At 41.9% G+C, this 71588-nt stretch overlaps 5 protein-coding genes across 8 annotated transcripts; 2 read left to right on the forward strand and 3 right to left on the reverse strand.

The window, feature by feature from the left end:
* Positions 1 to 4829: 4829 nt before the first annotated feature.
* On the reverse strand, positions 4830 to 24754 carry wgn (Tumor necrosis factor receptor superfamily member wengen). Of its 2 annotated transcripts, none has more exons than XM_089472918.1 (6): positions 24675 to 24754; positions 24040 to 24323; positions 13722 to 14455; positions 13427 to 13661; positions 6682 to 6870; positions 4830 to 6140 (listed from the first exon to the last, which is right to left on the reverse strand). In XM_089472918.1, exons 3-6 carry the CDS (start codon positions 14451 to 14453, stop codon positions 6022 to 6024), a joined length of 1275 nt encoding a protein of 424 aa, XP_089329044.1. In that variant the 5' UTR covers positions 14454 to 14455; positions 24040 to 24323; positions 24675 to 24754; the 3' UTR covers positions 4830 to 6021. The 2 variants fall into 2 exon arrangements, with proteins under 2 accessions (XP_089329044.1, XP_089329045.1); XM_089472919.1 differs by having other exon boundaries at positions 24703 to 24726.
* A 1443-nt stretch (positions 24755 to 26197) lies between these two features.
* On the reverse strand, positions 26198 to 28253 carry LOC108619950 (uncharacterized). 2 transcript variants are annotated; one of them, XM_089472921.1, is made up of 3 exons: positions 28005 to 28253; positions 27234 to 27721; positions 26198 to 27182 (listed from the first exon to the last, which is right to left on the reverse strand). In XM_089472921.1, the coding sequence occupies exons 2-3, from the start codon at positions 27686 to 27688 to the stop codon at positions 26375 to 26377; spliced, it is 1263 nt and encodes a 420-aa protein (XP_089329047.1). In that variant the 5' UTR covers positions 27689 to 27721; positions 28005 to 28253; the 3' UTR covers positions 26198 to 26374. The 2 variants fall into 2 exon arrangements, with proteins under 2 accessions (XP_089329047.1, XP_089329046.1); XM_089472920.1 differs by having other exon boundaries at positions 27234 to 27936; positions 28005 to 28252.
* Positions 28254 to 28716: 463 nt separating this feature from the next.
* LOC108619948 (ribosome biogenesis factor Nop53) lies at positions 28717 to 30599 on the forward strand. Its single transcript, XM_018016788.2, has 5 exons — positions 28717 to 28974; positions 29044 to 29217; positions 29275 to 29601; positions 29668 to 30066; positions 30125 to 30599. Exons 1-5 carry the CDS (start codon positions 28847 to 28849, stop codon positions 30522 to 30524), a joined length of 1428 nt encoding a protein of 475 aa, XP_017872277.1. The 5' UTR covers positions 28717 to 28846; the 3' UTR covers positions 30525 to 30599.
* On the reverse strand, positions 30520 to 34175 carry l(1)G0020 (RNA cytidine acetyltransferase l(1)G0020). 2 transcript variants are annotated; one of them, XM_018016786.2, is made up of 5 exons: positions 33736 to 34175; positions 33226 to 33673; positions 31882 to 33154; positions 30827 to 31820; positions 30520 to 30715 (listed from the first exon to the last, which is right to left on the reverse strand). In XM_018016786.2, the coding sequence occupies exons 1-5, from the start codon at positions 33936 to 33938 to the stop codon at positions 30595 to 30597; spliced, it is 3039 nt and encodes a 1012-aa protein (XP_017872275.1). In that variant the 5' UTR covers positions 33939 to 34175; the 3' UTR covers positions 30520 to 30594. The 2 variants fall into 2 exon arrangements, with proteins under 2 accessions (XP_017872275.1, XP_089329043.1); XM_089472917.1 differs by having other exon boundaries at positions 30822 to 31820.
* Positions 34176 to 34353: 178 nt separating this feature from the next.
* Positions 34354 to 35377, forward strand: LOC108619952 (putative U3 small nucleolar RNA-associated protein 11). The gene is made up of 2 exons (XM_018016794.2): positions 34354 to 34971; positions 35044 to 35377. The coding sequence occupies exons 1-2, from the start codon at positions 34489 to 34491 to the stop codon at positions 35248 to 35250; spliced, it is 690 nt and encodes a 229-aa protein (XP_017872283.1). The 5' UTR covers positions 34354 to 34488; the 3' UTR covers positions 35251 to 35377.
* Positions 35378 to 71588: the final 36211 nt, after the last annotated feature.

The raw sequence follows: 71588 nt of genomic DNA on the forward strand, positions 1-71588 counted from the left end.
TTTTCCTGTTTTATTTCCTATTGCTTTGCCAAACCGTTTTTTAAGTCTTACTTTTGAGGTAAATTTGAATTTTTGAGATCAAATTTGAATACAAGTTAATTAATACTAAATAAATCACATCTGATGATATATGTATTTACAATTAAGACATGTTTAATATTTAATATTAAAATTGATTGATTGATTGATAAACATAAAGAAATTTCAAATATGCCATATATACATACATATATAAATATTATATAAATATAATATTGTATTATTGTATAATAATAAATATTGTATGTGAATGAATATAATCCATTCTGACATTCTCCCTCTGCCCAATGGAGAATTTCACTCAAAACGTGAGAAAATTGAAAATACCCCTTTGTTGGAAATGGTTGAAATGCCTTTCTAATGAGCTGCGTGGACCACAGGAAACGCCCGTTGATCATTTCCTGGTGCAGCATCCGTTTTTCATTTCGTTTTCGGGATTGCTCTCACAAATGCCTGCGAATTTCCGCTGGGGCAGCAGCAGAACGGCTCACGCGCTGCATTCAAATTATTTAAACAATGTATGAATAACTAAAGACCTTGTTGCTATTGCTATTGCTGTTGCTGTTGGTTTTGCTTTTGCTTCTGTTTCTGCTGTGACTTAATGCTGAAAACAAAGCATGGCAAAGAAGCCCGCGGCACATTTTGCAATGCCAGCGTTTCCGTCGTGTCTCGCTCGTTTCTCGGCCAGCGGAAACGCAATAGCCAAAATCGTCAAGTAATATCGATAAGCAAAGTGTATCAAACGCTGCTCGCAGCCCATTTTGGCCTGCCCCACGCCGCCAACAGCGAGCAGCGAGCAGCGAACAGCGAACAGCGAACAGGCAAGAGTCAGCGGCTAATTGGCAGCCCCCAAATGCGGACACCTGTCGCATTCCAATGGCCAACGTCAAATGGGCGACGTTACGTTTTCGCTTTGTGAATGAAACTGGAAACTAGCCGCACCACTCCCTCCTCCCTTCTCGCTCCCCCCATTAACCCTTAACCCACTCAATAGCCGCATATTTTATAGAGGCAGGCACGCCCAGTGGCCAGGGACGTCGCAATATTGTGGCCAAAACGTTGGCCATTGCCATTAGCAATTCCACTCAATAGACACGTTCGTGGCGCTATTTTCGATACATCGATCAATTGGCAATCAAATATTACAGCAGCAACAACAGCACCAATCACTCTGAGCATATGGATTAATGGCCCCTTTGGCGCCCGCAGCTGCTTTTGAGCATTGCACGTGGCTCGTTCTAGTATTTCCAATCGGGCTTCACTTCCTTCCGCTTCCGTTTATGCTGCTGCTGCTGCTGTTCTCTTTCTTGATTTGTTTTTCTTTTTTTTTATGTCCGACACTCGACGCTTTATCAGTTTCAAGTGCGCCGCCAAGTTGCAGCCACATCTTGAGGCAGCTGCTGCGACAATGCAGTTGCCTCCGACGCGTCGCTGCCGACGACGACGACGACGGCGTGTCGCATGTTAAAAATACTCGAAATGAGTTTGGCATGTGCCACTATAGCTCAGCGCAGCTGAGACTGTATCGTTCCAGTTGCCACATGCCGCATGCCACATGCCAATTGGCATTTGCTGTGCTACTTCACCTTCCACTCGCGTGAAGCCCAGCCGACATGAACCTTTTGAGCTGCAATTACTCTGCATATATTTTTGAGAAAGTATTCGATATTCTGATTCAGTCTTATTCCAATTGGCAGTAGAGCTCTTGTCCAGTCTGGCCCAATGAAACAATGGATGTATAAGTGGATATTGTGATATGTTTATTATATATGCCTTTGACAATGGAGAACAAGATTAACAGGTTCGATTTCCCATTTTAGATTTTCCTTCTCTCTGAAACTCTCTGAAACTTTACTCGAGTTATTCATTCAATTCATATATTTCGTATGCTTTGAGGTATATGACCTCAAAACTTATTTGTCATGCCCCAAGTTGGCATATTCAAAGTATCTTCCAACTATAGATTGAAGTTACCAAAGAGTATATGCTCCAAATGTCAAATATCTAACGGAAGAACTGAGAGACGAACAGTACGATCATTACACAAACCCAATATACTCCTATCACATTACGAACCAGCATGAAAAGTGTGCGAAATTCGACAAAGTAAAAAATAATTCATACATATATTAGCAGGTGAATAAGTACACTGAACGCAATCTATGATATCTAAGAGTATACTGATTTAAAGCATTGTCCGTCTGTCAACTTCTGTCCATTAAGGGCTCCATCGATTATAAACAAATAAACATTGATAGACTCATATATCTCTTGAGTAAGTTTTTAGTGTATTGAGAATTTTCTATAAATAAAGCGCAATAAATCTGATAAAGCTATGGTTATATATAAAGATAGATAAAGTGCATGATAAATGGGCGTACTTAAGCTATGTTTAGACTGGGAAGTCGAAGCAGTTTGTAATATGCAAATCCAATGGCAATAAACATGTATTAACTCATTAATGTTTGCCTCAGCCATGTTGTATGCACGATCGATCGCTGGTTTTATGGTCTATATAGTTCATACAGTTAGCAGCATAGATGATAGCGGCTAGCTAAGCGTCGACTGCGACTGCGACTGCGGCTGTTCAATGTTTCGGATTTGGTTTTCAGTTTTGTTTTTTGTTTTGTTTTTTTTTTTTTGCTAATTTATGCCACGTCGCAGCTAATTAATTTCTGTTGGGCAGTCAAGACATGGGGGCAGCATTGGCGAACCTACACTAGCAACAGCAGCAAACAAGAAAGTCTCCCAGCTCGTGCATGGAATTACCAATGGGTGTCGATAGCTGTTGTTGTTCTTGTTGTTGTTGTTGCTGTGGCTGTTGATGTTGCTGCTGTTGTTGTCTTCGGATTTTCATTAGAAATGTTTGCGCGTTTTTCAGTCGGCGCATCGCCATTTTATTTTTATATACATACATACATACATACATACATTTTGTTTTGCCTTGGTCAAACTAAACGCGCGCTTTGATGTGCCAACAGCAGCAGCAGCAACAACAACAACAACAGCAACATTGTTGTTGCCTTAACAAGCATTTAATTGTGCAACTGTTGTAGCAACATTAATAAATTCAGAGGCGTTCGTCGTTTGCTATTTCCATTTTCAATGTTAATCGTCAAATGCGAAATGCAAACTGCAAAATGCAAATTTCGCAAATGCACCCAGCAACAACAACAGCAACAACAACAGCAACTTTGTCAGCTTTGCCAAACATAGGGGTAGTGGATTGGCTAGTTAGCTCCTAGAGCTAGGGTGGGGACGGGAGCGGCGTATAGGGTTAGGGCAAGTCCCTTACCATTTCCATTTCCATTCCCATTTCCATTGCTACTTCCATTTTCGTTTTCATTTCCATTGAAAGACGTTTCCTGCCTTGCACGCACCCATTCGAACAGTCCCCACGGTCGGTCGATGGGTCGGCCAGTCTATCCGCCTTTCTGTCAGTCCAAAAAACAACATGCATATTGTTGCAATATATAGTTATATATATGTATATATAGATGTATGTGTTTAGTGTTGTGTGGGAGCGTGGCAAAAGATCGCTCAGACATTCTGGTGCCGTCTAGAAGAAGAAGAGGGATAAGTAGAGACAGCAAGAGATGGAGAAACGTATTGCTGAGGAGCTAAAGAGACAGAGAGTCAGAAAAAAGCTCAGAAGAAGAGGGATAAGGAGCGAGGGAGAGAGAGATGGAGAGAGAGAGAGAGAGAGAGAGAGAGAGAGAGGTAGAGATAGGGAGAAATAAGCAAGGAGAGACTGCGAAAAGAGAGAGAGATAAAGAATGCATGGAGTACGATTTGATATATATTGATAAGAAAGAGAGAGAGAGAGAGAGAGAAAGAGGGAGCGAGAGAAAGTGGTATATAGAGTGAGAAAGAATGGCATCGAAAGAGAGAGAGAGAGAGAGAGGACAGATGAGACGTAAAGAGAGAGATAAACTTAAATATTCAGAGATATTACGAGACAGAAGAGACATAGAGAGAAGACAATTCATGGAGAACCTAGACCGACCTATGTTTATTTATAGTAGAATCCGGCTATAACGACTTCGCTTACAGCGCCTTTACGGTCATAGCGACGAAAATTCTGATCCCCAGACAAACTTTTATGAGCAAACTTACACGGTTATAGCGCCTTCCGGGTATAACGACGGTCCCTTGAGCGTCGGTATAGCCGGATTCTACTGTATTTACTATAAGACAAACAAACTGCCCCAATATACATTATATCAAATAAGCTCAAGTGCAGATGAATATGTGATGAGAAAGTATACACATAAGTCATCAAATTCGAATGATATTCAAATTTAAGTTAATACAAGTATTTTACATATTTTAAAATTTGATTGTTATTCATGATTTTGAATACCCTAACAAATATAATTCGAATATATCGAACATTCACCTTGAGCTGTATCAGCAAATGAAATCATCCATGGGATTTTCCATGGAAGTATTAACAATTTGTGTTTATTTTCATTTAGAGTTCATTCGAATTATCCATAGATATATGCATGTATATCGTTAATCTATTTGGCATCAATCGTCAGCTCGCCAGTCCATAAGCTTCATTCAATATATAAATAAATTGAAATACAATTACTTTCGCTGGAATAAAATTAGACACGTTTCAACAACACGCCATAAATATCGAGCCGAAAGATTCTCAATTCCCGATTCTCCATCTTGGGGGTGGCCTTCGCCTGCCTTACTCCCACTGCCCCGCCCCGTCCACCAATTGAGAGCCCTCAATTCACACAACGGGAAAAAATTGAAATTAAGTAGAAACAAGTGAATTAATTCATAAAACTTTTTATTGTTGCACACTTATAGCACTTAAAATATAAACAATTCTCAATTCCATTCGAGCACTGCTTCTTCTTCTTCTTCTTCTTATTCTTTGTATTTCAACATTTCTCTTCACTTAAAATGTTACAATTTTTCTCTCTTTCTCTCTCTTTCGATTTGTCGATTCATTTGATTTGATTTTGCTTTGTTTATTCTGTTTTGTTTATATGTTAGTTTTCAATTCGTATGCGATTTCATAATTATGAAATATTAAATATTTATAATCCTAAATGAATAATTTTTCGCATTTCGATAGAACAAATACAAAAAAAATAAGTTATATATATATATATATATATATGTATAGAGAGAGAGAGGGAGAGGGAGAGAGTATTCATAATTAAAATACGTTAAATATGTTCCCATAAGCGCCTATATATAATCATATTTGTATGTGTATGTGAGCGATGCAATGTTTGATGTACAATATGCAAGACTATATAATAACCATATAGTAGCTGATATGCTGCCGATATTGCTTGGTTCAATTCCGTTCCGTTCCGTCTAGTTTCGTTCCGTTCGCTCGCCTTAATATTTACATTAAGTAGAAAATTTGTTAATTATATTTTAATGCATTTATTTACTTTGTAACTTCGGTTAACTTAAATAAAAAAAAAAATTTGCATACTCCGTCCCCCTTCTCCCTCTCCCTCCTCTCTCACTCACTCTCTGATATATATGTATATATATTCAAACAAAACAGATTTGAATTTTGCATTTAGAATTAGTTGAAGCTGCGGCCATTTGCTGAGCTCGCCGATTGAACGTCCTCATTAATATTTAATAATTAAAAATTAATGATTAATGATTAATAATTAATAATTAATAATTAATTATATTAATTAATTGCTGTGCCTTTGCATTACAAACAAGTCAACATTAACACATTAAATTAAATATTAGGCAAAAAAAGAGATATGTATATATATATATATGAGTGTGTGTATATATATATATAAATATATATGCATATATATTTAGTCGTAATCCAATTTTGCAAGTTCTCGAGCTCCCATGAGCGGCGTTGACTTAATACAAAGTAGTTGCTGCCGCCTCAGTTGCTGCTGCTGTTGCTGTTACAGTGGTACAGTGTTACTTGACTTTAACGTACACTTAAGTGGTCATCAGCAGGCTGCCCGTTCAGCCCTTCGAGTTGGCCAAGACGCCAGCGCCGAGTCCTTGATTCTCCTCGATATACACATTGCCCGGCTGCAGGGTCTTCAGAATCCTTCGCTCCTGATGCTTGGTATGTTTCTCCACTGCAAATGAGAAGAAAAGAGAGAGAGAGAGAGAAGGGAGTGAGCGAGAGGTTTTACACACATATGCGCTTGAGCTGTGGCCCACAAGCGTGGCTGTCAAAAACTGAGTGACAGCCGTAGGCCCCATTGTATTAAAATTCTGTGCGGGCGCGTTCTCATTTGCATTTGCCATGGAATCAATTGCGATCGCATTGGATGGGCCCATTAAACGGCTATTGTCGCCGCCAAGAGGCCGCCGCCCACGGGCTCAATGGCCAATTTATATGCAAATTGGCAAACGCCTTGACCAAAAAGGCGCAGAGAACACAAATACAAATACAGAGAATACAATCACACACACACACACTCACACAAACACATGCAGATGTGAAAAGAAATTCTTTTGCTTGTGGAATGGAATGCCATCCCGCCGCGTCTCAACCCAACCGAACCTAGTCCAGTCCAGCCCAGCCCATCCCATCCCAGCTCAGCGCAATCCCCCGCCAGGCGCAACGCACTCGAACTGGACGATCTCAAGTGGTTTGACCTTTGACACACTTACCAGGCAGCAGCACATGTTGCGGCTGAAAGAGGCTCGACTGCGCAGCGGACGCTGCCGCCGAGGCGGCCGTCATTGCCGAGGCGGGCAGTCCGCGCAGGGCATCCGCATTGCCTATGAAGAAGGTGCCACCGTCCAGGCTCTGCACCTCGGCCAGCTTGGCCATTAGCTTCGTGGACAACTCTTCCACATCTGCAGGCAGAAGAACAAGAAGAAGAGAAGGAAAATTAAGTGATGTTAGCAATTGTCAGGCAACATAAGCGACATCTGGAATTTCGTGTATGAATTTATTAAATCATTATGCTCAAGTCGGGCGTGCTCGACTGCTAGACACCTAGCATTTATATACACATATATTTGAATGAATATTTTTGATTTGATGAGCAAGAGAGTGGCTCATCGATAACTTAAAAGGATAGAATGGATTAAGATGCAGCTATATAAAGATATTATTATATATACAGATAAACTATATAGACATTCCTATAGATTTACTTTGTATATAAGCTTAACCTAAATCGATTTGGCATAGATAATGCAGTAACTAAAAGTTAGCCATAGATGTTACGTTATTTGATTCTTCTGCCAGTCGATAGAGGAATATAAATATAGGAATATAGCAACTGATGCTCCTAATTCAACAAGTCATCCATCGCTTTCTGCTTAAATATGTATTTTGAAATAATAATCGTATCGTATACTCAATGACCGCCCAAGGGCCCAATGGCAAATCATATAAATAGAAAGTCTCTATTTGTGCACTCAAGGTTTGAATGGCTTGCGGATCACGTCTCCCAATAGCCAGATATATGTGGTGTATTTTGTATTTTTTCTAGTATTTGCAAATTTTGCCAATTGCATAAAATACTGTTATGGCCTTCATAAACACGGCCATAAAGCTGTTAAAATATTTATTATATTTTCGTATTCGCACTGTCAGATCAACAATTATTACGGCCAGCCATTTATTGATCGATGCCAGGATATAGAAAGGGGGTCGCTCAGGGGCCTTTGCGGCGCATTTCCGACTTGTAAACAAGCTGCGAAGGCGTAAACGGTGGGCGTGCCCAAAAAACAGAAAACAGACAGCAGCCCAGCAGCGCAGTCAGCACAGTCAGCGCAGTCAGCGCAGTCAGCGCAGCCAGAGAGCAGATAATTTATAATTTATTTTTAAAACTTGAAGTCAACAAAAAAAAAAAAAAAAAAAAAAAAAAAAAGTGAAAAAACAAAATCGACATGCGTCGAGGAAAAACTGAAAAGCGAACGAGAGAAATGAGAAACAGAAATATAAAATAAAAGATCAACAAGAAAATTAAGTTCCGTTGCCCAACAGACGCGACGGCTGCCTTTCGGTTCTTTGCTTTTTATTATAAACAATCCCAGCAAAAATTTTCACACAACAACAACACAAGAAGAAGAAGAGCGACGGCTATAGCAGCTACGTCGTACACAGTTTTTGAGAAAAATCAGAAAGAAAATTTTCCAATTGGAATTGGAAGAAAAGCAACAAGAATTTTACAAATTTGCGCAGTTCAATAAGGCTTAAAATTTCCAATGCGCCAAAGCAAATTAAGCACATATGGATGAGTAGTCTCTATAGATTCTGACTGGAAGAGGAAGAGGAAGACGGAGGGTAAGAGCAAGAGGCAGAGAAAGGGGAAGAGCATGGCCGACCACAGGTTCGAGTACTCCCATCTATCTGTTTACGTACGCACACATACACATACATATATGTAGATCTTGTGTGTGTGTGGTATATTGGGGAAAAGCGGCACAGTCGAATTTTCCGTGGAAACTATATGCATAAGAAGATTCTAGCAAACTGATTAGTGAAAACAGCAAATCCGAGAAAAACCAAGTGCCCAGCATAGCAGGAGAACGAGGTGGGGAGGGGGGAAGGGGACGAGTGACGGTATAGCCAGATGCGTATGATCTACAAAGTAAAATTTGTACTTCAACTATTATAGATCAATAATTGGGTGTTATAGGAAAAATCACTGCCTAAAGTCTATTTATTATTGTTTTTGCCTGATGCAACAAAGATTGGGTAATTAATTGAATGATATTGATGATTAGATGAGAATATGGTAAGAAAATAAAAATAAACTAATTTAATAAGTTATGTATGAGATCGAAAATGAGTTGGGCAGAAAGTAGATTCAAATTGTGGTATTTTTAGTATTAAATAAGATATGTTTATTTGATGTAATAAACTCTAGCAGGTCCAATGATTATATAGAGTTCATCCATAAAGATTTGGAGAAAAGAAAATTCGAGTATTCTAGCAGATATAAGAGCTATCGAATATATAGTGATCTATAAAGGATCTAGTAATAATGGATTAGTTTTTAAGAATATTGCTGAATAACTAGTTAGTTAATTATAGCAGATCTATAGACTCTATCGACTACCTGTATAAAGGGAGTAACACATAAAGTTGATAGAATATTCTAGTATTATAGTAGGCCTGATGTTAGATATAGATATATAGATAGACACTCTAGAGAGTACAGAGATCTCTAGAGCTTACCCTTCGCCTGACACTCATTCCCTCCTCATTCATTTCATTCGAATCATTCGCAAATGGCAAGCTTTTTTCTTTCAGGTGCCAAGTGAGTCGCCCTCGCTGGCTGTGCAGTGTCCGCCCTCAGTGTCGCTGCGCGGCGCTGCGCTGCTCGGGGCAAGACGGGCACGGCATCGCTATTTTTGGAGTGGCCGTAGAATGCAGGGAACGAAGATCGGCTGCAGTTGTACGATCTGCATTTGCTCAGCTGGCGCATTGAGCGAATTTATGGCCTGCCGCACATATCCAAGTTGAAGGAAGCACTAAGCGCGTGCCAAACGCATGCGAATGCAAATAGCAGAAATGCCAACTGAGTTGAAGAGAGGGACAAAGAGGGAGAGTGAGAGAGAGGGAGAGAGAGGCTGAGATAGGGAGTGGTATAGAGAGTGGGAGCAATTGTCAATTGAGCGCTTGAGTGCGCCCAGTCACACCTTTCGCGGCCACCGAAGGAGTCGAACAACTTCCTGTACAACTCGAGCCAGCTGGTCCAATATTTAATCAACATACGGATCGAAGTATTCGCCAACTATTTATAGATGTGTGACGAGTGCGACGGAAGTGACAGAATCCAATGAGAAGTGCAAAGGCAAATGCCGCGCCTGGAGCCATTCGAGCGCAGTTGACAAAGATCTGTTACATAAAGATGCAGTTGTTGTTGCTACTGTTGTTGTTGTTGTTGGTGGTGGTGGTGGTGGTGGTGCAGTGGCATTTCCTGCCCCTCGTTTGTTTTATGGCCCTCGACTGGCTGTGACATGATTTTGGAATTTGATTACATCGCCACGGAAGTGATTCAACTCTGCGGTCTACAAACATCCGCTTGTCCTTGAGCTAGACACAAATGCACGCAGACAGAGGATGGCGGGACGGTGTGGGGGCCTTTACTCTTCCGTTGTACGTGTCTTTTACCTGTCTACAAGCTATGTCTCTCTCTCTTTCCCCTCCCTTGTGTGTGTGTGTAGGTTTGCTTCCGGTCCTGGATTAAGTCTGGCTAGAGTTGATATTTGAAATCTCAATGGTTGCACTTGGTAACACGCTCAACTCATGATCCTAGGCAAGTGTTTTTTTTTTTTTTTTCTTGTTTTCTTGCCATTGTTGTTGTTAGTTGGCTGTTTGCGTTACGTATCGTTTCGTTGGTGGCTTCATAAATTTTTCACACTGGACATGCCTGCACTCTCTGGCTCACTCAGAGCGCAGCGTGGGCTGACGGCAACGTCGGCGCTGACGTCGCCGTCACCGCTGACGTCGCCGTCGACACGCGCTGAATTATGATTACAAGAAGAAAAACAAGACGGGAGCCTATCAAAGCAAGGCATAAATTTTCACGTTGGCCCCGCAGACACGGCCCGTGGGTGGATGGGCGCGAAAAGCGTGGAAAATGCACGCTCTTTAACAATGTTGTTGTTGCTGTTGCTGTTGCTGTTGCTGTTGTTGTTTTTCTATGCCTCCTTATTATTGTTGCGCATCGAACAACATGTGTCTACACACTCGCAATGCCAGCCGAAATGATATATGCCCGCTTAGATAAACACATAGATAGACTCTAGACTTTCAGATTGCTGCGGCCTGTGAGCTGTGAGCTGTGAGCTGTGAGTTGTGCCAAGTGGAAATATTCCAAATTCACTTTGAATATCGAATTGCAGTCACAGGCAGCAGTACAAGTTCATGTCAGATTTAACATGCAGCTAAACACTTAAATCTAAGCAATCTAAAAAGATCTTGTAAGAGATTTCATTTGGCACCTTAAACAACTAGCGAGTTGACTATGAAAAGTGATTTTTACAACACTACAGACTAGTCTGGCTGTAGAGCCAACAACTTTTTGTTGAACTAAAAAAAGTTTAAATATGAAATATAAATTTAATTTAATTTTTTTTTTTTACTTTTTGTAATATTATTATATATGAGGATATTCATTTGCAAATTTATTTTAAAGATCAAATCTATCGTAGCCAATTTTTTATTAATATTGTATTAAATATATATAAATATTATTATATTTTATATATTTTTGAAATGCAATTATATTTATAAAAATAAGTATTTTTATGCGTTTTTTTCATATTAAATATTTTATATATGTATCTTTTTTATGTATTTAATAATTTTTTATATGCTCATTTATTTTTTAAATATTTTATATATTTGTACGCTTCATTTATATGCTCATTGTTCTGTTCAGTTGTCATATATTTTAAATAAAATACCTAAGGCTCTCCATGCTCAATTTCGTTGCCACTTAGTAAAGCAATAAAAGCTGAAATGCCAAGCACTTTATGTAGCTGCTGGCTCATAAAACTTGAAAGTGAGTTCGCTGAGCAACTCGAATCAAATCAGTGGAAAAGGCTGAGCAACTTGGAGAGTCGACGAAGTTAAAGTTGCCCTCTCACTCTCGCTCTCTCTCTCTCTCTCTCTCTCGCGCTCTCTCTGAGTATGCTGCATGCCTCATTTAAGTTGCGTCTCTGTTATATGCTGCTTTATTGTGACATATGAGAGGGTCGACATGGCATATGGGAGTACATACATAATTTATGCCCTGTAGGGAACTATAGCCAATTGGCCAAAGGCAAATACCATTGTCAAGGACAGAGATCGTTGCCAGAGCCAAAAACAACAACAAATAAGGGAACAAGCAATTATCAACGCATGGCGAGTACAGTCGAACTGTCTGTAGAAGAGGCGGACTTATCGCTTGGCATTGGAAATATAAAATCTATATGCTCTATGCTCTATATACGACATATTTCTTATAATATAATACAAATGTAAATCATACACTGTCTATATATGACTATTTATACATATTTATACATGACTTTCAGTTTGATTTTTCTATGATTCACAACTACATATTTAAGCCAATTTTAGCTAAGTATATGAGTCTTTCAATATCCTTGTCTTTTATTTGAATATAAAAAATTTATATATATGCATGATTCCATCTGCTCATGCACCGCCTGTCACCTTCACACTCATATATCTATCAAACCATCTGAAATTTGTTACCCTTCATGTTCGGCTGCGGTTTGTGGCACTTTTCATATTCTTTTTCTCCTTTTTTTGGAGCTCATGTTGCGGTCAGGTTAAACACGAGTGCCAAGCGTAAATAAATTAAATTGCAAAATAAAAAAAGTAAATGCATGGAATTCAAAGCTGGCGAAAAATATTAATAAGTTTATTGACAACAACAACAACAGCACTGAACAAATATATGCAAAACGCGTCGCAGTCGACGTCACGGACGCACATGCGCCAAATATTTGGACGTTTCGTTCTACTTTGGCGCAGGCGCAGCTCGGTCCAAGCCGCGCTGTTCATTAATATGCGCCGAATGGCCAGCTCCTGAAAGAGAGCTGGGCACCCCGCAGAACCCGGCACCTTGGGCAGGCCTACAGTCTCAGTCTCAGCCTTAGCCTTAGCCGTAGTCTTAGCCAGGCAAACAAATCTCGCAGTAGCTCGTGCAGCAATTCGCTGGAAATCTGTGCAAAGGGACGCTCGTCTTTGGCCATAGGACGTCGAGCCATGGCCAAAGTCTTGAAGGAGATGCCGCTGGCGATTGTCGGAGCGCCCATACATCAAAGTGTCGTGTTTTTTTTCAAAACTTATAAATATGTACGAGTCGCTCGGCTGTGCTGGCCACGTTTAGGGCCCGCCGCACAACTGCAGCTGCAGGTTGTTTTACTCTCAGCTTTCTCGTAGAAATCAAATAACACGCCGTCGCACGCCGGGCATGCTAAGCAGCCGGAGCACTCTCCGAGCACGCTGCAACCTTTGGCAATGCAACGTCTAACGTGTTGCGCATTTCAATTCACCCGCCGCCCGTTGACATGGGCCATGCGGCTGAGCCGTGTGAAAGTTGAGTCGAAAGGCCAAGCCGCTAACGCTCCACTAAGACAGATTTCGATGACGTTGAAGTTCAATAACTGTACTATATAAATATATGATTTACGCTTGAACTATTTGCAAACTAAAGGAATTCTATTGATGTGCTTGGTAAACTAAATCAATGGTCTGTATAAATTCTCTGTTTGGTCTCTGTATTATTTCAGCAAATGTTTTTAAATCTACATTGAAAACTCTTATATATAATAATATATATAATGTATATAATAAGTGGTTTCGGTTACACATACATCATCGACTCACTCTTAAAATTACATACTGAGCTCCAGCTCAGGTTCAACTCACCTTGGTCCAGTCGGCGCTCCATGCGGCGCCATTGGCGCATGTGATGGATGAGTATGCAGGCGGCGACCGAGAAGAAGAGCAGGCAGGCGAGCACCGCTATGAAGAGGGCGCCCGTCTGCCAGTCGAGGGGCAGTGCAGCGGCTGCCTCCTCGTGCAGCTGCTGCAGCTGCTCGTGGGTCAAGTGCTGCAGCGGCGTTGGCTGATCGAAATGCTCATATTCCGATGACTTTCGGCGCTGTGAAGGGCAAGAGCGTTGAGTGTGAGTTGCTTAGGGGCATGTCGAACATGAGCTTACCTCCTTCCAGTTGGGCTCCGTCTTGGCCAGCACCACCCAGTCGATCTTCAGCTCGTAGATGGAGCGGCAAACGGTGTCGATGTGCAGCTGGCAGGGACGCAGCGGTATCATCTCGCCCTGGCAGCTGGTGCAAGGCATGCACTTGTCCTGCACCTGATCCCACCAATGCTGCGGCGCGCAGGGCGAACTGGGCGGCACAAAGCCGCCAATGCTGCCGCTGCTGCTCGTGGCAGAGGCGGGTGCGGCAGCTGCGGTGGCAGCACTAGAGGCTGTGGATGTGGAGGCGGAGGCGGAGGCTGTGGATGCGGCGGTAACAGCGCACAAGGAACATGTTGTAGTTAGCAGTAGAAGCGTCAGATAGGCGCCAGTTCTGCTTAGATATGGGATGCTACATCTTCTACGGATTGCTGTTGTTGCTGTTGTTGCTGTGCTGCTGTTGCTGCAGCTGTTGCTGCTGCTGTTGCTGTTGTTGCTGTTGTTGCTGCACTGTTCACTCCGCTGTCGCTTTCGTCGGCGTTTGTGAAATTTGGAGTTTGTTTTTGTTGCTGGGCGCATTATAGTTAGTGTTAAGCTGTTGTTGTTATTGTTGTTACATTTACTGCTACTCGTCGTCGTTAATTTCGTTGCTGTTGCTGTTGCTGTTGCTGCTGTTCCGATTGCCGCCGCTGCTCTTGCTGCTGCTGCTGCTGCTGCTCTGCTAGCTGCGCTGTCACGTTGCATTAACGGGTGCATCTCTACAAAATATAAGAAGGCAAAATCGATTGACATTTATATAAGTTTTTCTGTTGTTTAATATTAATTTATAATAGCTGGTAGAGGAGGGAGTTAGATAGACAGCAAAGTCAAATCTCTTTATAAATTGGATTAAGATTCGATTGAATTTTGCTGTCAGATGTGTTAAAGTTGTAACTGGTCTCCCTGAGGATGAAAATTCCATAAGTAAATGAAAGTAAACAAAGGAATGAGTATAACCAAGAAAGCTGGAGTTGGAGATGTTCGGAATGACAAACAAACAGACAGGACTGTCTTGCTTGGATGAGCAGGCGGACAGAGAAGCAGAAGAACGAATGGATGGATCAAAATCAGATTGATTTACCTCGTCATCCTTATCAAGAATATATATATATATATATGTATATATATATACTTTATTGTGAGATCTTCTCAAATACAATACTAAATATAGATCTATACAGAATGTGGGTGGAACGAAAGAACTTTGTGGCAATTCAGACAAATTCCATAATTCAGAAAAAAATCCATATACCATTTGTTCATTTCTATACCACAAGCCAAGCCAGGCCCAAGCTCCAATACTATTTCGCTGCTCTTTCTGCTCTGCAGCTCACAAATCTGAGTGCATTCATAGCATCTAATATTACATAGTAAAGCACATGACTAAATAAAGAATATATTTTAAGCGTTATCTCTGCTTGGTTCTGCCTTGCTCTAACCATTCGAACTGTCGAACTAATTTGGATTATAAATTTATGTCGATTAGCGATAAAGCGTGTTTTATTTTAAGAATTTAGCCTTGATTGGAGCTAGATCATACGAAACGACATCTGTTGCTGGCAACATTTATAGATTCTTTTCAGTTTTCCCAGGCTTTTCTCACACTCATGCGGGGGGAATCTCAGCGAAATGCTGTTTTGTTTTTCCTCTCACATTGACATCGGGTGGCAAACTAATGGAAAATGGCAACACAGCGGGACGCTGTGCACCATTTGGACAAATAGGCATGTGGACAGGGAAGGCCTGTTTCTACTCTACCACCTCCTCCTCCACTTTGCACTTCTCCTCCTGCCACTTCTCTTCAAGCTGCCCGCTTGGATTATCGCCCATAAAAGCGCGCGCAATGGCAAACTAATAAGCCGACCGGCAGCCAATGATGTTGATAATGACGATAATGCGACGCCATCATCATCATCATTATCATTATTATCATCGTCGTCGCCGTCATCATAATCATAAATGCGTACAGTTTGCAATCAACTTTAATGTCAACGGGGTGCTTAAGCGTTTCGCCAAGCCCCCAACCAGCCGCCCCGGCCCACCCGCCGCTGCATCGGCTCCGCTTTGGTTCATTGCTCAGCCACCGTCCGGCGTTCGGCGTTCGGCGTTCGGCGTTCAGCGCTCGGCGACCGGCGTCCGGCTCTTGGCTGCAGTCTCCCGATTCCTTTGCATCAGCGACAACGACAACGACAACGACGACAACGAAACTATTATAAATGGCATACAATTATTATTTATGCAGCGGCTGTCACTCAATGGAGTAAGTGCATCAGCGCAGGGATTGCATAAGCGGGGGGAGACGGAGGGGGTGTTATATGGGGTTGGGGTTGGCATTGCAGCGATGACAACTGTGGTTCCACATCCACTCAGCCACTGTGCTTCACTTCCGTTGCAGCAATTGGTTACACTCTAAGGCCAAGGGAAACCAGGAACTAGGCAAAAAAGGTCCAGAATCGAACAGCTAATCAGGCAAGTGATCGAAATTTGGTGAATTGCCTTCAATTTAGTATCAGCTTGACAAGGTAAGCAACTCATTAGAAGTTGCCCAAACTAATAAGATCTTCATAAAATCTCAATTAATTACGAATATTTATATAAAAGCTGAGTTGGTCTCAAAGCTGAGCTGAGCTCGTTGTTGCTGGGGTACAATAGAAACTGTGTGTGTGTGTGTGAGTCTGGATAGGAAAAGAGCCAAGCTTTATGAAACACACGTCACATAGAGCACAAACAACAACAACAACAACAACAACAACAGCAGCAGCAGAAGCTGAACGAAAAACCAACAACAACAGTCCGCGAATATAATGGAAACAGCAACAGGAAGAAGATATATTTAATTAAAATCAACCATTGCTCGTATGGCCACCGGGAACGTAAACCGACGAATTGAGCTGGATGATGATGATGATGATGATGATGGCCATCGAGGCAAAGAAGGGCACAGACAGGGGCAGGGGAGGAGTGGCCGACGAGCAGAGCAAAGCATTAAAGTGCGGCTGTGGCACATAAAGGGGTTTACTGTACTCTGCCTGCATAACACATGGATATAGAGTATTGGCATAGCGCAGATCTACGAATTGTCAGCAAGATCAGCACTCGATCCAATCAATCCAATGCGATGAGCAAAAGGGAAATCGATCAATTGAAAATTGAAAACTGAAAACTGAAAAATGATAGCTGACAAGGGACAAGCTATGCCCATAGAAGGGCCGCTGGGAGTGGGGAGTGGGGGCAGCGTCTCTCTAATTAGCTGCCTTAGCGAGCCCATCTGATCCGGTCAACAATTTTAATTTCTAATGAAATTCAAATCGGAAATGGCCCATAAGGCATTGGCATTTCCTCTATGACTATGTGTCTGCGTGCTTGTGTGTGTGTGTGGGAGTGTGAGGGGGCACCTGTTTTCCACTCGCGCCTATTAAAAATGCATTTCGATTCCAATTGAATAATTATTAGTTGTATTTGATTTCTGTTTATTGCGTCTAGTAGTTCCGCTGCCATGCCCATATCAACTCATGTACCCCCCCCCCCCCCCCCTCTCTCTCTCTCTCTTGCTCTACACCCCGCCATCGTTCGCTGTCTATTTGTATAGCCGTAACAAATGGTAAGAAGTGTGTCTGTTAGCTACTGTGCTTTGATCTCTGGCCAACATAACAAATGCGCCAATTTGCGCCGTCTTCATTATTTATTGGCCAAGTGCCAATCTATCTGTCCGTTGCTCAATTAGACAGTCATTCCATCAATCATCCCACTGTGCACAACAATTAAACTAAACAAATATCAAAAGCATACAAAGAAGAGAAAAGCATCAAGACAATCAATCATAATATTAGCTAACTGCCGAGGACTCTATGTGCATATTTATATATGCATATATAATAATATATTATAAATACCTTGTAAAACAAAATTTTGAGATAAGGAAAAATCCTTATCTAGCAAAACTATAAAAATCTCGGTATAAAAATTAATTTGTAGTGTAAGCTTTATATGATTATTAAAATATGTTCAAGGGAAATAAAGCTTAATAAAATAAAGAAAAATACAAAAAAAAAAATAATAAAATAATAATAATAATAATAATAATAATAATAATAATAATAATAATAATAATAATAATAATAATAAATTTTGACTTACTAATAATAATTAATTAATTTTTGACTTCATGACGTATTCACAATAAATAATATATTTTTTAAAATTCTATTTACAAATTCTTTTGCTCTTTCTCCCAACTCATAAATTCATAGCAATGTCTAGTAATTTATACATGAGCTATTCTTGAGTTATCTGTATTCATAGTAATTTCCTTTCAAATCTTTTACAAATTGGCGTTCAATCTAAAAATATATTAAATAAAAATTTCTTTTAAATTATTCTCACATATAAAAAATATTTTTGGATATTTATAATTATTTTTCTTTTTATTGTGGAAATTTCGAAGAAACGAGTCCAGTATTTAACTATGCCACTTGAAACTTAAAGCAAATATTTCAAATGTCCCTGACCTGACATTGCTTTCAGTCTCGATCTGCTGTGAATTGTGGCTGCTCTTGGTGCTGCTCCTGATCTTGGCCAGCATCAGGCTACGTGCAAGTGAAATGAACTACCAGCAGCTGCTACGGCGACAACTGCTGGCAGTTAAAAGAACGACTCGAGTCGAGCAGAGTCGAGTGAGTAGGAAAAGCACAGTCAGCTAAAACAGCAACAACAACAACAGCAACGTGAAAATCAAGTGTAGCGTATTTTTAGCGCACTAACAGATTTACCAAGACTACATATCTCTATATATATACATGCATATATCTGTACATATCTTTATATAGGTATATAAATATATTGGGATAAGCAGTGCTTGAGCATTTCCAAGTAGTCCAACCAAACACATGCCAGCCTGAGAGACGCAAAGGCAACTGCAGAGACATTGAGGCAGCAGCCACAACAACAACAACAACAAATAAAGACAGCTACAACAACAACAACAGCAGCAGCAGCCGAGCATAAGAGTCGCACATTATTATGTCAGAGACATGTATCTATAAGATACATTTTGGTGCGACCGACTGAGGCGTGCTGCGCCCTGTCGCTGTTGTTATCGCTCTTGTCTGACAACTGACAGCGACAACAATTTAAATCATGTTGCATTTTCAGCTTTGTGCTAATTGAAACTGAACTAACCGCTCAGCAAACAGAAGGAGCGCGAGCGAACAAAGGGGGAAGAGAGAAAGAGAGGGAGAGGGAGAAGAAGACAGTTAAAGGCAAGCCGTAAAATGGGTCAGTCAGTGTAGACAGAGCTTTTCGCCCGGTTTGTACGAAGCAAATTGATTGATCCATCAATTGATATTGATTGATTGATAATATCGAAATTGCTCAAAGTTCTTATATGAGTCTTTATAATAAGACAGTCTGATCAGTATATCAATGGAATACTTTGTACAAACATAAAGATTAGAAAAGTTGGAATTCTCTTAAGAAAGTTGTCAAGTTTGTAGGTAGGACTTGGCTTATTCAGCTCAACTTGGCTAAGCCATTTATAGAAAAAAGCTAAAGGTCTGTATGTGGCCAACAGCTCGAATAAAGCAAATCGTTGAAGTCAAAATAAGATCATACAAGATCGTAAGCTTTGTGTGCTATATCCATGAGTAGAACAACTGGAGTGCCATATAACAAATTTATAAATCTTTGCATTATTTGCTGCTCTTAAATTCGTTAATTTTTATTATAATTTCATAAATAACAAAACTTTGTCTTGAAAGCGTTTCTCGTTTAACCAGTTGTTGAACTAGAAGAATTTAATATAAATATCATGCTAAAGTTAGCTAAGCTACTTGATGCCCAGAAGCCAGTGTGATGTGTCAGTACAGACGAGCACAAATATCAACATTCAACTACAGGGTATCTGCAAATCATGCTATATTATTAGCTACACGCTGAACCACCCTTTGCTGGCCAATGCTGTAGCTGCTGCGAACAAAATTCTTTTATTTTTAGGCCAACAGCTGGCGGCTGTCGCCAGAAATGTTTGCCAAAAGCAAAAAGTAAAGCGAAGCATTTGATAGCTGCAATATGGTATATGTATGTAGAGAAAAGCTGCAAACTTACTCTAAGACACTCTGTCAGAGAAATACAATATTCAAATTTCATATACTATAAAGCAGTCCTATTGAAAAGCTAAAGCTGCCAAATAAACATTAAGGAGTTTGCTTATAATAATTAATCCATATCTAATGCAATAAAAGTGTTTTTAAGTGATAAAGTGTTTTAAGAATGTAATAGCAATTACAAAATAAAGTCCTATAAAAAAGACCCATATATACATATGTATTTGTGTTCATTAAAATGATAGTGCTGCATTTTTAACAGCCAATACTTTGTATTTTAATGAATTTTCGATTGTCCATCATTTTAGTTATTCTAATAAAAAAACGTTTTTTTTTTTTTTTTAAATTATAATTAATAATTATCTGTCTTAAACCCTATGTGGACATGTTCCTAAGTTTGCAACAAACTCATCAAGATGAATATATAAAATCTTTATATTCGCTTGAAATAGATATGTATAAAAATATTACATTTATCATGATGATTTAGTGCTCTATCGTACTGTATGTTCATGAGCGCAAATATATATTAATATATACAAATACATATATATGTATGTCGGCTTTTTCCGCTCTAGTGCAAGCTTCCAAAAAAAAAAAATAAAAATAAAATTGAATTGCGCAAAATAAATGCCAGAAATAATATTGAGAAATTGATTTTTGAAATCTTTTAAGCAACAATTTCAAATATTTTCATATATTCTTTCAGTTCAACAACAACAACAACAACAATTGCAGCAACAATAACTACAGCAACAACAGCAACAACAACAACAACCGCATGTAGACAGACATTATTAAAATGTCAACTGAATGCTCACAACTTTTTTATGATTATTGTTGTTTTTGTTGATTAGTATTACTTGAATTGTTATTGTTGCTGTTGTTGTTGCTTTGGCTTTTGTTTTTCTCTCTCTCTGTCCCGTACCACGCTCCCACTCTTCTGCTTATTGCTGTGTAAATTCCACGCGCGACAAGCCATTAAAACGTTTCCATGAGCAAAAAAAAAGCAACAATTTAATGAAACGCGCCATGAGCAACAACAACAATAACAACAACAACATCAACAACAGAGAGACAAAAACGCTGACTGATCAGTGTTGTTTCAACAACGATTTAGTGGAAATCTTTAGAGCTTCTCAGCTAGTGTCTGTGTCTGACTGTGTGGGTGTATTGATTGTGTGTGTGTGTGTGAGTGTATCTTGCGAAATTTTATTATCAAATCAATACAAAACAATTGTAGAAGCCAAACAAAACGAGATGTATGTATATAATATGTATGTGTATGTATATAATTGCTGTGAGCATAGAACTCTAAATACCCTACGATCAAATAATACACTTTATGAAGTAGAATATGCTCTGTAGATCATGGTTGGGCCTCAAACTAACTTCAAGCTAAATAGCACGTCTTCCTCTTCAAATTCGAAAATGCATAAAAGTATACCTGAAAAGTGTCCTCTGATCTTTCTTATCTCCACATAGATCCATGCAATACTTTATATATCCTAATGACTACCATTCGAAATATCCCAGAATATATATAATCAGCCTTTACTGTAGTTCATATATCAAAGCCCATTTCATATAATTAGCAGTAAATATAATTGACGTATTTCCTTTACAGTGTAGCAACAGGTATTCTTATAAAAGAATGTAAACAACGTATTTTGCAACTAACAACTGAGCCACGAAAAATTCTATTTCTTACATTTGAAAAACATCTAAAATGTTTTTAGCTTGTGCTGACAGCTGTTGCGCGATTTATTTTCATTTCTCAGCACATGGAATACCCCGAATGCAAAGTCCGTATTTTTTTTTTCGAATTAGTTTTCGGGCAGAAACATTTCTTTGTTTCGCTCCTCAAGCTACTCAAAATGAGCTTTAGAATTTGGAAGTGGGACAGACAATCCTAAAAACAATTTGCAAATCATTTATCAAAAGTTGCAAATAAATAAGATAAATAAATGGGTATACTGGACCATATGATACGCTGTAGTATGATAATGAGATCATTTTAAAACAGAAGAATATGAATGAATATTTGACTAAGAAATGTAAAAAGTAAAATATTTTAAAAAATCAAGCAATATATTTATTGTAATGGATAAAGATTTAAGCGATTTCACGCCCTTTCACTGGTTACTGGGTATATTTTCAAGTTGTGAGCGCTTCAGCTGCAACAACAAACGATGATTCGCAGATCTCTGGCCAAAACAAACAAAAGATCCGAATGATGTGAGGGCAGCAGTTGCTATATATGTACACATATATATATATATGAGTGCTCGAATGCATATGCAGACACAAATATATCTATATATATGTATATTATGTATGCATGCTTATATTTATGCATGTTTTAACAAATGTCAAATGTCAGGCGATCGATTGGCAAGCAATATCTTAATAGCTTTAGCAGATGCTGTTCCTAACAGATGCAGAAATAGATTGAAAAATATGTTGATATATGTATTTGTGTGAATAAAAATATATATAAATTTTGTTGAATTTTGTTATACACATAATAGATACAAATTAATATACAAGTATAGATTCAAGCTTAAAGCATATGCAGATACACGTCTGAGTGTCTATGAATATATGTATCTCGTATATAGTAAACGCAGATCGAAATGAAGATTTGAATTCGAATGCAAATACAGATGTAGATACTACAAAAATTGTGATATATGCAGATACTAACAGATATACAGATACATGCGGATACAGGTAGAGGTACCGATAAAGATACAGACACGAATACTGATACAGATAGTATTTCAGCTACGGTTTCAGATGCAGATGAGAATGAAAGTGGAGATTCAATTTTAGATACTGATATAGGTACAGATGCAGATACAGATACAGATTGAAATTCAGTTAGGAATGCAGATACAGATATATGTATATAGATACAGTATCAGACAAGGGGGACACCTTTCAAATATAGCTACAATTACTGTTATGAATCCAGTTACAAATACAGATGCAGGCACGGATGCATAAACAAATCGAGCTGCAGATACAGATGCAGCAGGTACAGATACAGGCACAGACTGAGATACTGATATGAGTACGGATACGGATACAGATGCAGTTCGGAGGGCGACTTATTTATATTCTGACAGATTTTTGACATATTCAAAATGAAGGAGGGTCGCGCGTTATGTAAGCAACGCCAGCAGAAGAGTTCAATGTATTTATCTATGTATTTATGGCCTATGGCAGCCGGCTGCAGGAGCAGGGAACAACAAGTGCCGACTCCCGACTGCCGAATGCCGACTCCCGACACCCAACAGTCGACAGTCGATAGCCGACTCTAGGGTCTGCTGCGACTACCGATGTTTACCCTTTGGATTTTCCTTCCGCTCTTTGGGTCTTTATGGCATGTGTGCACGTTAATAGCACGTCGAGCATATCCATTAGCTGTAGTGCGTCTATGAATATACACACACACACACATAGAGAGAGAGAGAGCACACGTATTTGCATTTGTATGCGTACTGTGCCCCCTAATGGCAGTGCAACAGTTTGCCTGTTTGTCAGTTAGTCAGTTAGTCAGTTGTCGGACTGTGGGGGTTTCTCATTCAGATTCCGATTCAGATTCTGATTCTGATTCCGATTGTTTTTGTTTTAATTTTCTTTTTTTTTTTTTCGCTGCTTTGGACCGTTGGCACAGAGGGCTGCCACTGTTTCTACGCTCGATTTATATTTTTTATCATTTGATTTAATTTAATTCCATTTCATTTCGGCTGCAGGCCCAGCCTCAGCCGCAGCCGCAGCCTCAGCCCCAGGCCAAAGCCAGAGCCGGCCACAGCCCCCCTCTCATATACAGAAACGAGACCGGCAACGCAGCAGAGACTCAGAGAGCAAGGGAGAGAGAGCCAGCGGGAGAGAGAGAGAGATGGAGAGATGGAGAGCTAGCAGCATCATGATGATCGTTGACGGCAACTGGCGGGCTGCTGCTTCCGAAACCGGGCATAACCATAATCATAACCGTAGCAAAGCTCATGAGTGCGCTCTGCCCCCGGTCCATCTGTGGGTCTGTCCGTCTGTCCCTCTGTCGGTCTGTCGGTCTGCATATGTATGTATGTATATATAGTAAAATATGAGCATGACACTATATACGTACATATCTGACTTATATCTAGATATATATATGTATGTATGTATATACATGTATTAAATAAATCACTCACTTTTTCGTATTTTTTCGCTCGTTTGCGGTTTGATTATGTATATATGTATGTGGACATATATATATATGTGTATGTATATATAGTTGAGTTGTTATTGTTGGATCTTCAATTTGCTGTTTGCATTTTTATATTCATGTGCTCTTGTTGTTGCTGTTGTTGTTGTTGATGCTGCTGCTGCTGCTGTTGCTGTTGCTGTTACACTTCGATCAACAATCAATCAATCAATCAATTAGTCGCCTTTGCACTCACAATTTGTTAAACTTTTCGTTTTCATTTCGTTGACACTTTTTTTGCATGATTTTGAGTGCATAAAAACATAAAAAAAAATTAACATAAAATCACTCGCGATTCACTAGACTAACGTATCGGAGCAACTAATTCACATTCTATGCAAAACTATGTGTGTGCCTGTGTGTGTATGTGTGTGTGAGTGTGCTTGTGTGTGTATATATAATCGTATATATTTAAGCATCTAGGTAAGTATACAACCAGGCATGGCAATGGCATCGTTTCAAGTGCCGTCGCGTTTTCCACACATGCGATTGTAAATGTTTCAAACGGGAAAAAAAATTGTGTGAACAATAAATAAATAACGCAAAAAAAAAAAAAAAATAGTTGTAAAATATAGTAAATACGTTGCGTTTAATGCTAATATTTCAGAACCACTTTGGAGCGATCGACGATCGCAGCGTTGATCCGCAGCTCGTCGCGTGCGTGGAGAGACTGAGGCATGCAACGCGAGCGATGCCGTGTTAAGGCCACGCCGCGTGCCAGTGTTGGCTAACTGGCGGCATTTTCCCGTTAGAATTGACCGCTAAAGACTCTCTAGCTACAGCTAACATTATTTGTTGTATTGCAGATTAATTAAATTGATTTAAGTTACTCTACTTTTTAATTTGTACTTTTATTGACATTATTTTTATTTTTTTGTAATTAGATATTTAATAACAAAAGTTATTAATTTTGAAAAATATTTCATTTAGATATATAATGTTTATTAAAATTTTATATTTACGTATATGCTTATATGTATATGATATTAATTTTCAAATGCTTAACAAAGAAATATATAAATTTAAGAAAAACTCAAAGCTCTTATATATTTTCATTATACAGTTTATAAGTTATATAAAACAAATAAGGCTTATTTTTATTTGAAACTAGCTTCTACTCTTTTGTCGTTGTCAACACTGTCGCGCTGCCTCTCAACCAGGGATGCCAACATAGCCTTTTACCGGCCAGATCTGGCCTTTTTTAACTGTCAAATGCAGGAAAAATTGTAATCTAGGTGCTAGCGGGAAATTTGGCATTTATACCCTGTTTTCCCATTGGGTTCAGGGTATAAAACCTGAAATGGCTGTATTTCTCCTATTCTTGAATTTGATTTAGCCGTTTCTAGCAGGTTTGAAAGGTTAATTTAGCATTTTCCTGCCCGGAAAAGTTGACAGCACTGCTCTCAGCACAAAGCGTCAAAGAGAGCGACTCAGAGCGTTCTCCCTCTGCGAGCGAGGTCAGAAGAGCGAACGCTGATGACGATCTGACATTGTGAACTTTGCTGATTTTTAGGGGTGATTTAGCTCTGCCAGCCAGAGCACTCTGTTTACACCTTGTAAATTTCTCTTGCTGCCAGAGCTAAATGGACAGACGCATTTGTTAGTCTTAGCGGGTATTTACCTTATCATATATATAAGCTTTTGTTGCTAGTCCATACAATATGCTCAGAATTTCTCGTGAGCTCCTTAGTGTAAACCATAAATATTTATATGATGAAAATTAAATATTTAAAACTTTATTTCTTCTGTTGAATATCCAGTACAAACAACCTTGACTTACATCATTTGCAGCATATTTTTAGGCGCCTTAGAAATTTCTAGAGCTGGGAACAGTTTCTAGCTGTGTTCCCACATAGAAAGTGATAGTACCATACATTCCATTAAGGGAATTTCTAACTATTCACATGCTGTTATAAATTTCACGTAACCTAAACTTTACATAAAGCATAAAGTAGGTTATGAATTTAATCATGATCTATTTACGATTTCAAGCAACGCTCTGTGTGGTTCGTGAACTGGCTTAGTCTTTTCATGAACCATTTTTGTTGTGTACTAAAATTTCATCAACAAATCTCAGCACTATAAATTATTATATGTATCTATAATTTCTATTCATAAAAATATATATATTTATTTGATCATATTAGATAAAGAACAATAATAGACAGCAGTCGAGTTTATTACCCGCTAGCCGAAATACAGATACAGGGTATACAGGTACACATTTGCATATGTCTGTAAATATACGACGCACTCCACGTTTATGTGGATGCCTCGTTGGCTTACTTGATGTAGCCTTGGTCAACGGCATGCTTGAAAATCTCGGCGATGCGCTGCCGCTTGGCGGGCTGCTCGAAGGGCTTTATGTTCCAGACGTCAGTGAGCACGGCGTTCTCGACAATGCCCTCCAGATCGGCCACTTCGTCGTCCTCGATAAGAGACATCGGCAGTGATTCGATGCCCATGCCAACGCCGAAGCGACCAAACTGTTTCAGCTCCTCCTGCAACGATTCCCAGGAGATGACCGCTTCCGCATCGCCGCCCAGATCCGTAATGAGCGCCTGGGCACTCTCCAAGTAGGCGCGCAACAGATCATCGTAGTGCTCTTCGCGCAGCTGCTGGCTGGTGCAGGAGTATATAAAGAAGCTGATGTCTAGTGCCAGGGAGGCGCAGCGTGCCAGCTGGAAGTCAATTATGATGATTTCCTGTGGAGCGCCGTCCTGGCCGTAGCGTGTGAGAAAGTTGGGCGTCCAGCAGTCGCCGTGGCCAAAGACACTCAGCTTGGAGCGAGTGGACACCAGATTAATCATATCATCGAACAGCTGCGGCTGCAGGAAATTGGTGGCCAAAGTCTCGTACTTAGTGTTGGGCAATGTCTTGGTAACTGCGTCGAGGGCAACGTTTTCGGCCACCTGCAGGAAGCCCGAGTACCACTCACGCGTGTGCTCGCCGTAGTAGGTCTCCTCCAGAGCACTAGCGGCCTTCTCAAAGTTGTCCGCATCCAGCGCCTTGAAGGCCAATGCCACGCCATGAAAACGGCCCAGGGTGCGCATGGTGAGTAGCGCGTCCTCCAGCGCGATATAGCTCTGGCTGAAAGAAGATGATTTAAATTATGGAAGCAAGAGGGAATCGGCGACCTACCGATCGGGCGACCGATAGCCACGGAAGCCCACATCCTCGAGAGCAATGAAATCGTTGGCGCCATCGCACAACGATGCATAGCACTTGGGATATTCGACGAAAGGCTTCTTGGGCTTGGGCTGCCTCGACGCCTGGAAAGCCTCCACGGCGGGAATGATCTTAGTGTAGAAATGTATCTCGTTGCGGAAGAAGTCCGTAGAGCGGAACACCCGACGCCTATGCATGTTGTCCGGCATGCCCTTGACAATAACATTCACCTCCAGCTGCTCGCCCTCGGGCTCCTTGACGCCATACACACACAGCCGGAACACTCGACTCAGATAAGAGTCTCCCTTCTTACCTCCTGCGCCGAACTTGTACGAGGTGTGCTTGGTGCCGCCGGCATTCTGAATGATCTCGTCCAAGGTGGCTTCATTGAACTTGGCAGATATGTCGGCAAATGTCGGCGCGCTCATCGTGTCGACTGCTGGGCTTCTACTGTGCCGGCTCTTGAAAATTGATGGCGATTTATAAAACTATTGTGTAAACACGGCAATTCGATAATGTGTAATCAACAGGCGCGTCTAAATGAAGTAAACTACTACTGCGAGAGGTACACGTCAACCAGTGCAGCTATGTACGTATGTGTGTGTGTGCATGCGAATGTTAGTTTACTAAAATTATTTGTATCGGCGACAAGATCGATTTACATCCAAGCGAAGATCTGACGTGTGAGCTTAATATGAGTCTTCGGTCAAGCTACACACATATATACATATAATATATACATACATGTATGTATGTGTGTATATCTGAGTTGACCGCGGCCAATGGTATGCTGCCTTCAAATTTTCCGCCAAATTTTTGTTTTGAAGAAAACCAATCAACACGTCCAAGCGGCGGAGATAAGCAAACGTAACTGTACAATAATAAGCAAACCGCTCTGTGTGCATGTGCACCTGCACTGACTGCTAAATGGCTATCACTCAATTATGGTGTGTGTGTGTGCCCATTGCTGTGTGTGTGGGTCATCCAGAAATCAGCTGTGGCAGCAGTGTGAGCAGTGTTGCCGGTCTAACTATTAATACCTTGGCGTTGTATGTATATACAATATATATGTATGTATTATTTTTTATAATTATTTGTACTACATTGCATTTTCTTATCAAATGACTTCATACTGTTAGTTAGAAGGGCTTGCCTACACCCAAATTCTAATCCATAACATTGATTGACAAATTATAGAAACATTTCTCTTATAGTCCAAAAAGTTATTTAGAGAAATTTTCAGCTTTTAGTTGAGCTCTTTCTAGCTCTTTTGATTAAGTGATCTGGCTTGTTGATGCCTTGTGCGCTGTATATTTGGTGTGCCACATATTGACATAATTTTTCAAACACAGATTTTTGCATTATATTGTGATTTATAGCATTCGCAGCTGCGGTCGTTTGTAATCGAAGCGTGTGTGGCCCACAAAACAGCTGATTGACAACATTCGCTGCAAGTGCTAGTGTTGGTAAACACGCGGCATACGTTCAGTTCACATCTAGTGCTGTGCATCGCCCAGCGGCTTGCACGTGTTGGGATTGAAGTATTGTTTTCGTTGCGGCAGGAATTACTTGGAACTATTGGCGCCATGGCTGCGCAGGAACCTGCTACCAAAAGGAAGCGCATTTCAAAGAAGAACAAAGCCGCTTGGCGCAAGATAGACATACAAGATGTTGAACAGTTTCTAGAGGACCAACGCCAAGAAGAGCGCATCGGGTAAGCCAAAGCAAACGGTAAACAATTCGCACCACGAGTTTATGTTAATGCCGCCTCGCCCGAATGTAGCACCTTTACAGACAAACAGGATGAGGATCTGTTCGTGGTGGATGCTTCGCCACTGAAGACTGCGCCCAGCCAGCTGACAATCAAGCAGAAACGCAAATTAAATGCGTTAAAGCCTATGCGCTCTCATCAGGCACTGGAGAACACATCCAAGGTGCAGGATCCGATTGTAAAGCGGTAAGTGAGCTGCCCTAGCACAAACAAACAGCAACTATAAATGATTCCATGCCACAGAAACCATGTGAGGCAGAAGAAGAGCGGGCGCAACATAGAGATGGAGGTTTGTAATCCAACCAAGCCCAGACATCGACAGGCGAACACAGATCGCGGGCTCTACTACGAGAAACTCGATAAGGAACTGGCTATGCGAGAAAGTGGCAAAAAGTTGCCTAAAATCGACAAGGATATTTGGCAGGAGGAGGACTTTAGGGACAAAATACCCGGCCTCAAGGATGAGAAGGGCTGGATCAGTCGCGATCTAGCGTTGCACGTTGCTGGCAACATCGGCCGCAAGGTGGTCAAAACGCATGCCAGCCTGCACCACAAGACAACCAAGGCCAAGTGAGTTGCAAAGAAGCAACAAAGCGAATGTTCGTTCATGATGATTTCTTTATTTATCGTCTACAGAAAGTTTGAGGCGCCGCATCCAGGCATGAGCTACAATCCCTCGCTGAAGGCGCACCAGGAGCTGCTGGCGGAAGTTGTTGAGCGTGAGCAATCCATTATCAAGAAGGAGCAGCATCTCAAGCGCGTCACCACCACCATGTTCAGCAAGGTGACGCCCGAGGAGCGCGACAAGCGCCGTCTCGATGAGATGAGCGAGGGCATCAAGGAGGACGGTGAGCCGGAGTCAGAGGATGAGGTTGATCCGAAGTCTGCCGACAACAGCTATTCTACAGTCAATGCGCCCGTCGAGAACAAGAAGAAGAGCAAGGCGGCTCGTAACAAGGAGCTTAAGCAAAAGAAGCTGCAGCGTCAGCATGAGGCCAAAAAGGCCCTCAAGAAACAGACCGCAGATCTAATTAGGTAAGGAACATGGACTAGAGAAATGCAACCACATAGCTAAAATGTAATTTACTTACAGAATCAAATCCATACGCGCTGAGGTGCAAGAAGAGGCCGAAGAGCTGAAAGACCTGAAGAAACGCCGCAAAGCGGCAGCGGAGCGCAAAAAGTACGAGACGAAACGCTTGGGCCGGCACAAGTTCGAGGAGCCCGACCTGGATGTGAATATGCCCGAAGATCTGGCTGGCAATCTGCGCAATGTGAAGACCGAGAGCAATCTGCTCACCGACCGCTTCAAGCTGCTGCAAAAGCGCAACATGCTGCCCACAACGGTGGCTGTCAAACGCAAGCGCGCCAAGGTGAAGCGTTTCCCACGCAGCTCCCACAAGGAACCCGGCGTTAGCTTCCAGGAGCTGCGCGATCGCCGGAAGGCGGCGGCCGCCGCGGCTAAAGCCAATAGTGACACCATCAAGATTTAGTTAACGTCAACTCTCCATTATTTTTTATTGAAGAAACCTTATAAATATAGATCTACCCCAACTGTGCCCACTAAATGAGCGACTTGCCCGCGCCCTTTTTCAACTTAGGATTCTTTTTGCTCTTTTTCGTCTGTGGTGGTCCCAAGTTCGCATCAGGAGGTTCTACAGTCGCGTCAAGACGCTTGACTCCGCTGTGGAAGAGATCGAAATGAAATTGCATTTATGCACAATACAAAGCGAGAGAGAGCGAGCAAGAGCAGCGCGTGCTGTTGCTATCTCTTTCTAATTGATAGCTACCTTACCTCTTCACCGAAAGTAGACCGCTACCAGCACCAATAGTCGCGTCCTTGCCATTGCTCTCGAGCGCCTTGGACCAGTCCTCTTCGCTGCCCTTGATTTGGTATTCGTTGAATGTCGCCTCGGCCTTCAGGCGCTTCAGTTCCTTGCGCTGCTGCTTGGTCAGTTTCTGCGCTGTCTTTTCCAGCTCTTGGTCAATGGATAGCGAGAGCGGCTGCAGCTCTTCGCCACGCGGCAGCTGCGACTCCTGTAGCATGCCACCCTCGATGTGCTCCTCGAGCACCGTGCGGAAGCACTGATTGCACTTCTTCATGGCGTCAAAGAACTTGGCCAGCAACTGGTTGCCCGGCATGTTGAGCTCGGCGGCTATCTGGTCCACCGACTTGCCCTGCACGCCCAGGCCCAACAGCACGCTCTGTTGCACCAGATCCAGCTGGAGTCCCTCGATGCGACCCTGGAAATAAAGCTGGGCGATGTCGGACAGCAGATCGATGATCAGGCGGAACTCGGACTGCTGGCGTGCATAGCTCTCCAAGCGCTGCAGATCGTGCGGCAGAAAGTAAACGTCCAGCGTGGGCTTGTCTAGCTTGGCGATCGTTGTGCTGGAGTCATCCACGGACTTGTTCTTGAGCAGCGCCAGGCACAGTTTGGTTTCGAACTCGCGGAAAGTCTTCGCCATGAGCTTGAGCACTCGCCGGCGAAAGTCGTGGAAGTACAGAGGCAGCCAGCTGCTGGGCGCTCGCTTCAGTGTGTGCAGCATGATGCAGCTGTGCTCGCCGGTCAGCTCGTTGGCCTTCTGGCTGAGGTAAACGGGCACAAAGCCGACGTTCTTCCAGAACTTAAGTAGCTCTGCAGTCAGGCCATATGAGGTGCCTATATAATCAATACGCTCCGGCATGCGCTCGTGCAGGCGTTCGAGTAACGTTGGAATACGTTTGCGTGGACGAATCTGCTCTTTGAGCAGACTCAGCTCCTCCTCCTCCACCTCTTCAATGCCAACTAGACAGCGAAGCAGAGCATTAGCTTTAGTAATTAAGTAATATAGTCAATCTCGACTTACCTTTGTCATTAATCTTCTCCGGCTTGTCATCCACATTCGTGAAGCAGCCTTCGTAGTAGTCCTTCAATAGGGCGATTGCCCTCTTGCCGTAGCCCATGCGCTGATAGTTGGGATGTGTCGCAACACGGACGATGCGTACGCCGGATAGCTTGGGAAAATCACGATCTCCGTACTGCTCGGCCACGTTCCAGGGTATCAAATCACCGGCAGCCTTCTTGCCGCGCCCCAACGAATCGTTAATGCTCTGTGACGAGATTTGTCCCTCGAGGGCCACTTGGATGACCACTAGAATCTCTGGCAACTGATCCATGCGTTGCACTGGGGCAAGCATGCAGAACAAATGATGAGCGGGCGCATCGCTCATCATCTGTAGATCGTTGGGCGTATTCTTGTAGTGGGACGACACGTAGATGGACATCAACCGATTGAGGAAGGTCTCCGCGGCTTTGTGGTACGAGAACAGAGCATCCCGATTGATATAGTAGAGCTCGCAGAGCACTGGCAGCGGACAGCCCGAGCTAACGACTGGCACATTGCTCGTGTCCAGGCAGAGCAGATTGATGAGCCACCGCTCGATGTCATCGTCGCACCTGTAGCGGATCGACTCGTTGAGCGTCAGCGGTGGCCGCGCATTGTTGTCCTTTTGTATTTGAGCGATGAGCTTCAGGCTCAGCGAGCGGCCCGTGCCCTCATAACCATTGATGGTGCTGGCCATGAATATCAGGTAGGGGCCCATCATCTTCTTGACCAGCGGCAAGGGTATGGCCGCGGCCTCATCGATCAGCAGCAGATCGGCGGCATTCAGCAGGTGCGTATCGCTGGGCGCTATATACTGTATGGTCTGGCGGCTGTTGCGCGTTATGTTGATACGTATGATGGCCTTTTTGAAGTCCGGATTGGTACTGCGTATTATGGTGTAGTCCGCATGCTCCTGATACTCCAGCGCATCGAAGCCCTTGAGCACGAACTCAAAGAGCGTTATCAAGTTCTCGGGATGAGGCGAGGTGACATACACGTTCACATAGCCAAACGAGACTGCTGCAGCTATAGCCAGACCCATAGCAGCGGATTTGCCGCGTCCACGAGCGGCGGTCAGTGACATTGGAGGCTTCAGCTGCTTGTCCACCAGCGCGTCAATGAACTGGGCAACTGCATGGGCCTGGTCGTAGGTCTTGCAGAGACTCACCAGGGCGCTGGCAGGCTGCACATTCAACAGACTCTGCTGCAGCTCTCTCAAGTTGGTGTCATTCTCCGATTTCGCAACGTCCGCTGGCTAAATAAACGAAATACATGAGATGCAAATTTTTGTTCTCGTTTGGATAATCTTAACAATCCAATTCTTACATTCACCGGCTGCACATTTATGGTCTTGGAACTCAGTGGTAGCACGGTTAGATCATCGTTGACCACCAGGCAGCGTTTGCAGTCGGCCAGGGACAGGATCAGGCGCTCATTAAAGCGGCAGGTGACTGTCTGGTGGGCCTCGGTGCGGAAGCGTTTGTGCACGTCCATGCTCATGGTGTACAGTTGCTTGAGTGACTGCATTGTCTTCAGCAGCAATATGATTAGGCCGCCACCTTCGACAGTCTCCACGGTCCGCGCCAGCAAATTGGGCGTGAGTGCCTCGAAGTCCTGAAGCACGCAAACTCCATAGGTTCGTCCCAGTATGGCGTGTGTTTCAGAGTAGTAGCGACCGTGTATTGTGGTTGCTACGCGGAAGGCATCGAATAGATCCACCTCATTCACGTCCACTTTACCATGAGCGATTTTCTTAGCACGCTTCTTGCCGTGACTGAAACATAGCATGGCAGGCATGAGCTATCAGTATTAAATAAGGTTTGAACCATTACTTACTTGGAAATGGCTTCGTCTTTGTTTTTGTAGCACCACAGCACAGTTGGGCGAGCCTTTACGGTGGATTTAATGAGAATGTCGTACAGAATGGGCACTTGGTCACGGGCCTTGTCGCCAATGATGACAAACATGGTACGATGCCCCAGCTTGACACCATTCTCAATCATAACGCGAATGCGATTGTCTATTTTCTTCTTCACCATTTTGCTTTAATTGAATATGCCGGTATGATTTAAACTATAGCTGGATTATTCAAATCGCTCAAATCTAGCAGTTTAAATACACGTGCGATTCACAGTACTGTTAAGCGCGAACGTTTCAGCTCCTCTACTTAGCAGAAGACTCCACCAGTAACATAAGCTGTTAATTTCAATTATCGATACAGTTATTATAGAAAATGGATGTGTAAATTATTATATTATAGCACCAACTGAACAGTTGAAAATATTTATTTATTTGGTGATCGTGTAACACAGGCAACAGGTGTCGTTACAAACTGTTGATAGACAATACAGATAAAATTAATTTCGGGATAGTCGACTATTCTCAATAACAGCTGGCAGTAAACAACAAATAGTATACAGATAGATGTAAATGGCTCTTTGCGCGCAAAACAGCTGTTAATCGATAGACAGATAACCACAACGCATTTATGCTCTACAATTTATGTAAACGCAATTTTGAGTATCTGTTGCGGGCTGCACGTTTTTTTAATAAACAATTGTTTGCTTGCATTTCTGCAATACATACATAATGTCGTCATGGAAGAAGGCATCGAAGAGCAATCAGAAGGTGCATCGCGAGCGCCACCAGCCGGAGGCGCGCAAGCATCTCGGCCTGCTTGAGAAGAAGAAGGATTATAAGAAGCGTTCGAACGATGCCCACCACAAGGAGAAGACTCTGAAGCTGCTCCACAAGCGGGCCATGAACAAGAATCCTGATGAGTTCTACCATCACATGATCAACTCGAAGCTCAAGGACGATGTGCATCACGAGAAGGAGGCCAAGGACGAACACACGCCTGAGCAGCTGGCGCTCATGCAGACCCAAGATCTCAAGTACATCATAATGAAGCTTACCATGGAGCGACGGAAGCTGGAGCGCCTGCGTGCCGCGCTTGTCGATGTGGACAGCACAGCTGGCCAAAACAAACGATACATCTTCAATGAGAATGGTGTCCGGAAGGCAGCGCCACCCGCCACGCTGGGCGAACGTCTGGAAGCAAGCGAAAATGCAGTGAGTAGTTTTGTAATGTACATCCATATGTATAATATAATAAGTAATACATACATCTTGTAACTCCTCCAGGAGACGGGCACCCGAACCCACAAACAGCAGCTGCTGAGTGAGCTAAAGAAGCGGGAGCAGCGGGTACGCGAGCTAACCATTGTTCAGGAGAAGCTGGAGATGAAACATGCGCTCAAGCAGCCACGTCTCCTCAAGCCCAAGAAAGAAAAGCCTGGCACTAAGGAGAGTGCACCCGTCTATAAATTTCCATATGAGCGAAAGAAGTAGATTTAGTTAGTTCATATATAATAATTTCTATTTTTTAGATGCAAAAATAAACAATGTATTGTGTAAGAAATGTGAAAAGAATGAATATTTTTTTTTTTTTTTAATAAAATACACTTTAATGCATGTATTTGAAGCTGCACTTTTTTTTGGTTCAAATTTGAATAAAAGTCTGTTTGCACATCTGCAACTGGCTGTACATTTACAAACTGTTTGGTGACACTGAGCTTTATACGGCTCTTAAGCCACTGCTAACTTAACATTAGCCAAGACACAAACAGCTTTGCTTAACATAGCTGTTAAGGTGCTGTTAACTATGAGCTTTGGCGAAGACACAAACCGCCAAGTTTAAGAAAGCTCTTCGCGCACTGTTAACTTTTAACAGTAGCAATGACACCAACTAGTTTTACGATATTCAAATTAGCAGCCTTTACTTTATGCCAATAGAGGGCTCTGCTAACGAAATGTGGATTTTATTCGAAACTGAAATTATTTGAGTTTTTCTTGACATTTATGCTCTGTTACAGAAGCTTAAAAGAGTTTATTAGTTCTTATTCTTTACTAGTATATTTGGCTATTTTTTGAATTTTTCGAGTACTATGAAAGTAGTAAATTAACATTTTATTTTATTTTAGGTATTTCTGTTGTGTCTAAGGCATCTAAACTAGGGATATCTGAGCTACTTTAGTTTTAACGGTATTATTAGCGCTAAAGCCTTGATCTCGCCCATATTCGTCTGTTGCTGACATGCGAACAGCACTCGATGGGCAGGAGGCGCGCGTTCTTAATCACAGAACAGAGAGAAACAATTGGCAGGGGAAGGGAAAAGGGGGAGGGGCCGGGGAACGGCAACGAGAACGGGAATGGGAAACACCCAGTCAAACCAGCTCAGCCCACCTAAACCACCCTGTCTGTCGCGCCCAGTTTCGAATTACAAAACCAATTGAAGCTAGTTAAACACAAAAAAAAAAAAAAAAAAAAAAAAAATGAAAATGAAAAGAAAAAAGATTTTTGTTTTTGGTTTGCATTTTTGTTGCTGTTGTATTTGCATTTTGATTTTGACAATTGGATGGGGCGAACCCTCCCTGCCGACTGCGACGCTTGTTTTGATGACCGCATGACAAGTCCGATTAGGCGGCCCGCAATCCCGACCCGGATCAACCCCGACTCCGTCCGGGGCTCTGGCCAAGTGTCAACACGGCGGACCATTTGCTGCATCATTTGCTGCAGCGAATGCGTCTCATCAAAATGTTGTCATATGTTTTTATGACCGCAGAGGGAGAGAGAGAGAGAGATAGAGAGAGCGAGACAGAGAGGGAGGGAGGTGCTCTCTCTCTCTTTTTGTGCATTTGCAAAATTTGTTAGTCAGCGTGCAATTAGCTTGCAAATGGATTTTCCACCTTTGCCACTTGTCCGTCGCTAGGTGTGCAGCGGACGGCGGCGGAGGTGGACTTGACGCCACGCCCACATCCGCATCCGCATTCGCATCCGTGACACAGCATATCGAGCAGCGGCGTCGGCGCTGTGGCACGTGTAAAACCGTTCGACACGTGGCCGCACGTGCCAACAGGCGCTGGTGTCGCCCTCCGTCCTCTGCCCTCTGCTCCCGCTCCCATCGCCCATCGCCCATTGCCCATCGCCTGGCTGCTACGATCCGTCCATCCGGTTGCTGGGCTGCTGCGATAAGCGCAACTTTGACAATTGCTGCGAGATGTCAAAGGCCAGGTTACGGCAACAGGAATTGGGTTGCTCGCGCGACACTCTGACGTTCCGTTATCCGTTATCCGTTATCTTGATGTGCCGCCGGCTAAAGGGACAGCCGGACAACGCGACAGCGCGACAGCGAGGCGGGCACGGCGACGTCAGCTACAGACGCACAGCTCTGCCTCAGCCTCAGCCTCTGCCTCAGCTTCAGCTTCAGTCTCCGCCTCTGGCTTTGGCTCTGGCTCTGCCCCTGAATCGATGGTTTTGTTAGCGTAAATATCTTAATTCGCCGCTTCACCGCCCACGACACGCGTTAATCGTGTGCTTTTGACATGAGAATTTTTAAATGAAATGCGACAGTTCCGTCAGCCACCCGCCGACCACCCACCCACCCGCCCACCCGCCCATCCGCCCATCCGCCCATCCGGACAACTCTCACAGGGTCCAGGACAGCTTCTCACACAAAGATGATTGCAATATATATATACATATATAAAGAGGAGCAGGAGAGAGAGGGGGGAGGGGGGCTAAGGTGAATTCGTGGATTTAAGGTAAGAGCAAAACTTTGCGTATACTAATAAATTAATAGTAATAAATATAATAAGAGATATACTAAAGATGACAATTATGATAATCATAACATTTATTATTATTATTATAATAAATATAATTCAGTTATTCATCATGTTTTACAATAGAAGCTCTAATTTGATTGTCCTTTTTTCTATCATGGGCTAAATTTCCTTATGCTTCTACTGTTTCCCAAATAGTAGGAAATCTATGAATCCGAACGAGACTTAAGGCGAGTCTTCAGCTCAGTATTCAGTTTGTAAAGACAGCGAAGCAGGCAGCAACCAGCACAAGTGCCACACGCAATCTACATATTACAAAGGCATGAGCTCCAGTATATGTATAATTCTTAAATAAAGTAGGATCCCCATATTTCGAAATGCCAAGGGGATCCGTTATTTTTTGGTTTCTACAGAAACAGAAATGGAATTTTTTTCGATTTATGGCGATTTTTGATTTAGCGGGGTACAGACTGTCGAGACTCGACTGTACTATAAAATGCAATTCACACAATTTTAGTCATAGTTATATAGTTGTGATAATGCTATATTTCCGCTAGCTGTAGCCATTTTCCTGCATATATTTCTGCCCACATTCAATTCAATATTCCTCTCCAAATTTCTCTTTCTTCTGTCTATATTACATTTTATATTCCTCTTTACGATTCTCTTATAATAGAGAACAGAATAGAGAACAGAAAAGATTGCCAAGTTCCGCCAAGCTCCTTTGCCAGCCTGGAATTTGGAGCCCCTTGCTTAGTCTTTAAATTTGTTTATGTTTATGTTTAGTGTGTATTATATAAGTTAAGCGCTCCCACACTAGAGTACTACTGATTGGGGACGCTGTGTTGGTTTCTTGTGAATATATAACAACTTTGTGTTCAATGAAATAATATATTTTATATAATTTGGAACAATAGGTCTAAACTCTCTCTAGTCCGAATATAAACTGAACTAAATCTGTTCTACTCGTTAGGTTCTCCCCTTGAATGTCTGACTGGACTCTCCAGCCTCCTTAGATTGTCGATAGTCTTAACTTATATATTGTGCATTCTTCTATTCCCTTCTATTCTACATATGTATATAGATCTTTCAATCTCAAGATTATCTCAACACGACTTTCCTTTTATTCTTCTAAAGCGTCGAAACACTCTTCACACTATGAACTGTCTAGCTTATTGGAAGAGATTTCTATCGCAGACTCCAGACTGTTTGTATTGCTTGAATATCTTCGACAATCAAAACATTTTATCACATTTGCAAATTGGAAATGGTCCAAGGAACTAAGTTGAGCGAATCCTGTGCATGCTGATGCTATGCGTAGATATTCCTCTGGGGTAATGTTTTTATTCTGGATTGATTGATAGCTGATTGATTGGTAGGCCATGTCATTGCATGATTAGCGATAGGAGTCAATCATTTGACTTTGGCTTAAGGGCGTGCCCTGAATTGCCTTTAAACCTAGTTACTGTGGAATTTACTGTTATACTAAGCAAAGTTTTTGGCCATTGTAAACATAACTAATTCTTGGCTTTTGGTCTCTTTTCAGCTCTTTGCTAAAACAATTTGTGAGTGTTTAATAATTATTTATTTGCTTTGCCTTTGACTCGTTTACTTTGCTCAGTTGCGCCACCCGCATAGCCGGTACAGCCACTCTTCTTCTTCCCAACTGGCCAACCCAACCAGGGATCGTTGAGGAACCTGCGAAATTGAGTCGCGCAGCAGTCGAGGACGAGGCTGAGGCAGAGGCAGAGGCCATTAATATAAATGCCAACTAGAAGTCAACAGGCGCTGGCAAATCCTATAAGCAAATGTGCCCGCCCAGCGGTGCAGTGGTGCAGTGGTGCTCGAGTGCAACCCCTTTTTATTTGTTGTTGCTGTTGTTGTTGTTGTTGCCGAAAGCCGAAAGCTAAGCACACTCTTTCCATTTTTTATAAACTGTTACGAATGTGCTACAAATATCATATAAATGACTGTGTATTTGTGTGTGTGTGTGTGTGAATGTGTGTTTGTGTGTGTGAAATCGTACAAGTATTTTTTATTGTGCGAGTTAACTTTGAAGTGTCGCTGTTTATGGGCTGCGCACTTGGCCCCTTTTCTCTGCATATGTAGCGAGGCGATCAAACCCTCTGCCCCTTTCGCTTAGGCCTGCCCCGTTCCCCTTCCCCCCGGAACACTTTATGCCCTTGGCTTGGCTCGGTCTGTCTGTCAGTCAACTTGTAAGCAGGACAGACTCATACTCAGGCAGAGGCTGAGGCAGAGGCAGAGGCTGAGGCAGAGGCAGAGGTAGAGGCAGAGGCGGAGGCAGAGGCGGAGGCAGAGGCTGTGGCAGAGACTGAGGCACAGGGACAGACTAACCCCTAAATTGACCTTTAAAACTCCCAAATGCGCAATTTATCATTTCCTCACCAAAGCGTGGCAGGAGCAAAGAACGTGGCGGAGGGGGGATGGGTGGGGGACCGAAGCTGCGTATGCATGTGTGTGTGTGTGTGTGTGTCTCGCTCTGGACTCTGACAGGAGCTGCTGCCGGCTGCCATCAATCGTTTAGAATGAAGAGACCCTGGGCACAGGCGCTGGTTAGGTTAGCTGGAATGGCTTTGAATGTGGGGCGGGGGCGGGCGCGGGTGCGGAGACGGTGGACTCAGTCGGATAACTCAGTTGCGATAGCGCCGGCGATAGCGACAGTGACACGGCGACAAATCTGATATCAGATGTGTCCCGAGACGAGGCTTAAGCGCACATAAAGCGCACACCCACAAAAACCGCTAGACGAGAAGTCCTATCGGAACGCCCTGCACCACCCAACCGACCCACATCCCACACCCCACACGCACACACGCACCCATTTGACCCTTTCATTTGGCTTTCAGCATTCGTTATGCTATATAAGTTTCTCGTTGCGGTCCCAGTCGAAATATATCTTAATGCGAGATGAGTGACTTCTATTTGATGGACTAGAAGAGCCCACGAGTCTATCTATAGCTCGATTGAAAATTAAGAAGTTGGGATTCCCTTATGTGTGTGGAGGAACCTATTGATTTTATATAGAAATATTTAGATATTAGAAATATAGATATTAGAAATAGAATAGAATAAATCTCTTCATATATAAAAATATTCTTTAAAAAAATTATATACATACATATATGAATTGCGACTACTATAAATTTAGGTGGAAATACAATGTTTTTATTTTTTTAAATTGTTTTTTATTTATTTTTTTTATTTATTTTTATTTTTTGTCATACATCACTTTTCAAGATTGTGTACTTAAAGTTACAATCCAGTTTTTTCAAAAATACCAAAAATTAATTAGTTCTGACAAAATCTCCAAAATTATTTTGGCGTACTTATTATTTTCATCCTGAGCGTAAATCTTTGCATATCTAATTACATGGTCGCTCTTGAGTTGATTCAGCTTCAAAAAATAAAATAAAACACAAATCAAATCATTTTTTTTAACGGTAAACAGAACTAAATCGTGTGGTCGCACTGATTTGAGCACAAATGGGCAGCACTTTTAACTAAAGCAAAACTGTATTAGCTTTGCCGACCGTCCGTCTGTCCGCTTGTCCGTCTATCCACTTGCCTCTCCGGCTTAAGGAGCGTCCATTTCAATGTCGAGCAAAATCTTTGATCCTATTAAAATCGTAGACAAAACGCTCCAAAAGTTGATGATGCTTGTGTTGGTTTTTTCGGGCGAGGACGAGGCAGGACGGGGAAGGCGGCGAGCAGGTGGAGTACAACATGTGCAAGCATGTAACCCATTTGGTACACCAACATTAACAGCAACAGAGGCAGAGGTAGAGGCAGTGGTAGAGGCAGCAAGCGATAGCTGGCATAACCCATCACACCCTTGAGGTTGGGCCCTAACCCCGGGCGCTTGGCTGCACATGAATATTGCGAAAGGCAAGTGTGAACAACATTTTTCATAAATTTAACAGGCGAGGAGCAGGAGCAGCAGCAGGAGCGGGAGCAGGAGCGGGAGGCGGCAGGTCGGGCAGGACGAAGGACGAAGGACGAACAATGAAAACAATAGAGCGAACAAGAGCAATAACAATAAACGATAGATATTTACCACAGCAGGCGAGCGCTGAGCTCTGCGAGCAGCGAGCAGCGAGCAGCAACAAGAGAAAGTGAGAGGGAGCGAGCGATGCTCGGAGGGTGAGGGAGAAGCGACCCCTCGGGAAGCGATGCAGAAAAAGTCTCCTGAGGTTTGCCAGCTCCGCATGCTACGTAGCCGGGAGACAATAACAAACCAATTACAGTTAGATTGGCCGCATATTAAAAATCGAATGAGAAACACATCTGTCGCACTCCAGACCTCGGCCACTCGTCGAGCCAGTCCATCCCTGCCCGGGCACTGTGCGCAGTTCCGACTCCAACGCCAAGTTACTCCTTCTGCATTTTTGGCAACTGTTTCAAAAAAAAAAAAAAAAAAAAAAAGCAAGCAGAAACACACATATAGAAGGAGGCAGGACAACAAAAAAAAAAAAAAAAAGGAAAGCAGGCGTAGAAACCTGCTGGGACAACCCAGGGGCGGCTCTGGACAGGAGGCGGCCAGGGGGACGCGACGGGGTCGTCGAGTCGAGCAGCGGGCGGGCCATACAACTAAAATAAAATATGATTATGAAATGATTATTATAATTATGCTGGCGTTTCGGCGTTTGGCAGCATCTTCACAGATGTTGTTGCCGTTAACTGGGACCACGCCCCCCTCCGTCCTGCCTGGCAGTCTGGCAGTCTGGCAGCCTGGCAGTCCACGCCCCCGTCAAAGGCGGCGACACACAAAGCAGCACCAAAACGAGGACAGGCGAATAACCAGAGCCAAGCGAGCTGGTTAATAATAAGCCCAAAAATTAGGGCGTGCTGTGGACTCACCGATACAACAACAACAACAACAACAACAACAACAACAGTAACAACAACAATAAACATAATGCACAGCAATAACAACAACACATCATATTCCCACGTATATTTTCATATTTGCTTTACATATATGCGTGGGGGGGACTCTTAAGCGAGAGCACGGTGAGAGGGAGGGGGGGAGTTGGGGCTGACGGGCGGTCGTGCTGCGTTTTTGTGTCCTTACTTATTATCTTGGGGAGGCGTTGAAAATCCTCTTAAGGTAAACTGTGCATTATTAATGACGGCAGATAGGTAGGCAGGGGTGGGTAAGGGGAGGGGGTGGTTGCGCTATTGGTCTGACGATAGATTCGCCCGAGCAGCGGAGACATAATTCCCCAACGTGTCTATTGAAATAACCGAGTGTAAATAAACTGATACACTCAACGGAAGGCAATGGGCAAAGGACTAAGGAGACGAAATATGATAGAGCCATGGGAGTTTAGTTTAATTTGAATGCTTTGTGATATAAAGAAGAATATAGTATGATGCTTAGAATGGTCTTGTCTTTAACAGAAGCTCTGTTACTTTATCCTCAAATCTTGAACCAAGTTTGGAGTTTTTTACTGCACATCAGATATGTATTTAGATGTATATTAAATTGATTTAACTTGAGGGCCCGTAATAATTCCGTGTGCCAGGACTTAAATAGTGCTCTCATAGCAAAGAGACCCGGTCCAGGTGGAATTTTCACACAAGCTCTAGTTTACTCTAAACTATGTTTGAATAAGTATACATATAGGAAGTGATCCTTAGCAAGTATGTAGATTAAGGAAGAAGAAGAAGAATCAGAAGATATAGTATTCTTCTTCTTCGTCTGTAAAATAGTAATATATTTTTTTCTCATTATACATACAAGACTTTTAGAGAACTTACATGTTTGGGCAATTAAATTTGGAATCTTTACTCTGAATCTTTACCTTTCTCCGACTGGAGAGAGCTCATTTTCGTCTCAATATCGAAATATGCAAAAAAAAAAAAAAAAAAAAAAATTGAATTAGTGATATATTATGTATATATATATAATATATTATAATATAATATATATTATATATATAATATATATACATATCTATATATAGCTTGAAAAATACATTTCCTTACATTTAACCCTTTCTATCTACCCATATAGCGCATGGATCAGCTTAAAGTTGGACCAGTCTTATATGTAGACAACTCATATAGCGCATGGATCAGTTATCTATATGCCACCCATATACCTTTCGCTGAAAGTGATAAAGTTCCCTGTTGAATTTCCGGGCTCTTTCTCGCCCTGGTCACCAACGAGCCATTGGACATGCTTTGAGCTGTAGCTAAGGCCCTTGCCGCAGTGAGTATTACATTCATGTTGATCTTCCAGCACATTTGATGTGAACAAACGCTTCGATTATCGAGCTGTCAATCTTTGACTGCGCTGTCCTCGAGCGCCATTTGCATGCCATGCGATGCAGTTCAATGTGAGAGCATCAGAGTGCGAGATTGCTTTTTGTTATCTACTCTCTCACTCTCTCCCACTCTCTGCCTCTCTCTCTGTCTTTCTGTGTCCCTTTAGTTCTTTATCTGGTTGTTTTCTGGCATTTCAGTAAATCCTAGACCAAGTGCCACCTAGTTCTCATTCAACTATTGCCAACATCCACAGAGTTGACGAACGCTCCACAAAAAGTTCAATCAACTGGCATTTCCAGTTGCCCGTTGCCCGTTGCCAGCTGCCAGTTGGCAGTTTAGCTTGTAGCCACCGTACCGCTGTCTAATAATTCACCTGTTCAGCCACACCACACACACACATACACACACGCTCCTCGCACAGCTCTTCTGTTGCCTTCGATTTGATTTTGGGCTTCTGTCTGTTTTGTTCGTTTGCCACTGCTTAATTTTATAAGTAATGCATTCGTTTCTCTTACAGTTTTTTTAGTTGGTTAATGGGTGGTAGGTGAGCTGAGGTGAGGTGGGTGTGGCAGGCAGCAGGCAGCAGGCAGCAGGCGGCAGTTGGGGCAGCATTTGTGCCCATCAGCTTGCAGCTTGGACTTGGCTGCCTTGTGATGCGGAAGCGATGCGCATAAAATCAGCAGCGCGTAAGGAACAGGATGAAACAGAGTAGCAGAGAGGGGAGAGGAAGAGAGAGAGAGAGAGAGCGAGAGAGGCAGAGGCAGAGGCAGAAAGAGGCTGCTAAATGTGTCCAGAGCTGTGTCGACACCAGCTCGCAGGCGACTCACACAGCTGCCAACTGGCATTCAGTTGGAGCTGTAGCTGTGGCTGTGGCTGTGGCTGTGGCTGGAGTTCAGTTTATTTCGTATCAATCAAAACGACGCGCGCTTGCTGAGAGACGTGGGCTTGGACCGGGACCTAAGCCAAAGATTTGACATGGATCAGTAATCTAATACCAGATTACGTATACGCATGGTGGGTTCCTGTATTGCACCCCGCCCACAGTCGCACTCTACCCACCCGCTCCCTGGCCCTGCCATCGATATTGCTGCCGACTGTTATGCAGTAAGTCACACAAATGCTACACACCAATACACACCAATACACACACACACTCACAGAGAGATACCGATTACTGCGGTGTATCGGTTTGCTGGCTGGCTGGCTGACTGGCTGGCATGAATGAATGGATGAATGAGCGCTGAGGCCGAGCCAAGGCGCGCTGCCAGCCGGGAATGGCAAATGGGGCGACTATCTAACCAGCCATCGCCTCCGTTGCCGCCGTCGCCTATGTCTTCTCTGTTTGTCAGTCTGTCTGTCTGTCTGTCACTCTGTCTCTCTGTCTGTCTGTCAGTTGGTCCGCTCGTCAGTCGCACAGTCAGTCAAGAGTTTATATCGATGATGACGGCACTGATATAACTACAGACAGACCCAGACATGAAACGTCGCTTGGCTGACTGCCTGACTATCCGGCCAAGCTATCTCGAGGGTTGGCACTGGCACACACACACACACACGCACACACACACACACACTCACGCACACACACACACACACACGCACACAGCTGGAAAAGTTTTATGCTTGTTTGAGTCCGATTTTGGTTGACGACTTTAGCATAAAGTTATTACTCGAGCAGAGCCAGAGCCAGAGCCAGTGGCAAAGGTAACAAAATTCTGCGCCCTGGCCTCAGCACCGAGGATTACAAATAGAAGCAAAAATATTTGCTGCTGTTGATGCTGCTGCTGCTGCTGCTATGTGAGGCGTTGTCCCAGACTCAAAACCGAAATCGAACCCAAAACCCCAAGCCTAAAGCCCAAAGCCCAAAGCCCAGAGTCCAAAGCCCAGAGCCAGCGCCAGAGCCATCTCTCGGGTAGCGTAACAAATGAGCTTTGGGTGTCGCCTTTGTCGATGGGCGCCTTATCGAGCCTGGCCTGCCACCGAAATGGCACAGTGGTGCGAAAAGCCAAAATCTTTGGTCGATTTCCTATACTCGTGCACCAAGTGAAATGAGTATATTGGCTCAGCCTAATACTTGCTCGACTTGCTGTCAGTCGTGCATTTAGCTCCTCTTATAAGGTTTTCAGATTTTTCCTATACGCCCACTAAGGCCATGGTCAATAGAAAAATACTGCAGACCATCTATCACTATTATTTGAGGCACAAGAAATTTGAAATATGAAATAAATAAAATATTAAAAAAGTTTGAAATCCAAATTAAAAAATATTAAAATAATTTGAAATGGGATATAAAGAAAATACTAAAATTATTGGAATTGAGATGTAAATAAAATATTAAAATAATTTGAAATGTGTAATAAATAAAGCACCAAATTTGAAATGTGGAATAAATAAAATTCTAAATAATATGTTCAATCTCACGAGCAGATTTTACTATGATATATTTCATAAATAATTATTTAATATATGGTAAACCAATATTAATAATAATAATTTAGTAATAGGTCATTAATTAATTTACTCCTTCTCTTCTCAATTCACTAGAAATATTCGAGACTTTTGATTAGACGGTGATAAATAATGAAATATACTGACAATGCAGACTTATTAATACTGTATATGCCTAAGATCAAAGCCTTTCTAATGATTACTACTTTAATTTATATAAAAATCACTTTTCATTTAATCAGTTTTCACTTGGGTTTCGCTCACTTTTGGCCACGGTGCAAAGGACTGAAGCTGTGAGCCGTAGATGGAACACTGATATACTATATGGACTCATTCAGCTCTGCATGTGTGTGTGTCTCTCTGTCTCTCTCTGTGTGTGTGTGTGTGTGGCAGATATAAAGATAGACTGATAGGCCCACGGCCTTACAGTTTCTGTCTGTTTGAGGGGCTGCTGAGATCTGGGCTAGGACTGAGGCTGAAGCTGGGGCTGGGGCTGGGGCAGGCACTGGGACTCTGTTTATGGCCGCCAAAGCGTGGCAACCACCAATACGGCCAATTCTCTCTCTTTCTCCCGCTCTCCCTCTCCCTCTCCCTTGCTCGTAGTGCCACACACTCTTGACATGCAACGCCCCAAAAAAATACACACACGCACACACACACACGCTACGTATTTACTATAAGCATGTTAAGCGGGCTGTAACTATATTTTGTTGATATCCGGCCGACATTTTTCCCGTAAGAAATTGTTGGCTGCTCTTGAAGCTGTTGTTGTTGTTGCTTTGGGGTTGCCTTATCGTTGTTTGAATTTTGCTTATTTTTTCTCCCTCTTCTGCTTCTTCCTGTGGTACGTGACCGAAGCGCCATTGCATGTATTTGCTGCACAGCTCCTCTCGCTGTTGCAGGCTTGTGGGCTGGCTTAAAATTTGATTCATGACTTAGATTTTATATACTATATATGCACGATATCCAGAAATCATTTCTGGCAGCAGAATAAAATATTAAAGTGAATTTAAATGTGAGTATGTGTATAGACTACTATATACTGTGTATATATGTGTGTATGTCAGCTCATTCTAAACTGAAAAACGCCTTTTCTCCGGCACCTCTTGCACTTTACTCTAGTGCATTATACAGGCAGCTTTAGTTGATTCTCTTTGGCAGATTTGGGAGATATTTTACAAAGAATTCTATTAAGAGCCAGCTCAATAAAAATCTGCAGCTGATCACAGGCAAAGGAAAGCTTGTGAAACTTTTCAGCAGCAAAAGTTTAGGGCTTGACAACCTCTTCAGCTGCTAGTTAAGTGCAGTGCAGAGCCAAGTTAATCTAAACTAATGTAGTTACTAGTTTAAGTGGCTCGCCCAAGCATTTGCTGTGGTTCGTCATCAAATTTCGCAGTCTCAAGTTGCAAATCTTTTGCCACGTGCTAAGCTGGGCGCACACATTTTGCTCAGACTATTATTATTATTATTATTATTATTATTATTAAATTTTTTTGTGTTGTTGGCCCCGTTCGGCTGTAACTATTTGGCACACAAGATTTCGGCGAGATTTTCATCATCGCACGTCTCCCAATGGGCCACTGAAATATGCGTCAGTGTGTGATTTATAAGAGGAGCGAGGCTGCTAGGGGCGTTGGGGCCGCAAGCTGTGCTTACCTTAGAGCACGGTACGTTCTGGGTACATAATATCCATTAGCCATTACTTTTATGTACCTTTGCCGTGCCACCGAATGACAACAACAAGCCGAACGGGCCAACGAGCCAACGGGCCAACAAGCGAACGAGCCAACGAGCCAACGAGCACTCGACGAGCCATCGTAAAAGCAAAGCAATTTCGCATTCACACTGACACTGACTGATATGCCAGCAGCATAATGGAACTGCCAGGAGTGCGTCTCCAGCTACGGCTACAGCTTCAGTCTCAGTTCCAGCTCGTATTTGTGGCTCCTGGTTTTGTGCTTTGTGCGGCAGCTTGTTCTTCTTCTTCTTCATTTTCCTTAGCCTGTCATTCATTTCTTATCTTGGCTCTGAAGCTGTTGCTGCTGTTGCTGTTGCTGTTGCTGTTGAATGTGTCTCTAGGCTGTCATTTTGCTTTCGATGAATATCTGCAGCACAACTACAACTACAACTACACACACACACACACACACATCCTCACAGACACAGTCACATTGAGACACAGTCTTCATCGTGAACGTGTAATCATCATCGTCATCAACATCAGCAGCAACAACGACGCGAAATCGTTGTATTCCAAATAGCCTCATTGAGCCGGCTCGTACAGCGCCCAATCTTGTTGCCTCCAACCCTGGCTCTATCAATGCCACGCCCCAAAAATGCCAGCCCAGGCTAACCCCCGCCCACCCACGCACACACACACACACAGGCAAAAAACTTGAGCATGTTTGTATATGCGGCTTGGGAGTTGGCATTGCCTTTGCCTTTGTCATTGTTGTTGTTGTTGCTGTTGTTGTCGTTGCCAGAGCATCGAGAGCTGTTGTTATTACAACAAGCACAACTTTTTATCACCGCTGCCACCCTCAAAATGCCAGTCAGCGTCGCATCGTCAACAGCAGCAGCTGTAGCTCTGGCTCTGGCTCTGGCTGTGGCTCTGGCTGTGGCTGTAGCTGGAGCAGGCGAATCGGGCCAACAGCAGGAACAACGTTTGTCCTGGTTGTATGTCGAGCTTTTTTGGAGTTTATGGTCTTTGTCACACACACACACACACGCACACACACAGAGAGAGAGACATGCACACGCTCGCACAAACCCACACAAAGAGTGAGAGACACGGCGCAGGCAGCCAGTCAACTGTTATGTGCTCAGCCATTGAAACGTTTTATCAAAACTACCCACGGCAGCAAATGGAGAATTGGAGCCCGTTGCTGGAGCCATTGGGTAGCAATGGCTTTGCTGCCAAACCCATACAGAAACAACCTGTCGTCCGACTCACACTTTGCCCAACCACCTCCACACCTCCACACCTCCATGCTGCCCCGCACCCGTTTCTCCCCTCGCGTCGGCCGGGTTCCCAGCCATGGCCATTGCCACGTTTCAGGCTCTGCTAGCGAGGGCTCCTTCGAAAGTTTTAAGTGAGTTTGCAGTAATCGCTTTATTTATGGATTAAGGACTTTTCTTTAAAGTATAAATATAGGCATCACGTATTATTATAATGAATTGTACTATTATTATCATTATTATTATTGTAATAATAATTATTATTATTATTTTATTTATTATATATGTATATTTATATTTTCATTATATATTTATTTTCACGTTTGCATATAGAATATAAATTATATACTTGACTTATAAATATATTGTAAATAAATGTAAATATCTATAATATATTAATTTTAATAATTAATTGACTATTGAAAAAAAATTTAACTTTTGAGCTTTTCTAATTATTATATCTAATTATTCAAAACATTCAATTCCTACAATTTCACAAAACTTTATAGGAAGCATCGATACACATCAATCACAGGTTTTTTACGATTTGCAATGGATCTTGATCATATCGCTTTATAGAATAGTATGTACAAAATACTGTAATATAGCATAGATGGTAAAATTTGACTATCTCAAAAGTTTTTTTTTTTTTTTTTTTTTTTCAAAGAATTTTCAATCTAGATCTTAAGTATTCCTTAAAAATTGCAAAAAAATGTTTAGCATATTTCGGAAATTAATATCATAATTCATATAACAATAGCCCTTAGCCCTATGGTCTTAAATGTTAATCATATTTTGTTCTATTTCGTTTAAAATGTTTTTGTTCTTTGTCAAATTCCATAAACTTCTTATACAGCTCTCGCTCGTCTGCGTGTGTGGGTGTTTTGGCTGTTTGTTGTTGCCTGTGTGCCTTTCAAGGGTCAAATTGTAAACGAAATACGAGCGCTGAGGGAACGGCTGCCGCAGCGCTAGCATTGGCAGCATTTGCAGCGTTGGCAGCGCAGTTGCCTGATTTTGATGGGCTGTCGACAACAACAGCAACAGCAACAACAACAATGTTGACAACAACACTGGCAGGCCACAAGGATATGTAGGCGTCATCGCACTGGAAACTGCCAACGTTGCCAACTCGCATTCGCACTCCGGGGACAATGTTGTTGTCGATATGTCGATGTGGCCAGTTGGATCAGTGGAGCGCACCGATGGCCAGGGTCGTGGCCATTGCTGCCACACACACTCAATCTGCTTCTCACTCTCTCGCACTCCCTCGCACTCACTGTCTCTATCTCTCTCTCTGTGTGTGTGCCTTGTGGGCGGTCAAAGTAACTGGTCCCGCGTCCAGTTGACGTTACGGAATGGCCACGCCATGCGACGCCACGTACACAGATAAAAATCAAACACACAATGTTCAAAAACTGCAGCTGAAGCTATAGATGACCCCACTGCCCCTCCTCGTGTACACTCCCAGACCCACTCCCAGACCCACTCACAGTCCCAATGGCCCACGGTCAGTCAATAGTCGTCAGCAGCAGTCAGCCGCATTAAAAGTAACAGTTACCTTTAATGGGCACCTGCTGTCGATGCCCAGCTGGTCAAGTGCCTTGCCCAACTAAAGCTATCCAGGATTAGCGGGGGCTATCGAATCGTTTCAAAATTTAACTACCTAGACATGGCAAAACATTGCCATATTAGTTGATAAGCTGTGAGTTAAAGTCAGCAGAAACAAACAGCATCCCTTTTTTCTCAGTGTATTGCCTTAATGATGTGGCAACAGTCAATGTATTTATAATAATTAATATATATATTATAAAATATGTAGCTAAATAATATAAAATATAATAATATATAAAATATAAATATATAAAATAGTATTATATGAAATAATTTCTTGTTAACATATTTACATGAGATTATTTAATATATTTATATGCTTGAAAATAATATCTTAATATATTGTGTATTAAACAATATTTGCATTTAATATTTACACTATATTATTATTTCCCCTTGATAATTTATTTAAATAATATTAAATAAAATTTATATAATTATTTATTTACTTGTTTATTATTTACTATTAATATTTCTATTTAAAAACATTTTTGTTTATTTATTTTATATTTTATTTTCTAAATTATAGTATTTATATTTTTATATACATATGTATATATTCTATATTCTTTTATATATTTTATTTTTTTATTTTATTTTAATATTAATTTTTTGTAGCAGTTATTGCTATAGTTAAATTTATATATAATTTAATTTTAAATTTATTTACTCTCATCATCATTAGAATTGTATTCAAATGTATTTAATTTCAAATTTATTTTATTATATTTTTCATAATAAGTTCATAATTAGTAAGTTTTATTTTTATTTTTATTTATTTTTTATTTTATTTTTTTACAGTTGTCTTTTTAGACATAAGATCGAAAAGCTTTTGTAAAATTTTTTCGTAATTAGCTGTAGAACAACTGATTAATTTTAAGGAAATTGGGCTTGTATTGATTATAATACAATATGATTAAAATGAATGAAGCTCTACGTATTTTGTTGACAGCCAAGGAATTGTGTTTAAAAATTGGAATGCAATACTATAATTATAATTTGAAATAATATGATTTATCTAATAATAAACTAGCTCTAGAAACTATTAGTATTTGCAAGCTTAAAAAGATATATTAATTATATATACATATATCTATATATACAAAATTATCTATATAATGCAAATATCTATATATGCAATATCTAAAGTTTGGAGAATTTTGGTTTGCTGCGTGGCAGGTCTCATGCTCTGTGCCACGTTTGCTTTGCGGTAGCTTAAAGTATGCTAATTCCCTGCATATCTTGCTCTTGCCACAGCTTAAGTCCTGTGCGAATGTGTGTGCATGTGCTTGTGTTTGTGTTTGTGTGTGTGTGGGCGAGCCACAAATGGGCTTTGTAGTTGTTGTTGCTGTTGCTGTTGCTGTTGGTGTCGATTTGAGTTTTCGGGTGGTGCTTTTTTTATGGCATAGATTATCATAATTATTGTAATACTTTTGCCTGGCTTGACTTTGCTGCCAACCACCCGGCAAAGCGACGCGTCGCTGCCTGCCCTGCCACAAAAAGTCCCCAGCCCCAGCCCCAGCCCCAGCCGCAGCTCACCCGACCCCAGCCAGCAGCAAGCCAAGGCAAAGCCAATCCGATCCAATCCAGTCCAATCTCTCGCCCAGCTCTGAGTTTTCTTCCTCTTCCTCTTCTATTTGCTTTTTTTTTTTTTTAATTTTTTATTTTTTTGGCGTCTCGTTGGGCTTTTGAGCTTCAGTGATTTGCATTTTTTTCTTCTGCTTTTGAATGTTTTGGCTGTTTGCTGTTGTTGTCTGCTTTACATATTTATGTGCGCCTCGCCTGGCATTGGAGATTGAGTGCCAAAGATATAGATACATATAGATGACCTGTGTGGCAGCCAGCAAGGTGTTGTTGCTGAGCTGCTGCTGCTGCTGCTGTTATTGTTGTTGTTGTTGCTTTTGGACTGGCTACTGCAACTGTTACAGCTACAGCAACTCCCCCGGGTGCCGTGCCCAAAGACCTGGTCGACCAGTTAGCATCTGTTATGAAAAAAAATACGTTACGCAAAGCGTTGCGGGGTAAGAAAAATTAGTTGCCGGATCATCAAGAGTTGTTGCTGCTGCTGTTGCTGTTGTAGATGTTGCTGCTGTAGATGTTGCTGTTGCGCCCCCATGCAGCGCTCTCGATCAATGGCGCGACGGGGTTTGCGTCTTGGCGGCTCTTTGGCCGTCTCGCGCTGAAAAGATCAATCAAATTGCCTTTCAGCGCCAAACAATGGCAATGATGAGTTTTTGATTGAGCCAAAGCCAAGCCGAGCCACAACAACAGCAACATCGACAGCAGCAGCAACAAAATTGTTATTGCTCGCATCTCTATGGTCTCCATGTCTAGGCTGATAGACCCGCATTCGCACTCGTACTACAGATTGCAACATGTGTCGACACTGCCCCTTTCCCCCCTCGCCCGACGGCCTTCGCTCTCGCTGTTTGCTGCCTGTCAACTGCCGCAACAACAATAACAACCCCGTCGAGCCCACTTGTTTCTGTTCCAATCCGTCCTGGCAACAGCAGCAACAGCAGCAGCCACTAAACAACTGACCGAAGGTCTCGACGGGTGCATTCGCATTCCCATTCACAGTCACATTCACAATCGTATTCACATTCATAATCCCTATTCGCATACGCATTCGCATTCGCATTCTCTGTGCGTTTATTTGCTGATTCGCTTGTCCGGAGTGGGCTACGGGCCGTGGTGCTCGGTCCGTGGTGCGTGGTGCGTGCCCTCTCTTCCACCGACTGCATCTGAAGTGTGTTGTCACAGCAGCTGTGTTAATGGTGTCGCCCGTAGATAGTCGAGAGCCCTATTGGCAACAGGCTGCTCTATCGACATTAACTCTGTTGCACTTGCACATGAGTGCGACGAGTCCATATACATGTGTGTGTGTGAGTGAGTGTTATACCTAGTAGATGATTATTTATATGAAAACTGCTTTTTGACTTTAAAAATTTTAATAACATATTGAAAGAGAGACAGAGTCGAAATACCTTGAGATAAAGATTCTAGGTGTAAGTTAAATGAAAATACAGTCGAGTCCTGATACGGGTTTTTTTTTCGATTTCCACAGAAATTTTTTTTTTAAATTTATCGCGATTTTCGATTTAACGGGATACAAATTGTCGATACTCGACTGTATTTATTATGCTTTGTATTCTTTATTATATGCCCTAACTCATGCCAGTTCGTATCTAGCTGTTCAGCATTTTCACTTTAAATTGAAGCTCAATTCCATAAAAAAAAAAAACAAAAATCAAATTGTTATAGGAAAATGCCCATAAAATTAATATAAAACCAAGTCTATATAGAATAAGGAACAGAGCAAGTTATCTAAGCAAACAAGCAATTGGCTCTAGCTTAAATTTCTTTACCTTAAATATCAGCACAGTTGTCACCCGGAAATCTTCGTGATTAGCCTAAAGCAGTGGAAAAATTCCATCAACTTGCCTAACTTAGTTTATCAATTAGAAATGCCAGAGATTGGCTATCGGGAAATCAATAGACTACAACTGCCTGGATGATGTGGTCAAATGTTTGGTATAGTGTTTCGGCTGTTTGGACATATCTCAGATGGCAGCAGATGGAACACCCCCGTTGGCACTTGTTGTCGCGTCTCCTGCCACTGTGAGTGCGTCTCTATGGTTTCCGTCGTTGACTTTGGCATTTGGCAATTGCATTTAGCGCCAAATCAAATCGTCTGATAATCACGTTATAAAAGCCAAATGCGCTGAAAATTAAAGACAAGAACCGGCGTGCACCGCATGTGGGCCCCTCGGATGGCATGGCAGAGGGTCTGCGGGCACAGGTCAACCCCGCCAGCTTAAAGCCAAAGCCGCAGTCAAAGCCAAACACCAGACACGACAACGGCAACGGCAACGATTGCGATTGTGATTGCTGCCGCGACAGAGTGCAGAGGCAGGCTGCAGGACGAAGGACGACACAGAGCGAAGGACATACCCCAACCCCGTTAGCTGGCTCTGGTACATGCTGTGATTTTCGGGCAGAATTCCCGCTGGGATCTGAGAGATGCGCCGCTGACATCGCTTGGATGGCTTTGACATGGCTCGTGTTTGTTTTGCCGCAGAGGGACATGTGCAACACTCCAGGCCATATATGTATGTGTGTGTGTGTGTGTGTGTGTGTGTACATATGCCATTGAGTTTGGAGTGTGTATTTCACGGCCCGTCGATCTCTGCTCGCCTCGCCTCGCCTCGCATCGCTTTCAACCCTCCCATCAACCCTCGACGGGCTCTATTTTGTTTGTATTTAGATTGCATTACTAAGCAAATTGCGGAAAAATTAGCGGCTGATTTGGGGATCATCTAATTACAGAGACAATCGCCTGCCCATATATCACATTACTTTGATTTTATTTCCCACTCCGTTTGCCGTTATTTGCTGTTATTTTCCCTTTCACTTCACGATGTGCCATATGTGGCCAACGAAATGCATCTGTATCGTTTTCGATTAGCCTGCTGTGGCAATTGCTCTAACAACATCATCACCAGCATCACCAGCATCATCATCATCATCATCATCATCATCGTCAGCAACATTATCATTATGCAAATTTTCCATTTTAACGGAGCACTGAAAAAAAGTGAAATGGCAGCACAAAACTTTTTCAAAATTTTCTTATTTTTAGATCTTTACTCTACTCTCTGCTTAACTCTCTGTAACTCTGCTGGTTTGCTCAGTTCACATCTTCGATTCGGTTGAAGGAAAGCGAGAGACCAAAAGTCTTTCATCTCTTTGATCACTGACATAGCCCAAGTTTATTCAGCTCCAGCTAAACACCTTGACTAGAGCATGTTCAGTTCGGCATTCGAATTTCCCTGCGCACAGCTAAGATATACATATATACATATATAATATATATGTATATTTATATACACTTGAGTAAAAGTTAAACAAGTCGCAAAGGAAGATGCTGTCAGCCACGCCCCCCTCAACGGCCCCCAGCGCGCTCGGCTCTGTTGTATTTCAGTTCGTTTTTCAGTTTTTAACAAAACACAGCCGTAGGCGATTTTCCAAAAATGATTTCAGAATGAGTTTTCTCGCTGCCTCTCCCTCAGCACCCTCTACCCCTCGCTCTGTCGCTCTGCTGCCCCATCTTTTACGTTCGGCAAAAGTTACAAAAGTGATTCAGGCATAAACAGGCGGACGGATGAACGGACAGATAGATGGAGAATGATGGAACCAGTCGAGCAGGAGTAAAAGCGGCAGGACGGCGGGACGGCAGGACGGCAGGACGTCAGGATGAGCCAACAGTCAGTCAAAATGGCTGCCAGCTACATTCTTGTTGTTGCTGTTGTTGTTGCTGTTGTTGTTGTGCTTGTTGTTCCACTTGCGCCCCAATGAAGGAAAAGTCTTTGAAGACATTTGATGGCAGGTTGTGGCAGTTGCTGTGGCAGCCACCTGAGTCAAAGCTCAGCATTGACAATTCCCAGCCAAGCTGGACGTGAGGCCACGGAGGCAGTTCAGCAGACCGTCAGCCAGTGGGCATAGGGGCTGCTGCTGGTCCCTGGCCATAGCTACTGGCAACGCAACCAAATTTGCTTTGACTGCCCGCCACTTGATACGGCTGCCATGGGCCGCAGCTAACCCCGGCCAGCCTTGGGGCTGATTGGGGGTTGGCATTGGGGGAAGAGAGCGGACAGAGAAAACAACTGGCAGTAGAAGGCGATTGGCGCATTGTTAGCTATAGCCTGTTACAGGTTTCGCTGCCTAAACGGGTCGAGTTCTATTATAGGGGAACGGAGTCTTAGCTCACAATTGCCCTATTGACTTAGCTTGATCAAAGGCTTAACGGAAAGTCTTTAAGACTGCTGCCAAACAGTTAACACTTTGAAGCACAAGCACTTAACAATTGTAACTAAACGATTTTCCCATTGCTCTGATTCTATATTCTATATTTTATATTGTGTTCAAAATTCAATCGAAGCCCGTGAAACGAATCAGGTCAGAGCTCAGTGGCACTGAGCAGGGCTTTGGCTCCGGGAAGACTTTTTTTTTGGCAAGGACATCTGTCAACTGCCGTTAGCATTGGCTGAAGTAATGGTATCTCTAGAAGATTTGGTAACACACATACAAAACGTCTTCCTTTCGTGGCACATTTTGTGGGGCAAGCTCTATGTGTATCGTATATTTCCCGTATTTTTGTTAAACATACGCACATCTCTCAATATACCACCTTTAAGTGTTGTGTAATTGTGTTGCTGCAACAAAAACAACGATGACAATAGCTGTTTGTGTTGCCTTTGATGGGTCTCGTGTGGCGGGCTGGGGTTGTTGGGGTCGAACTTGCCCTTCAGCCTTGAGAGAGTCGTTCGTTTGTGTGCCGCATCTTTAGTTCATTTCTGTGGCTGCTGCGTGAAAACTCATACAAAGTTGAACGCAATTTTTCTTTCACTTCTGTGCTTGTATGTGTGTGCGTGTGTGTGTGTATCTACACCCGTCTTCCGTTTACCTTGACGAGCTTTATGAGATTTTGCTGGTGCAAAGGCACACGAAATGTGTGTAAAAATAAAAAATGATAAAAGTTGCCAGATAAAAATTACACGTACACACACATACACACACAGACACTTACTCACACAGCTACAGCTTTGCCGTTTGCCAAATCACCTGCATACAAAATGGCGTCGACATCGCCGACGCCGCGTACCAAAACTCAATTCCAACCCCACTCGCAGTTGCCCCAACAACAACAACAAGTTGAGAATTGTAATTTTTCTTGGTTCATTTCCTTTGCCATTTTCGTTTCGTTTTTCTTTTCGCCTCCTCTGTTGAATTGAGACTACTTCAGTGCACAGTGGAGCAGAGCTACAGAAGATGAGACTTGAATTCGCTCTGGCTAATGATAGATTCTGCTAGAATAATTCGTAATTACTTCAGTGATTAATTATAAATATAAATTATAAATAACATTATAAGCTCCTAAGTAACTTTGGGGCCAGAGCGTTTATGGTTTCGTGCCACTGTGCGCTTTCCCAGATTCTAGAGCTGAACGCTTTCTTGCCACTTAACAACGTTCGCCTTGGCTATAGCATCCTTGCCTCCTGCCTGCCTTTTTTACTCGTGGCTCTGTTTGCTTTCTCTCCGCCGCCCCTCTGCCCCCTTTCCACTCTTTGGCAGTACGCCTCTGTGCACATTATTCTTTTGCCACTGTGCTCGCAGTAGTTGTTGTTGTTGCTGTACTTTGACTACTTGGGAAATTTTTCATGATTTTCTCTCTACTCTTACTTATGTGCACACACATACACCTACATACTTACATCCACATACATATCTTCATGACGTCGTTTTGTTTGGCTACTTTCGTTTGGAGCTTAATACGCTTCGATTGGAGCTCATTGGTTTTGTATGAAACTAAAGCTTTAATACGATAAATGCATAAATACGATAAAGCATAGATATAAGATATAAGATATAAGATATAAGATATAAGATATAATGATATAAGATATAGATATAAGAGATAAGAATAATATAAGATATAGATATAAGATATAAGATATAAGATATAAGATATATGATATAAGATATAAGATATAAGATATAAGATATAAGATATAAGATATAAGATATAAGATATAAGATATAAGATATAAGATATAAGATATAAGATATAAGATATAAGATATAAGATATAAGATATAAGATATAAGATATAAGATATAAAATATAAGATATAAGATATAAGATATAAGATATAAGATATAAGATATAAGATATAGATATAAGATATAAGATATAAGATATAAGATATAAGATAAAGATATAAGATATAAGATATAAGATATAAGATATAAGATATAAGATATAGATATAAGAATAAAATATAAGATATAAGAAAGATATAAGATATATAGATATAAGATATAAGACTAAGATATAAGATATAAGATATAAGATATAAGTATAAGATATAGATATAAGATATAAGATATAAATATAAGATATAAGATATAAGATATAAGATATAAGATATAAGATATAAGATATAAGATATAAGATATAAGATATAAGATATAAGATATAAGATATAAGATATAAGATATAAGATATAAGATATAAGATATAAGATATAAGATATAAGATATATATAAGATATAAGATATAAGATATAAGATATAAGATAAGATATAAGATAAGATATAAGATATAAGATATAGATATAAGATATAAGATATAAGATATAAGATATAAGATATAAGATATAAGATATAAGATAATATAAGATATAAGATATAAGATATAAGATATAAGATATAAGATATAAGATATAAGATATAAGATATAAGATATAAGATATAAGATATAAGATATAAGATATAAGATATAAGATATAAGATATAAGATATAAGATATAAGATATAAGATATAAGATATAAGATATAAGATATAAGAATAAGATATAAGATATAAGATATAAGATATAAGATATAAGATATAAGATATAAGCTATAAGATATAGATATATAAGATATAAGATATAAGATATAAATATAAGATTATAAGATATAAGATAAGATTAAGATATAAGATATAGATATAAGATATAAGATATAAGATATACGATATAAGATAAAGAATAAGATATAAGATATAAGAAATAAGATATAAGATATAAGATATAAGATATAAGATTAAGATATAAGATATAAGATATTAAGAATAGATATTAAGATATAAGATAGATATAAAGATATTAAGATATACAGATCAAGATATACGAATAAGATATAAGATAAAGATATAAGATATAAGATATAAGATATAAGATATAAGATATAAGATATAAGATATAAGATAAGATATAAGATATAAGATAGATGATATAAGATTATAAGATATAAGATATAAGATATAAGATAAATGATATACAATTCCCTTGGGAATCCTGAGAGTCCTTTGCAATGGCTTTGGGTTGTCTTTATAGCCTAATGCGTCGTGTTTTCTTCTGTGTGTTTTCTTTTGTGACTCGCACTTCTGGGCTTTGCATTGCCCACCTTTCCCTCTATAGCTTTTATTTGTATTACTTTTTATATTTTCTTTCTTATAAATTTCTTTTCATTTTTTCTTTGTTTTTCATTACTTTTTTTTTTTTTTTTCTTTTTTTTGGTATTTTGTGAATTTTCTTGTAAAACATAATTTATCTGTTTGTAGAACGAATGATTTAAGGTGCATGTTCTGCTGCTGCTGCTGCTGCCTCGCGAGGCAATGTTAAACGAAGTGTGCGGTGGGCGAAGTGGCGTGGGCGGGCAGGCGTGGCAGTGGTGCGCGATGGGTGGCTGCCAGAGGCAACAGAGATTTTGGCGAATGGCGGTGACTGTCGCGAATGCAATTTAAATATTTGCATTTGTTTTGAAAATGGAAATTCATGGCACGTGTAATGCGCTCTTGTTGTTGCCGTTGCTATTCCCGTTGCTGTTGCTGTTGCTGTTGTTATTGCTGTTGCCTCTGATCTTCGGCAAGCGATGGCACAGCCAACAGTAGAGGCAGAGGCAGAGGCGTGGCCTTAAAGCTTTAAACAGTTGCCCATGCGCCAGCTGCGAAATTGCATTACATGGTAATTCTTTTGCATTTGCTCTGCTTGTTTTTGCCTTTTTCTTACATTTTATTTTTGCGCAGTTCGCAATGAAATTGAAGTGGAAGCGTTGCTGGATCGGGGCAGGCGCTGCGCTCCACTGGTAGGCAACGTCGCAGCATTTACAGTTAACTTCATAAAGAAAATTTAACGAGCAACATCCTGTACATGGGCAGAATGGGCGCCAACAGCAGCGGCAGTGGCCAGTGCTGCCAGCTATTGAGCTCCGAAAGAAGTTGGATTCTGAAAAAAAGTAGGCTAGAGCCGGCTAAAATGTATCAACAAATGATGGAGTAGCGGGCTAGATGAACAATGGAAGAAAACATACGGAAAGTAGTAGATAATATGCTTAAAACTTATTTGCAGTGACTTTGTTTTTTTAAATCATCATAATAATAATATTAATAATAATAATAAATATTTCTTCCAAGTATTTCCTCTAATATTTCTGCTTGCTTTTCTTCCTCTAAGTATTTTCTTTTAAGTATTTCCTCTAAGAATTTCCTTAAAGTACTTCTTCTAAATATTTTCTCACAGTATTTCCGCTAAGTATTTCTCAAAAGTATTTATTCTATTCCTCTTAGTATTTTCGGTCAGTATTTTCTGTCAGTATTTTATGTCAGTATTTTCTGTCAGTATTTTCTGTCAGTATTTTCTGCCAGTATTTTCGGTCAGTATTTTCGGTCAGTATTTTCTGTGAGTATTTTTTGTCAGTATTTTCTGTGAGTATTTTCTCTCAATAGTTCCTCTCAGGATTTATTCCTAGTCTTTAGCTGATCATTCGCACACACTAAATTTCGCTTTACTGTAATACACGACTGCCCCTCACCAGGCCTGGGCGACTGAAGAAATGCTGTAGCTGCTGCCCTTTATATAGGGCGAGTGTCACTCAAACACCAAGTTGCTCTCAAATGAGGCCCGTGCCAGGTAGAGACCGTTGCAGTCGAGCTTTATGTGAGCAATCGGAAGGCGCTCTGCGGCGAGCATTCTAGCTTCGTTTTAATTAAATGAATACTGTCGCATACATATGACAACTTGAATGATCTTCTGTAGTTACTCACACAGACAGAGAGGCAAGAATAATATAGGCATATGCCTGCTAAGGCTAAATGTTGATATACCAAATGGCTTATGTACATTCATATTTATAATTATTGCTCTGTAATTCTCTTTAGGGCTAGGCCTTCTGCATAGTCTACCTCAATGTGTGGCTATTTCATCCCATGCTCATTCCCAATGGATTTTTTATCAGTAGGATAGACCACTTTCAAATAGACTAGATCTAGCCTGAAATAGGCTAAAAGGGCAACACTAACAGTGGCAGCAGCAGCGGCAGCGGCAGCAACAAGGATGACGACAACAAGATAAAATGCATGCCTAGAACCAGTTTCAGGATAGCACAAAATACATTATACGTTCGTCGGCGACAGAGACAAGCTGGCGGACACAAGCCAAGCCGTCCAAGCAGCAGCCAGTCAGCCAGTCAGCCAGCATGAAACGGTAGCAAATAGAAACCACCCGCCCAAGGACCCGATTGCAAGCTGAGAGCACCACCCAACCGGCAGACAGGCACCACTCAGCCAACACATTCAGCCAGTTGCAAATCCGTCGGTGACGGTGACGGCGACGGCGACGGTGATGGCGTGTTGATGACGAGGCCAGGACCCGGCCATGGTCCCTCTGCCACGATGCCATGATGCCAGGCTGCCAATCCAGCGCAATGGAATCCCAGTTAACGAGTTTTGCCATTTTTATACACTCTCATGGGATATAGCAGATTACCTGGCCAGCTTGGCTTGGCCTGGCTCTCTATCTCATTTCGGATATAGAGCTACTATTAATATACACATATGTATATGTTCTTAAGGGTTTTTAGAAGAGCGTCATTAAATCGATTGGGCTTTGATGCCTGATAGACATCATTAGATAATCATTAGTTCGTTTCTGATCTCATATCATTGATAAGTTAAGTTTTGAGGTTATTATAACCCTATACTAGCTGCCTTAAGGACCTCATAGCCTTTATTGTATCTATTTTATATGCAATTTTTATCTGATATCGAAAGCAAGTATTCCCAGAAACTTGTTGATATTGCAATGGCAGAGCCCATTAAAACAGATAGATTGGTCACCCTAAAGTAGGCACGATTTTCAAATAAAGTTCTCTTTAAGCATGTTCATATTTATATGATCAATTGGAATGCTCAACAATAGAATAGAATAGCAATAGTATTTATTCCTATTCCTTGGCCGACTAATGCTGAGAGCTGAGGCTTGAGTTGAGCGACGATCACAGTTCGAACTGAGCTTTAATGAGAGTGAAAGAGATCGAGAATGACTGGAAGAGTGTATGAAGTTCAATGAGCGGCTTAGTGCGTGGCGCTGTTTGTTTTGTGTATTTTTCTGTTTTGTTGCCAGCACGCGAAGAACACTTTAAAACAGCATTTCGTTTGGTTTGACAAACGCCAGGACAGGCAGGAGAGCCCATCAGCAACACGTTCTACATATATCCTGCTTTCTGTCCGTTTGTCTGTCCATCTGTCCGCCTGTCTGTCCGTCTGTCTCTCGGTGCTGGCTGTTGCTCTGCTCTGCGACTTCTGCTCCCCGCAGCTCCCCCTGTTGCTGTTGCTGCGAGGACTGACTGATGCTGTTGCTGCTAGAGCGAGAGATAGAGAAAGAGAGAGAGAGAGAGAGGGAGAGGGAGAGAGTTTTAAGGGGGCGAGGGCGACACAGGGTTAGCCAGTTGACGTTGGCAGCGCTCAAGGGTCTGGCCGGGGTCTGGTTAGCTGGGTATCTGGGGTGGAAAATGCGAAAATTCAGTTATGAATTCATTTCGAATTGAGGTAACATGATTACCGCTATGATGATGCTCTTCCGCTTCAACATCGTCAATATATTGCGCTTGAGCTGTGTTTATTTACGTGACCACCCCGACCTGCACCCCAATGCCGCAGGAGCCCAGCGTCTGGGCGGGGTGCGCCCCCAAATGAGCTTTTGCCACGCAAAGGTGCCGTTGCTCAAATAAACGAACGCCTCGTTGAATTTGCAGCCGAAAAGGGGCGTCGCGACGCCGAGCTAGAGATGGCAGAGTCAGAGTCAGCGCCAGAGTGGGAGCCGATGATTGGAGTAGGAACTGGAGCGGGAGCTAGAATTGGATGGTGCCTGGCGAGGCAACAGCGACGGCAACAGCGACGGCGATGGCGCGCACATCTACAAAATGGCTGTCAACAACAACATGGCGTATACGCGTTATGAATACGTATTGCTTGTTTATATATATGTATATACGTATGCCTGCTGCTGTATCTCTCTCTCTGCCTGAGTCTGTGTATATTTGCGTGTGTGCGTGTGTCTGTGCCCACCCAGGTGGCAGCGTGAATGCCACGCCTCGTTTGCCTGACTGCCTCCACAACTCGTGGCGGCTGTGGATGCGCCAGCGGCGCTCCAAGTACTTAAAATTTCACACTTTTTTTTCCCCATCTTCTGCGTTATATTGTTGCCGTTTGCTGTTGCTGTTATTATTGTTGTTGTTGTTGTTGTTGCTGCTGCTGCTGTTGCTTAAAGTGAAAAAGTTGCTGCCTCAATTTAAAGTTGAACGCTGCCGCTGCTGAGCTGAAACCCAGCGCGGAATGGCATAAATAAAATAGGCTAACTTTGATTGGACACTCGCCTCTTGCCATACGAGCCCTAGCCATAGCCGTGGCCATAGCCAGCGCAGCGAAAGTTGCAAAAGTTGCTCGAATTATAATTTAGTCGCTGCTGCGAAATGGAACGTGTAATAAGCCTCGAATAATGATAGGCACTCGTCCATTTAGCACTGCTAGCTAAAGTCTCACAAAGTGCGCAAATTAATGTGACTGAGCTGAGCTGGGAGTTGGTCGAGTTATACGATTAGACTTAACAGCATTACTCATCCTATATAGATAGTCTATAGACTCTACAGAACTCTGATCAATCAATGTACAGTTCGTAAGCCGAATTTCTTTTCAGCTGACTTTCATCTCTGTCTCTTCGTTTGCCGGCAGAGTGAATGTATGTAATATTAGTTAGTGTGTGCTGCCTTTAATAGCTGCCTTAGCTATTTGTTTTAAATGCTATGCATATTTAAGCATCATCAATGGCAGCAACTGTTTCCGTCGACCCAGCCGTTCGCAAAATTGTTCAGACAACACACGGCGTATGCGTAATGCCAAAAATAACCAAAACACAAAACCCAAACAGAGCGACATAAAACCTCAAAACTCACACACACCAACACACACACACACACACACACACACACACACACGCGCGTACGGGCTCACACACACGCTGCTAAAAGTAAATAAATATGCTAATAAAATTTTCAAAATAAATCTGTAATAGATAGAACAGATAGAGCTACAAAATAACCAGCGTCGAGCTAAATGCATTTGCATTGCAGCAGCTCTCGTTCGCTCTCTAGTGCTCTATCCGTCCAGCCGTCCGTCTGTCCGTCCGCCTGTCTGGGCGTCTGTCGTCTGTCACAGAAAACTGTAACCAAGCAACATGGCAAAAGTTTTTAATCCACGTTCGGAAAAATTTTTCACACAAATATTTACACAACTCTTCGCTCTAACGATTTGCGCAAACATGAGACACACACACACATACAATTTTTGATGCCGATAAGCATACACACACACAGACCCACACAAGCTCATGCACACACAACGCAGTCACAGTTAGACAGACATTTTAATGTTTGTAAAGCTTTTAAATGCTTCACACACATAAATTTTTGCTTTCCGTTTCCTTTTTGCATACATTTCATTTTTTTATTTTATACAGTTGCTGCTGCTGCCTTGGCTGTGAGTGTACGTTTGTGTGTGTGTGTGTGATGTGGGAGCAAATGGCAAAACAAATAATAAAGCACTGCAAAAATAAATAAATGAAAAATTTTAATAAGAATTTATGATATTTTTAGAGACAAAACCGCTGGCATAGGACGCAAACAGAGGCGAGAGGGAAGTGGGCTGGGGGAGACACTGTATATATATATGTGTGTGTGTGTGTATGATGGGTAAACGAGGCTTCAGCGCTTTTGCAAATCTGTTGTTGATTTTCATTTTTGCTGTTTGTCTGCTAAACACAAAACAAACACAAAGCGCCAACAAATCTCGAACCAAAACCAAACCGCGGCGCATCCATTAAGAGATAGAGAGGGAAACGGGACGAGGGAGAGAGAGAGAAAGAGAGAGAGGGAGAGACTCTGGGAAAAACAGCATAAAGTTGAAGTTTTGCCTACTGATTTTGATTTTTCAATATAGATATAGATGTAGATATAGATAAAGATATAGATATAGATAAAGATATAGATATATATATAGATATAGATATAGATATAGATATAGATATAGATATAGATATAGATATAGATATAGATATAGATATAGATATAGATATAGATATAGATATATAGATATTAGATTCTTATAGATATAGATATAGATTATATAGATATATCGATTAGTAGCTTCATAGTATACTAGATATCCTTCGCTATCCATATAGCTTAGATATAGATATTCTCGATCTCTAGTATGCTAGCTCCGATCTCGCTCTCGCTCTATTCGATCTAGTATAGCTTAGCTTAGATATCGTAGCTCCGATCTTCTGCTCTCTCGCTTCCTCTCTCTCTCGCTATAGCTCTCCTCCTCTCGATCTCTCCGCTATAGACTTCTGCTCTCGCTGTCTCTCGGATTTCTATCTATAGCCTATATCTTATTGGGCCGATGTCTGAGATTTTACTCTGATTTTAAAGAAAAACCGATTGTAAAAATTGAATGAGAAACGAACAAAAGGCATATGAAATTGTGATAACAATTATTTTTGCTTTTGTGTGGCGAATGTCATAAAACTTGGATAGAGCTCGAGGGGTATTTGAGAAGGGAAACAGAGGGTGAGACAGAGAGTGAGAGTGGGGGAAGAGTGTGGGTATATAACTAGCAATATAGTTTTTGTGGCTGTCATCTAAATTGCCCAACCAAATACACAACAAAATGAAATAGTCATTGATATGTTATTAAATATGGCGTCGGTTGTATAAACACACACATGGACATACTCACACTCCTGCACCCACACCCACACCCACACCCACACACGCACTCACACACACATATATACTCATATAGCTTATGAAGATATACAGCAAGAGATATGCCCTCGCAAACTCATACATTCGTGTATATTTTGGAACAGCAACTCTCTCTGTCGCACTCGCTCGCTCTGTCTCTGTCTCTGTTTCCTTTCTCTATGCTCGTCTGTGTTTGCTTTTGGTTTCAGTCTGTCGCTTTTTTCGCATTGTTTGCTTTGATTTTATTACGATTTTTGTGTTGATTTTGCTTTTATTGCAATTCAATGTGAATACTTTGTTGTTGTTGTTGTAACACATTCGTTTTGCACAAGTTCAGCAGAAATGAGAGAACCTCCCAAAATGCGCTTAGATCAACAAAAAAAGAAAAAAAAGAAGAAATCGAAAAGAAAGAAACAATATAAGACTAAACAAAAGCAAAGCCCCAGACAAAAGACATTAAAATCAAGTAACAGCTTCTCCAGTTGCCCGCCCCAAAGCAACAAAAAAAAAAAAAAAAAAAAAAAGCCATAAAAATTCATAATACACACACAATTAAGCAATTTACTTAAGTGTGCGCGTTTGTCTTTAGTTGATCATAAAAAAGAGTTTTATTGATGAGCTACATTTTGCAAATTAGCTTTAATGCCTCCTCGCCAACTGCTACCAGCGCACTCAAGTCACAAAATAAAATATTTGAATATTGGCTGAGATGTTGGGCCGATAATATGTTACCTGTATTTACTATAGAAGTAGATTGTAAGCCAATGACAAAGTCAAATTCATTTTAAAAACAATTTATTTATATACAATACTATTCTTGTTCCAATGTGAAGCTATGGAATACATTTCTACTGAATCGCATCACAAAAGTCAGCTTCTTCAGTAAGCGGAGCACACGCAAGACAGATCTAGCATAAACTGCAACGCAAAAGACGAAAAGGGAATGTAGGACCATTATATTGTACATTGCCCGTTAGCTAGATTGCTTATCTTCATTAACTCAATATTAAAATATTTCATCACCTTGACTAAAAGCCTCGTCTATATTGCTCAGTCATGTCAAGACTCAAATATAGGCAATATATATTATATTAGTAATAATAAGAGTAGCAGCAACAACAAACTAGAATAACATTGACAGCCGCAAATTTTTAAAATAACTATTATATTGGATTGAAAAAATAAAAAATTATGTATTTAAAATAAATCAAGAAATTGTGTAAATTGTTGAAATAACTCAAAACCAAATATGAATGAAGTAAATTAAGCTATGAGTGCTCTAAGCCAGCAGATAAAATAAATATTTAAATGCCAATTCAATAAATATTAAGTGACAGAAATCATTTTTTTTTTTAAATTTTATTTCTTGTTTATTCCATTTTTTTATATGTATATATACACAATAAATATATATTTATATTACATTTTGATTATGCTAATAATTTTGCACTTTTTCATTAAAATTAAAAAATAATTAAAATAATAAATGTCCGTATATGTTAAATGTCTGCTTCTAAAATGTTCTTTTAACCCCTCCAGCTTGTCGACTAATACTTTGTTCCTTTTTTTTTTTATATATATATCGATCTATTTTATATCTATTGTATAGTACCAAAACAGATTATGCTCATATCTATATTAATATTTTGTATTGCATCTTAGCCCTCTTGTAATTTGTGACATTTCGCAATATCTAAAAATTTTATTGAAATTGATAAATTCAGTTTTCCATTTGTTAAACCAAATATTGTTAGCTCGTGCGGTTCTTAAAACATTTAACTCCTGCTCATAAAGCCATCAAAGCTGCTCCAAAATTAAAGCATCTCTCGCCTTCCATCTATTCAAAATGCATGTTGATTTGCGCTTTCTACACGCACGCAGGGTATCTATGGGGCGGCAGGTTGTCAGTCGTCAATTAGATATTTGTAATTTGCATTAATTTCAATATTGATGTGCATCGAAATTTCAACGTACATTGAGCAAGAACAACAGCAACAACAACAGCAACAACAGGAACAACCGAAACACACCTAGGCAATGTGATGCATGTAAATTTGCCGCCTCTTCTCAGAGTGTGCGTGCAATGTATCTGCATTTGTATCTGTGTGTTCATAACTCGTGTAATAAAGCTGTCTGTTGTCGCCCGAAACGAACACGTGTCAGCGACACATATTGAACAACAGCAACAGCAGCAGCAGCAGCAACAACAGCAACAACAGCAACAATCGAGCCTGCCTGCCTACGTAAAAAGTGTGTGGCCCTATGCAGCAGGGCAGGAATTGGAAGTGCAGCTGAGGAGGAGGAGGGGACAGGAAGCGGCAGCAGTCGGTGCCCCACCTAGATGTCTAGATAGATTGAACTAGATTACAGACACAAAGACGCAGACACACACACAGAGACGCAGACACAGAGACACTGACTGAGACAAAGACAGTGGACAGGGGGCAAGGTGAGGACGAGCAGGAGACGGTGCGGCGGCGGAGAAGTGGGAGAACGAGGGCAGGGCATGTCCGGGTGCAGGCGTAACCGTCAACAGTGCCTGTCAATATGTACACACGGGTGCGAATGCGAATGCGAATGCGAATGCGAGTACGCATGTTTGTCTTGACTGTGAAATGGTCTGCGCCATGGCCAGTGGGATTGGGAGTGGGGCTGGCAGGCGGAGGGGCATGGTGCAGCAGCTTGGCGTCTGATTTGCTGCTCTGCGGCACTGCGGTTGAGAGATGGCCGCTTCATTTGCATTAAATAAGCTGAAATTCAGCAGCGGCACGCTCCATTTAAGCGCTTTATGCTCAGGCGCTCAGTCGAGCAATCAGAATCGTCCTGTGGCCCGTTTGTGATTTCCGTGGAACAAGTGGAGCCAAGTTCCACGGCCCAGTCCGAATGCCATACTAAAATCATGCGAAATTATCGTTTAATTAACCGTAGCGCTAAGCGCTCCATCTGAATGCCAACCGCGAGCATTGAGAATTGCGAACCGGAACGGAACAGCCAGCGGCCAAGGCAATGGCCATGCACGTGGATGTGGATGTGGATGTGGATGTCGATGTGGACGTCGATGTGGACATGGACAAGGGCATGAGAATAGGCATGGCAAGCATTTCGCATCAAGATGGCATCTCGGTTTCGTTTCTCTCAAGTGCGTCGAGTCGAAAGATTAGTGCAAATTGATGTTGTCCCTGTTGGCGCCGTTACGCTTCATTAAAATGCCAAGCGCTCTTCTCGGCGATTCTCATCAAATGAAGAGCAGTACATATATCAACTGTCAGCAAATTTAATAGAATGCATAAGTCTAAAGCCAACTTAAGAACAGTCTGCAGAGTAGAGTAGAGATCTCAGAGTATGCTCTCTCGGTACTCTCACATCTCTAATCGGTACGAACTATATGGAACTATAGAACTCTAATCGCACACGAGACTCCCCCTCTGGGCATCGCAATTAGAGCCAGCAGCTCACCAGCTAAGTGAGTGTGGAGCAACCCTCGCTGCAGTTGTTGGCCAGCTGAAACTGAAATTGGAGCGTCGCATGTCCAATCGCTGAGCCGAGGCAGCGGCGATGTCCTCTGTGGCATCAACGGCAGTGCAAGGTGTCAAACTGACAGCCTTTAATACTTTTTCGTAACAATTTTCCAACTTTACGGGGTTTTTGGTGTCATTCGGGTTCGTGGCTGCAGCCGTAGCTGGGACAGGAGCTGTAGCGGTAGCTGTAGCTGTACCTGGAGCATATGCATGTGCATGCGACACGCAATTCTCCCAGTGCTCAGGGTTCCCCAGGTGGCAGCTCTCTGGCTCGACCACATATTGAGCTTATCAAATATTAACACATTTTCGAGCGCTGACATATGCGGGTTCCTCAACCCACTCCACCCCACCCCCTAGCCGTCGCCTGTGGCCCCTGCTACGCATGCGCAAGCGCCGTCGGCTTCCGCTGTTACGTGCCCTCGAGTCAGCTCGTCAGGAGCAGGCCGCCGCAGTTGGACATGCCCATGTCCATGTCCACGTCCATGTCGCGAGCTTAGCGTGAAATGACATTGCGTGTTCACAATGAAAACGCGGCCGAAAACCAAGCACCGAACACCCAACACCGACCCAAGACCTGTCTACCGAATAGCGAATACTGCCTACTGCATACCGAATACCGAATACCGATTACCGAATACAGCACAGTAGCATTGCATGTGTGGAAGCCAGTGGAGACGACCGGCCAAACAAACGGTTAACTGACGTCCCAGCTCTTGGCTCATATATCATCCAGATGGGCTCACCCGTACTCGTCTACGAGGTGTGCTAGCAAAGAATCTAACATAAGTCGAAATCATTTTCATGCAAGTTCTCATAAATAGAGAATATCTAAATGAGAAAATTCAGAAATAGTTAGATCAAAGATCAAGATCTGCTATAATTATATAATAATATTAACTAGTTAAGGGGATTATAGCTTGAATAGCCTGGCAGGGGCAGTGTTAAGCAGCGTTAGTCTAGCCTATTCTCAATGTCCCTATCAAACGACTCTTAGACAAATGTTAACTATGGCGGGGAAATGTCCAAGACTTCGCGTGGAACAGAGCTAGAGATGAAAGAGATGTAGCAACAACAACAACTACAACAACAACTTGCCAACTGTTAAGCATTATCGAACATATTGCTTGTAGGCCATAAACTTTTGTGGCCAACCACTTGAACAATCGACCACTTAGCCGAACTAATAAGCCCCACAACAATTGCTGCCTGTTGTGGCTGTTGTTGTTGTTGTGGCTGTTGTTGTTGCTTTTGTTTGGCATTTGCAGTTGCAGCGCTTTAATGACAAAACACGAGTTCGAGAAGGCATTGTGCGCTAGCCTCTCTGTCTCTTCCTCTCTCTCCCTCTCCCTCTCTGTGTGTCTCTTTGTCTGCCGTAGCTCCCCGTTGGGACAGAGTGTCAGCGTTGTTGCATAGTGAAATCTTTGTGCCTCGCCTGACACTTGGCAGGCACGTCGTCCTGGAAATTGGAGTAGGTTTGCATGTCAGCAGCAACAGTAGCGAAACTGCCCCAGCCCCGCCTCCTGCTCGCGCCACCCACCAGCCTGGGCACA

The sequence above is a fragment of the Drosophila arizonae genome, chromosome X (genome assembly GCF_054131065.1).
Source record: "Drosophila arizonae isolate 15081-1271.41 chromosome X, UAZ_ARI_1.0, whole genome shotgun sequence".
NCBI lineage: Eukaryota > Metazoa > Arthropoda > Insecta > Diptera > Drosophilidae > Drosophila > Drosophila arizonae.

Bases quoted from the DNA above. Each gene is read 5' to 3' on its own strand.
- LOC108619950 (XM_089472921.1), bottom strand. From the start codon at position 27,688: ATGAGCGCGCCGACATTTGCCGACATATCTGCCAAGTTCAATGAAGCC. The intron at 27,183-27,233 runs GTAGGTCGCCGA...ATCTTCTTTCAG, and splicing joins GGCTATCGGTCGCCCGATCG to CCAGAGCTATATCGCGCTGG.
- LOC108619948 (XM_018016788.2), top strand. From the start codon at position 28,847: ATGGCTGCGCAGGAACCTGCTACCAAAAGGAAGCGCATTTCAAAGAAG. The intron at 29,218-29,274 runs GTAAGTGAGCTG...TCCATGCCACAG, and splicing joins CAGGATCCGATTGTAAAGCG to AAACCATGTGAGGCAGAAGA. The intron at 30,067-30,124 runs GTAAGGAACATG...ATTTACTTACAG, and splicing joins CAGACCGCAGATCTAATTAG to AATCAAATCCATACGCGCTG.
- LOC108619952 (XM_018016794.2), top strand. From the start codon at position 34,489: ATGTCGTCATGGAAGAAGGCATCGAAGAGCAATCAGAAGGTGCATCGC. The intron at 34,972-35,043 runs GTGAGTAGTTTT...TAACTCCTCCAG, and splicing joins TGGAAGCAAGCGAAAATGCA to GAGACGGGCACCCGAACCCA.
- wgn (XM_089472918.1), bottom strand. From the start codon at position 14,453: ATGCACCCGTTAATGCAACGTGACAGCGCAGCTAGCAGAGCAGCAGCA. The intron at 13,662-13,721 runs GTAAGCTCATGT...TGCCCTTCACAG, and splicing joins CGGAGCCCAACTGGAAGGAG to CGCCGAAAGTCATCGGAATA. The intron at 6,141-6,681 runs GTAAGTGTGTCA...TCTCATTTGCAG, and splicing joins GCAACATGTGCTGCTGCCTG to TGGAGAAACATACCAAGCAT.